Genomic DNA, 72,089 nt, shown 5'->3' on the forward strand with positions numbered 1-72,089 from the left:
GGGTATTTCTGTGATATATATATATATATATATATATATATATATATATATATATATATATATATATATATATATATATATATATATATATATATATTCACTGAAAAAACCATAGGTTTCACACACGTCATAGTTAGGAATTAGCATTTAAAAAACCTTGCAAATTCACTTAAAAAACCATAGGTTTCACACATGTTATAGTTAGCTGGACATTTCACTCGTGAAAAACCATTGAAATTCCCCCGTTATAGTTAGTGCAGGCAACTATAACTCACGCGACCGCAATCCTCTGCTGATGACGTCAGATATTACATCACTGTATTTAGACACTTATTTACCCATGTCTTCTTCCATTAATTTTTAGCTATACATATATTACAAATATTTTTTTTTCAGAAAGACACATATGTCATCAGTGATGTAATATCTGACGTCATCAGCAGAGGATTGCGGTCGCGTGAGTTATAGTTGCCGGCACTAACTATAACGGGGGAATTTCAATGGTTTTTCACGAGTGAAATGTCCAGCTAACTATAACATGTGTGAAACCTATGGTTTTTTAAGTGAATTTGCAAGGTTTTTTAGATGCTGATTCCTAACTATAACGTGTGTGAAACCTATGGTTTCACACACGAGACTTTCAGGGAAGGAGAGGAGCAGAGCGCCCCACCTATTTTGAAAATTTTGCGAGGATTCGTCAATCGGCGCCAAAGTTATTCCAAATAGAATGTTGCGGATTTCCTATGGAAACACGGTCCTAACTATAACTATCTACTGGCGACCGCCAGTAGATAATATATATAAATATATGTATATATCCAAAAAGCGCTTCTCCCCTTCCGGACAGCTTGGGACCCACGTAGAGTGGTGCACGCACCGGCAGGGAAATCCGGTTCGTAATATCATCAAAACAACGTTCCAAATATGTGCACTCTCAGAAACACAAACTCCGTCCACCAAGGTGAAATCGCCGTTTATTCACAACGCGTTTCGCTCGACCTCGAGCTTGATCACATGAATGTAGGCTGTCGAATAGCAGCACAACTTAATAGAAAAACAACAACAATCATAGAAAGATGGACTAATGCGCTGGGTTGCAGCGGACATCTTGTAACGGTGTATAGACACATAAAAGACTCGTGGATGCCCCCAACACCGTCTCAGTGACCCAATGACAATAAATGAAATATCTAAACAATTGTCGCAGCATATTGTCACAAAGACCAACCAGGTTGAAAAATTGGAACCAAAATTGCTATAAATATTGTGTGCTCTGTGTTTGCAAATAAAACCACAGATATGTCGAAGAACCCACAATAATCATCTAAAATGAGATGAGAAAAAACCCGTGAACCGCATGGTTGGCAGTTCAAACGGGAAAATTACATAGTGAAGATATGTAGGGGTCTAGTGCCTCATGTTATAAAAGCGACCATCTCTGGCATCAGTGGATTGCATCAGATGGAGTTTCAAAATATTATGCGGCTCCAAAGTTCAAACAGAAATGTCCATCATAAACATGTTATCGAAGAGGGTATACATGATGAATAAAAAGTTCATAACATTGAAAGGTAAATACCGAAACGTCATCCTCATGTGCTCTCATGTTTCTATGTTGATGTTGTGATCAGTTCTGCCATCCGAAAAAAGAAGAAAAGAAGTGAGTGATATACATGTTCCTGTGTCGTGTAAAGGAGAGATAAATGGCTCGTGTTGGTGAGAATTGATAGATGGGCCAAGTCCTTAGCTCCTATGTATAAAAAGAAACACAGGAAACATGAATTAGGAAAGGAACAAAAAGAGGAAGAACACTCAGTCATGTAGCAAAAGATGGTAGTGTGTATCTTAAGTTAGTGACACCCTCATAAATGAAGGGAGGGGGATAAAATGCCCCTCGTTGATAGCAGCCACACATCCAGCAATGTTACTGTAACACATGCCACAACTGTTAACTAAAAGCATCACATGTTCTGGTGAACTAATGTATAAAGGGAGAAATTGAGTAAGAAAAGCGAGAAAGCAACAATGGCGAGAAGCTCCAGATTCGCACTAAGAATATATAAAAATATATGTATGTGCAAGTATGCCATGCCCGGGTATTGTCTAGGTGTCAAAAGGATCATTCTCTGAGGTGTATTGACAGCTCCTCATCCTGGTTTAATCCAGTTGGATTTTTAGTTTGAAAGTCTATGATGTATTTTGACTCTCTTTGCCTTAACATGAGTAACCTATTCCCCCCCCTAGGATGTTTATCAATCTGTTCTAGGATGAAGAAACTCATGTCGTTGGTGTTTGAGGAGTGTTTCTCTCTGAAGTGACGTGCTACTGGGTATTTGGGGTCCTGATTTTTAATGGCCCTGCCATGTTCCAGAATGCGCTTCTTGGCCATGCATGTGGTGCTGCCGATGTACCAGAGATTGCACGTGCACTCAATGGCATACACCACAAATGTAGAACTGCATGTAAGGAATTGGGTGAGTTCCTTACTGACCCCGTTGTATCTGACATGTTTGCGAAAATTACTTTTATTGCACGCTTTGCAATGGCCACAGGGGAAAAAACCCCTTAGGCCATGCAAGTCCTTTTGTGGGTAGATTGTAACATCACTGCGTACCAACATGTCTCTAAGGTTTCTCCCTCTCCTAAAAGTTATATTGGGTCTGTCTGGAATCACCCCCCCAATAACGTTGTCACTCTTGAGGGTACCCCAATGTTTCGAAATAATGTGCCTGATTTTATTGGCATCCGTGCTGAAAGTGGTAATTATTCTGGGGGAGGCCTCTGCCTCTGTTTCATCACATGGTTTGTCAGCAATGGTAGTTGATCTGTCTACCTGTTTTGCTCGATCAAGTGCTCTCTTGAGTACCCATTTCGGATATCCTCTCTCCGTGAACCGAGTAATGATGTTATTGCTCTCAAGTAAGTATGTCTCTTCTGTGTTGCAGTTCCTTTTTGCTCTCAACAGCTCACCATAAGGGATACTCCATTTGAGAGTATCCGGGTGGCTGCTGAGAGCATGTAAGATGCTGTTGCCTGCTGTGCATTTTCTGAACAGGGAGGTGTGTATCTTGTTCTCCCTTACCTCAAGCTTAACATCGAGGTATTCAGCATAGACGTTGCTGATGTTCCCACTGAGTTTGATGTTATACTCGTTGTCATTGAGTTTCTCAATGAACTCCTGGGCCTCTCGCTCAGTCCCCCTCCAGATGATGAACCAGTCGTCGATGTAGCGTAGCCACAACGACACATGCCCAAAATCCGATGCAAGACCCGGATGGGATCGAACAGTCTCCTCCCAGCTCCCCATGAAGAGATTGGCGAAGCTGGGAGCAAAGCACGAACCCATCGCGGTACCTGTGATTTGGCGAAACAGAGACCCATCAAACATGAATATATTATTCAACAGACAGAATTCTGTCATGTCCATGATCATTGAGGTATGATCACGGAACCTGATGGGTCTGTCCCTCAAATAATGTTTACACGCCTCCAAACCCTGCTGGTGATTGATAATGGTATAGAGGCTGTGTACATCGAGTGTGATCATGAGGAGCTCACTGTCCCATGTGAGGTTATCGATTTTTTTGAGGAAGTCCTTAGTATCACGAATGTAACTGGGAAGGGTCACAACATACTCCCTCAAAAAATGATCTATGTACTTGGAGATACATTCCGTCACACTGCCTCTGGAAGAGACAATGGGTCGCCCTGGGGGTGTTTTGGGGTCCTTATGTATCTTCGGAAGAAGATATAGGACAGGGAGGATAGGAAAATCCCTTTTCAGATATCCATATTCCTCCCACGTCAGAATGCCTTTGTTTTTCCAGCTTTCCAATAGATCCCAAATGGCCAGAATACTGTTGTTGTACCTCTCTGTGCTGACTTTTTCGTAAAAGTTGTCATCACCCAACTGTCTGCAAGCTTCGTTGATGTATTATTCACGGTCTAAAATGACAATATTACCCCCTTTGTCCGCTGGGCGGATAATGATTTTTTTATCTTCCATCAGCGATTTGAGGGCCTGTCTCTGCTTGAATGAAAGATTGGAATCTCTGTTGGATTTGTTACTTTGACTCTTGAATCTAAATTCATTAAGTGCTTTGCTTACACATTCGTGGAATGTGTCAATGTTATCGTGTGCTAACATGGGCAGAAAGTTGGACTTAGGTTTAAAGTGAGTGACTGTAGATGCGTCAGTGGTAATGTCAAGTTCAACCAATATTTGGGTGGGAGTAGAATCTTGCTCATTGTTAACATTCCCTTGTTCTAAGGAGATCATGGTACTGAGTGTCTCAATATCATCAATGTTAAGATCTTTATTACTGTCAACTGGGGTCACCCGTGTTGTACTAATGTTGGTGTTCCCTTTAAGTTTGTGCCATTTGTTGAGTTTGAGTTTACGTACATATTTGAATAGATCTATCCTGGTGTTGGTGTAATTGGATCAGATGTTTCTGCTAGCAGTTTGCCAGCAACTGTAAGAAGTAAGCGACAAGTTACTTTTTTAGACGAGTATCGAACTCTGAGACGGGGACGACAAACCACGAGAGAAACACCAGTGCCAAAAACGAGAGGACAGAGGGGGAGGGGACGAGGCAGAGGAAGAGGACACGGAGTAACCGGCGAGCAAGAATTCGGCAACGATGGCAGAGGAGGCAGGGGCCGTGGCGCAATGGGAAATGCCAAAACACGCGCCAGAAAGAATTACTAATGGATGATACAATGATCAATATGACTATTATCAACCTGTCTTCTAGAGTTGTAAGTGACACGGAAAAGAGAACTCTATGCCTAGGCCTCTCCTTTTGTCCGTCTTTTCCCTCCAATTACACCAACACCAGGATAGATCTATTCAAATATGTACGTAAACTCAAACTCAACAAATGGCACAAACTTAAAGGGAACACCAACATTAGTACAACACGGGTGACCCCAGTTGACAGTAATAAAGATCTTAACATTGATGATATTGAGACACTCAGTACCATGATTTCCTTAGAACAAGGGAATGTTAACAATGAGCAAGATTCTACTCCCACCCAAATGTTGGTTGAACTTGACATTACCACTGACGCATCTACAGTCACTCACTTTAAACCTAAGTCCAACTTTCTGCCCATGTCAGCACACGATAACATTGACACATTCCACGAATGTGTAAGCAAAGCACTTAATGAATTTAGATTCAAGAGTCAAAGTAACAAATCCAACAGAGATTCCAATCTTTCATTCAAGCAGAGACAGGCCCTCAAATCGCTGATGGAAGATAAAAAAATCATTATCCGCCCAGCGGACAAAGGGGGTAATATTGTCATTTTAGACCGTGAATAATACATCAACGAAGCTTGCAGACTGTTGGGTGATGACAACTTTTACGAAAAAGTCAGCACAGAGAGGTACAACAACAGTATTCTGGCCATTTGGGATCTATTGGAAAGCTGGAAAAACAAAGGCATTCTGACGTGGGAGGAATATGGATATCTGAAAAGGGATTTTCCTATCCTCCCTGTCCTATATCTTCTTCCAAAGATACATAAGGACCCCAAAACACCCCCAGGGCGACCCATTGTCTCTTCCAGAGGCAGTGTGACGGAATGTATCTCCAAGTACATAGATCATTTTTTGAGGGAGTATGTTGTGACCCTTCCCAGTTACATTCGTGATACAAAGGACTTCCTCAAAAAATCGATAACCTCACATGGGACAGTGAGCTCCTCATGATCACACTCGATGTACACAGCCTCTATACCATTATCAATCACCAGCAGGGTTTGGAGGCGTGTAAACATTATTTGAGGGACAGACCCATCAGGTTCCGTGATCATACCTCAATGATCATGGACATGACAGAATTCTGTCTGTTGAATAATATATTCATGTTTGATGGGTCTCTGTTTCGCCAAATCACAGGTACCGCAATGGGTTCGTGCTTTGCTCCCAGCTTCGCCAATCTCTTCATGGGGAGCTGGGAGGAGACTGTTCGATCCCATCCGGGTCTTGCATCGGATTTTGGGCATGTGTCGTTGTGGCTACGCTACATCGACGACTTGTTCATCATCTGGAGGGGGACTGAGCGAGAGGCCCAGGAGTTCATTGAGAAACTCAATGACAACGAGTATAACATCAAACACAGTGGGAACATCAGCAACGTCTATGCTGAATACCTCGATGTTAAGCTTGAGGTAAGGGAGAACAAGATACACACCTCCCTGTTCAGAAAATGCACAGCAGGCAACAGCATCTTACATGCTCTCAGCAGCCACCCGGATACTCTCAAATGGAGTATCCCTTATGGTGAGCTGTTGAGAGCAAAAAGGAACTGCAACACAGAAGAGACATACTTACTTGAGAGCAATAACATCATTACTCGGTTCACGGAGAGAGGATATCCGAAATGGGTACTCAAGAGAGCACTAGATTGAGCAAAACAGGTAGACAGATCAACTACCATTGCTGACAAACCATGTGATGAAACAGAGGCAGAGGCCTCCCCCAGAATAATTACCACTTTCAGCACGGATGCCAATAAAATCAGGCACATTATTTCGAAACATTGGGGTACCCTCAAGAGTGACAACGTTATTGGGGGGGTGATTCCAGACAGACCCAATATAACTTTTAGGAGGGGGAGAAACCTTAGAGACATGTTGGTACGCAGTGATGTTACAATCTACCCACAAAAGGACTTGCATGGCCTAAGGGGTTTTTTCCCCTGTGGCCATTGCAAAGCGTGCAATAAAAGTAATTTTCGCAAACATGTCAGATACAACGGGGTCAGTAAGGAACTCACCCAATTCCTTACATGCAGTTCTACATTTGTGGTGTATGCCATTGAGTGCACGTGCAATCTCTGGTACATCGGCAGCACCACATGCATGGCCAAGAAGCGCATTCTGGAACATGGCAGGGCCATTAAAAATCAGGACCCCAAATACCCAGTAGCACGTCACTTCAGAGAGAAACACTCCTCAAACACCAACGACATGAGTTTCTTCATCCTAGAACAGATTGATAAACATCCTAGGGGGGGGAATAGGTTACTCATGTTAAGGCAAAGAGAGTCAAAATACATCATAGACTTTCAAACTAAAAATCCAACTGGATTAAACCAGGATGAGGAGCTGTCAATACACCTCAGAGAATGATCCTTTTGACACCTAGACAATACCCGGGCATGGCATACTTGCACATACATATATTTTTATATATTCTTAGTACGAATCTGGAGCTTCTCGCCATTGTTGCTTTCTCGCTTTTCTTACTCAATTTCTCCCTTTATACATTAGTTCACCAGAACATGTGATGCTTTTAGTTAACAGTTGTGGCATGTGTTACAGTAACATTGCTGGATGTGTGGCTGCTATCAACGAGGGGCATTTTATCCCCCTCCCTTCATTTATGAGGGTGTCACTAACTTAAGATACACACTACCATCTTTTGCTACATGACTGAGTGTTCTTCCCCTTTTTGTTCCTTTCCTAATTCATGTTTCCTGTGTTTCTTTTTATACATAGGAGCTAAGGACTTGGCCCATCTATCAATTCTCACCAACACGAGCCATTTATCTCTCCTTTACACGACACAGGAACATGTATATCACTCACTTCTTTTCTTCTTCTTTTTTCGGATGGCAGAACTGATCACAACATCAACATAGAAACATGAGGATGACGTTTCGGTATTTACCTTTCAATGTTATGAACTTTTTATTCATCATGTATACCCTCTTCGATAACATGTTTATGATGGACATTTCTGTTTGAACTTTGGAGCCGCATAATATTTTGAAACTCCATGTGATGCAATCCACTGATGCCAGAGATGGTCGCTTTTATAACATGAGGCACTAGACCCCTACATATCTTCACTATGTAATTTTCCCGTTTGAACTGCCAACCATGCGGTTCACGGGTTTTTTCTCATCTCATTTTAGATGATTATTGTGGGTTCTTCGACATATCTGTGGTTTTATTTGCAAACACAGAGCACAGAATATTTATAGCAATTTTGGTTCCAATTTTTCAACCTGGTTGGTCTTTGTGACAATATGCTGCGACAATTGTTTAGATATTTCATTTATTGTCATTGGGTCACTGAGACGGTGTTGGGGGCATCCACGAGTCTTTTATGTGATTATACACCGTTACAAGATGTCCGCTGCAACCCAGCGCATTAGTCCATCTTTCTATAATTGTTGTTGTTTTTCTATTAAGTTGTGCTGCTATTCGACAGCCTACATTCACGTGATCAAGCTCGAGGTCGAGCGAAACGCGTTGTGAATAAACGGCGATTTCACCTTGGTGGACGGAGTTTGTGTTTCTGAGAGTGCACATATTTGGAACGTTGTTTTGATGATATATGTATATATATATATATATATATATATATATATTCACGGAAAAACCCATAGGTTTCAGGGGTGTTATAGTTAGCTGGACATTTCCCTCGTACAAAACCCCAGAAATTCCCAGTTATAGTTAGTTCAGCTAACTATAACTCGCGCCCCCGCAATGCACTGCTGATGACGTCACATATTACATCACTCATGGCATGGTCAGTGACATCACTCATGACATCACTGATGACATCTCAAATGACATCACTGATGACATCACTGATGACATCATCCATGTGATAAATTACTGCATCTTCTAACACCCTAATTTAACCTTTGATACACCAACTCGAAATTTCAGACGTCCATTCTCAAAACCATAGATACTCCAATACCAATAGCTACATACCCACTCATTAACTCTTAGGTCTACATACACCTACACTCACTCACCTGTACAGTCACTCATACTTACAGTCACTCCGTACAAGACTATTATATGCATTTATACACCTATATAGACACTCACAGACTGCCAATCATCCATTGAGGTACTGACACACCTAGTCAGTCGTGCAAGTAATTAAACACAGTCCAATTTACTCACCTATACAGTTAAACACACTCAAGTTCACTTACTCATAAAAATAGTACCAAATTCTTACGCTCTTATACAATCATTGATACAAGCACACACTAATCCATACAGCCACTCTCACAATCACACACTCTCACATATACCCACTTGTATACTCTTACACGCATATATACTGCCTTTCACATATGTAGTTAGTCACACATGTACCACTGAGATATACATTCAATCCCTAACACACCCATACATACACTCACCCAACCATACAGTTGATCACAGATGCACTCTTAAAACCATGCACCCATAGAATCACCCACTCACACATCTATGCATAGAGTCACACACACCATACCCACACAAACACTCAGGCACCCATACAGATACTCAGACAACCAATTAATAACCCATAGAGACACTCATATAGCTATTCACAAAACCATGCAGCCACTTATACACCTACACACAGACACATACAGACTTTCACACAGTTTAGTCACTAGTCCGCAGTAAGATACATTTAATGACTCACTTATAGAGTCAGTTACGCACCTAGGAAATCATCCATTCACACACTTGTACACCCACTCATTCTTCCACAGGCCTTTCACTATAAATATATAAAATATATTTAAACTTTACAGAAACACACAGTCACTGGATGACATCATCAGTGATGTCATCAGTGATGTAATTTGAGATGTCATCAGTGATGTCATCAGTGATGTCACTGACCAGGTCATGAGCGATGTAATATGTGACGTCATCAGCAGTGCATTGCGGGGGCGCGAGTTATAGTTGGCTGAACTAATTATAACAGGAATTTCTAGGGTTTTGTATGAGAGAAATGTCCAGCTAACTATAACACCCTGAAACCGATGTTTTTTTCAGTGAATATATATATATATACATATATATTATCTACTGGCGGTCGCCAGTAGATAGTTATAGTTAGGACCGAGTTCCCATAGGAAATATAAAAATTCTATTTTGAATAACTTTGGCGCCGGTTGACTTATCTTCGTGAAATTTTTAAAACTAATGGGGCGCTCCGCTCAACTCCTACCCTGAAAGTCTCGGGGTGATTCGTCAAGCGGGGGCTGAGAAAAAAGGGGGTCCCAAAACGCGTTTTCCCCATGCATTTTCCCATAGGACCTTTAGTCGAAGGTACAGCCCGAACTGCTGAACAGAATTACATGAAATTTGGCAAAGAGGTAGTCCTCAGGTCAGGCATGTGCCTTTTGCATATATGGTGTCAATCTGTTCAGTAGTTCCTGAGAAAATTGCAGTTAAAAGTACATAAATATCTATATGCGCGCACCGTGCGCACACGGTGCGGGCACCAAATGTCCGCGAGCGTAATTCTGATTGGTGGTTAGATGTCAGTCAACATTCCAATCGGTCGAAATCAGGAAGTGTCGGACGCCATTTTGTGTGTGACAGTGAACATGTGTGACGTCATCAGCAGTGGATTGTGGTCGCGCGAGTTATAGTTAGCTGAACTAACTATAACGGGGGAATTTCAATGGTTTTGTACGAGTGAAATGTCCAGCTAACTATAACATGTGTGAAACCTATGGTTTTTTCAGTGAATATATATAATATACTTTGAATAAGTATCTTTGATATTCTGGTAAATGTGTTTTTTGTGGGTTCTGCGGCAAATCGTCTGTGTTTCCCAATTTTTGGGGGGATATTTCCTTGTTATGTGTTTATTCAAAGATGCAGCACTCTCACTTTGTATTGTAGGCAGGTGACATTTATTCCCTTCCTGCGTAGGGCTTGATATATGGTCTGATTTTCCAAAGCCACCTCCCTGTATTAATTGCAGGATCCCCCCTTTGTATTCTGGAGTATTCCCTTTCCGGTCCTGACCACTCATATGCCGTCTGCAGAAACCGATGCCAGTTGCCTCCTTGGACGGCACTGCTTACCTTAGTGATGACTGGGTCTACTTCCGCCACCGCTGCGATGTCTGCCAGGGTCAGTGCTTTGGGGCATGTGATTGTCAAGATCATGTTAATATGGGCTTCGAGTGCCTCAACTTCCTGTGCCTCCTCTTGGTGTTCTCTTGGGGTGGGATGTTGAGAGAGAAAATTGGCTGGATTCTTTGCACCTGGCCGGTGCACTACCTCCATTCTGTATTGTTTATGTCTGATGTCCCATCGGTCGATTCTCGGAGGTCGGTGAGGCACCGATACTTTGAAGAGGGACACTAGTGGCTGGTGGCCCGTGACAACCTTGAATGTTTGGCCAGGGATGTACAGGTGAAAATGCCGGCATGCCCACTGGATGGCCAGGGCCTCCTGCTTCAATCTGCATGTAGCGTGTTTCGGTGGCATCTTCCGGGTTTTTGCTGCTGGGTGAGCACCACTCCTAGGCTTACCGGGATGGCATCAATAAGAAGTTCCATGCATTTGACGGGTTGAAGTATAGCAAAGTGGTGTGGTCGAGAAGAGCACTCTTGACCTTCTGGAACGCTGCCTCTATTTGCTGTCCCCACCTCCACATGGCGTCCGCTTGAGTGAGGTTTCGGAGGGTTTCCGCGATGGTAGCCGGATCTGGGATGAATCGGCCACAGTATGTAGCCATCCCAAGGAAGCTTTGCACTTCCAACACCATTGAGGTGGGTGGCGGATCCTTGATGGCCTGGCACTTCCGTGGGTCTACCTGGATTCCCTCCTTTTGAAGAGGTAGCTGAAGAATTCTATTTCTCTCTGAAAGAAGAGACACTTTTCCCTGTGTAGGGTGACGCCATACTCCTGGGGTCATTTTAGCATGGCCCTTAAGTGCCGATAGTGCTCATCCGTGGTGGTGGAGTGGATGATGATGTCATCACTCACGTTCAGCACTCCTGGCATGCCCATCAGGATCTCCTGCACCGTGTCCTGGAATACTTCCACAGCGGAGGATATCCCAAAATTGAGGCGCTTGTAGTATCACAGTCCCAGGTGAGTGCTGAACGAGGTGATGTACCTGCTTTCCTTGGCCAGGACCAGCTGGTGGTATCCAACGTTCAGATCCTGTTTCGAGAACCAAAGGGATCTGTTGACATCAGCCACTATGTCGTCCATCGTTGGTGTAATGTGGCTTTCCCTCAGGATTGCTTTATTGGCGAGGCGCATATCAATGCACAGCCTGATCTTCCCTGGTTGCCGTGGCTTTTCCGATATGACCATAGGGGACAACCATGGGGTTGGCCCGGACACCTTCTTGATGTCTACCTGGTCTCCCAGTTTTTGCAACTTTTTTTTACTAGCGGCCTGAGGTGGAAAGGGATTTGTCGGGGTCATAAGGCTGTCAGGACCACTGCTGGTCGATGTGGAGTTTTACCAGGGCCCTCATGATGCATCCTAGTCCCTTGAAGAGGTCCGCAAATCAGCTCAGCAGCTCCGCTGTCTGGTTCACCCCCACGCATCTTGCAAGTGTCACTAGGCCCAGGGCCTCGGCGGCATGGCTGCTGAGTAGTGTGTCAGCCTCTTGGACAAGGACTTGGATAGTTGTCATGATTTTGTTGTCTTCTCACCGGATCGGCACCGACATTTTCCCACGTAAGGGCAGGGGTGAGTTACTTCCGTACGCAAAGACTTTTGTTTTGGATGGTGTGATCTCGGGCCTGGGTTTTAGTCGGTTCCATTGCTGGATCCCCATGACATTCACTGAGGCTCTGGAATCGATGACAGCCTTCACCTCCAACCCAGCTATTCTCAAGGTGCAGGTGGGGTGTGGCCTCTTTCACTTCTTCAGTTCTTCTGTGAAAGAGATGATACGTCTCAACTTCATCGTCCTCTGTGGATGAGTTTTCCACTCGGTAGGTGGCCTGCTCTTTCCCTCTGGAACTTCTTGACGCTGCCAGGGAGGTGCTCGACACTTGGGGCACTATTCTCTACATAGGTTTTACCCCTCTACTGTCCTTATGTTGGTTTCTTTTCCGGCACACTGACGCAAAATGGTTCAGGATCCCACAGTAGGAGCACATCCGACATTGGGCAGGGCTCGCTTGGACGGGGTGTTCTTCATGTCCACAATGCCCACATTGGCCTTTCTGGATTTGGGGTGCATGGCCTCGCTGTCTGCTCCCTCTGTCTCATGTTTTCACTGTGCCGGCTCGCTCGGTCTTGACGACCACGTTCTTCTATGTTGCTCGCGTCAGGGCCAAATCCATATCATCAGCTCTGACTGCCGAGAGGTCATGTGTCCAGGCTAGGACCAGCATGTTGTTGAGGGGTATATTTGGCTGCCTCAGGATCAGCCCATGTAGTATCTTGCTGCAGACGCCATGGATGATTTTGACACAAATTTCTCCGGTGGCTCGATCATCTGTTTTATAGGTGCTTGCTAGTTTTTTGAGTCTTCGAGTCTTGCGTAGAATTCATCAATTGATTCTCCTTCCCTTTGCTGGGCCTAGCTTAGTTTGAACCTCTCAAAATCCGGGTTCAACTGCGGATTGAAGTGTGCGTTAAGCGCCATCGCAGCGGCCTCATAGTCTGTGGGTGCTCCTTTATTCGGAAGTTGCTTGAATAGGAGGAATACTTCTTCCCCAGCATAGTGGAGTGGTAGTGAGTGTTTCACTGCTCCATCAGTCTCCCTCATTGCTACAAAGTAGTTTTCTAGTTGTCCCAGCCACGTCTTCTATCTTGGGGACTCAGTAGTGAAGTCAGCCACCTCACTGAATGGAGGAAGCACTCCTGTGGGGGTATGTTGTGTGACTATGTGAGTGGGTGGCAGATCTGCATCAGGGTTATCGCTCATCTTGTCACTCTGGGCACTCCTCTTCTGTTGCGAAGTGTGATTTAGTAGCGCTTTTTGTTTTTGTTTTTCCTTATCCTTTTTATTTTTGCCTTTCCTTCTGCACTGCGTGTGTGGCAGGTGGGGTATGCTCTTTCTTTTCTTTTATTTGTGTTTGCTGTTCCTCTCTTGCAACACCTCCGTCCTGCTCTTTGTTTGCCTTTATTTGTGTTTGCTGTTCCTCCTTTGCAACACCACCTTTATGCTGCATGAAACAGGGACATGGAAGACCCTCTTTCTCTTTCCTGCCCAACCAGGTAAGTATCTTGGGGGTTGTGAGGTGCAGGGATCACTCTATGTTTCTTTGCTCATCTGCTGCAGCTCAGATTGGAGCCGTCTTCTCCTTTATGCACTCTCCCTGGCTAGCCGTCTCTGTTACTGGCTCCACCGCCATGTGTGTGGGCCTAGGCCACGTGCCTGCTGCCTTGGGCGGTGTAGCGTGGGCGGGCCGGGGCAGGTTTCTGGTGGATGCAGGGGAAACTGCACTCTTACCGGCTTTTCGGGCATCTGCCGTGTTTCACTGCCTGTGCGGGCACCTCCCCCGTGGTTACTGCAGCAGCGGAAATGTGGGGGTAATGCAGACAGCATTCTGCTCCTTCCTGGTGCCCCGGTGGTGGACACACTGCCTGAGGCACTTTGCTGGCGCCTCGGCGGTCCATGGGAGCATGGGCTCAGCTCCGCACTTGTTGCCAGTGTGATGGGGCTATATGACTGTACCCTGGGGCCTGACTATAGATAGGCCACTAAGAGAAATGAGACGAACACTTAAGTGTACTGGTTGGGCAAGGAAGGCCGCGTGTGACCACTCCCCTTTTTATTTACTCGCCTCGGACCATGCCTGGCCCGAGAGCGTGGGTGCAACACATCCGGCACATGCCAGGTGGATGAGCTGCACCGCTAACTCATTACACCCAGTAACTATTTTAAAAATGTCTTTGCATAGGCAGACATTTGCTGGATGGAGTGTAGATGGCTCCTTTGACTCGTCCCATGCTTTTCTTTGCCCTACCTACCACCAATCCGATCAGGATGCTGATGTGACCATACCGCTGATTGCTGCTGCTGAAACCACATGGGACTGCTCCCTGCCTGGATTGTATGGCCGCATTTAGAAGCCTTGGAGAAAAGGTTCCGTTATAGTGCCATGAAGGAGTGAGCGGTGGGAGCTGCAGGAGGTTAGAAGATTGGATTACGTGCTCATCATGTCAAAAGTAATCGGAAAGTAGTCAGAAGCAATTGAATGCTGGGCAGCCGGTCTCCTAATAATCTTCCTCACCGATATGGCAGTAGATTTGGCTTTCTTCAGGCTCTCTGCAGTCCCCTATCTTTGTTTACCATTTGGTGGTGCAAGCGAGCAGTCTTCCACGTGGCAGCTTCTGACTTGAGTCTTCCCGGAATCTCTGTCAGGGGGGGACTTCTACATTTTTCAGATTTTTTCTGATCCTGGTTTAAGCTGCAATCAGAGTATGCTGTTAAAGTCCATGAAGGGGGAAATAGATCATGTAAAGCAACCCGTTTGGAGAAATGGCCTCGAGCAGGGGGCCCAAAATGTTTGGACTTGAATTGGTTTAGTGGCCTCAAAGTTGGCATGGGGGGATTACCCAGGAATTGGATTGGAAAACAGGATGTGATTGGAGATGACAGAATCTGAGCTCAAACAGATGAACCCCACTGCACAAGCGCAACCCCCCCCTGGCTTCTTAGATATGTAGCCCTGACAGTGGCTAGGCTCACAGCCCGACTCATGGTCAACTTTTTGACATACAATCAGGAGGTGGGCCTCCTTGGGTAGGAGCTCCCTGGGAAGGAGATACTTTGCCTGAAAGGGAGTTGCCTTGCTCACTGGGGGGCAGAGCTTGCTGAGCTCGAAGATGGTCGTCTAGTCAGAGCACTCCTCCAACCAATAATATATCCTAAATGATCCTGGCATCATAAACTGCAATACTCATGCTGCAACTTTTTCACACTCCTGGTCTCATGGATAACTGTGTTGTTTGGCCCTGTGAAACGTCATTGTTGCTGGCGCAGAGCAACCGGGCGATGCTGAGGCCTACGCCATAGATTTTGGTGCTTCCCTGGCATCCAGAGGTGTCCCCCCTATGCAGTGGGGGTTGCTGTGTGACATTGACGGAGGATGCTGCAGTCAGCAGAGCCCTGACATCAGGCTTGCAGGCTTGCTGGTCTCCCGGATCCACTGGGGACTTCAAGGGAAGTTGGGGCTGCAGAGGCAGGTGAACAGCCTGCAAACATGGGGTGGGCCTCGCCCTGAAGTAAATACAGTGGGTACACTGGTGTAGGGAGGCCCAATGGAGTGAGGAGGCTCCCTGTACATTGCTGTGAAGTGGCCTGGTCCTTCCCAATTAGCTGCAATCCCATTGGGAGCTGTGCTGGGTGTTTTCTTCCGGCCTGCAAGAAGAATGTGTTGCTCATTGTTGACTGCTTCGCTTGCAACAGCACAGGATACGCCACTGAGGGCCATGATGCATTGATAAAATTGTTTGGGCCACTGCAACAAATACACATGGACATGGGGAAGATGGACAAGAATCAGCCCAACCTGCAGTATGGCTGCAGAAAACCCCTAAAGGCAGGGAAGATGGTGCAACGATGCCTGATCCTGTGGACGATGAAACCGGTGCTGAGTCTGAGTTAGACTTGAAACAGATTCTCATGACTATGAAGCACAGCATTGCAAAGATTGATGGGAAGATAGATCCCCAGACCTTTTGAAGGGACCGTATGTCAGAACAGCTTGATAAGCATGCACAGCGTCTTAACATGGAACACTGTGTCTCTGAGGCAGTAGACGAGCAAGCCACACTGCCATCTCAAAAGGAGATAGATAAGTTGATCCTTGCACTACAAACCAAGACAGAAGATTTTGAAGCTTGCTCACAAAGGAACAACCTCTGCAGTGTAGATGTAGCAGAAACCACCCCCATTGACAGCATGGAACGCTATGTGGAACAATTGTTGGCGGATATACTGGGGAGAGAGACTTTCCCTTCAATGTTTGTGGTGGAGTGGGCACACAGATCACGTGCTCCACGTCCAATCCCTGGGGCCGATCCACGCCCTAGTGTTGGAAGACTTTTAAATTACAGGGATCGTGATGCAGAGCTGCAGAGGGCTCATGAATTGAAGATCCTCTGCCATGAGGGCTTGGAACAGTCACTTTATCCAGATTTTACTTAGCAAATGCAAGAGGTGAGTAAATTGTTTCTGCCAGCCAAAAATAAGCTTTACCCAGTGAGACTGCAAGTGATGATTGATGGTAAAGGGATGATACTCATCAACCCCAAGCAACTTGTACAATTTCGCAAGAAACAAGAGGCCAATGGATGACAGAGCACTCACTCTGGACAGGGAGCAATGGAGGCAGATGATGAACAGGTTGAGAAGGAGTATTGCAGGTCCTCACTGTGTAGGGGATATTTCCCCCTTTTGGAGTGCTGCTGTGCTGATCGGATCTACAGGGTGTCATCTGTTTCATGGGTTTCCTCTGGATTTTTATTGTGCATTTTTTCTGCCTCACTGTTTAGCTCGAACACTCGTGAGGATTGCCTCTGTTTTTGTTTTGGACCACTCGAATATCAGCCAGCGTCATGTATGGTTACGGGGGTTCAGGCCTTCATAGTGGATGGTGCATCTGATGTGGACTCTTAGTTGACTCTGTGAGGTATTATGCAACAGTTAAGTGTGATATAAGTTGCAGCTGGCTCATCATTCCAGATGTGATATTTGATATTTTGTAATAGGTGCATGCCATGCTGGTCAATCAGCTTCAGGTGGCTGCTGGAATTCAGGCTGTGGGCTGGGCAACATCTGTCCACGTGTGTGCAACACTCAGTTCTAACCTAAGTATTGGGGATCTGGATGTGTGGGAATTGTGAGGGTGCTGATTCACTGTTTTTGTTGCTGAGTTGCAGTGTGGGAGGGGTGTGGGATTTATTGTTTACAGATGGACATATGTGAGTTGGCAGTGGCTAGGTTTGCTGAGCAAGATATGTCTGCAGTGATTGTGAGATGTGATGCTCAAGGCTAGTCGTGGTTGACATGCAGGCTGCTTTGACAAACCCCTTGGGGACTTCCCTGCTGTGTCTGGCTACATGGAATGTCTGAGGGCTCAATGATTGTAGGAAGCTTCACAAGGTGGTGGTGGTTTATTTCCATAGGCATAAGGTGGACGTTGCAATTTTACAGGAGACACAGCATAGGATGCAGGCTATTTTCTGGGTTCACAACTCATGCTAGGGTAGTGCTCATTTGGGTTTACACAGGCTTGAGCATTAGGCTTCAGGATTTTTGTGTGGATCAGGGTGGCAGATTTGTGGTGGCTTGATGTCACAAAGATGGGCTGGCGGTCCTGTTGGTTGGTGTCTACGGTCCCAATCACGATGACCCTCAATTCTATCACACACTCAGTGCTAGGCTGTTAAAGTGGGGCGATTTACTTCAATTATGGGGTGGTCATTTTTATTGTGTGCTGGATCCTGACAAGGTCTGCTCACAGGACCCACCCAGGTGGCCTTTGGGGGCAGTACAAGCAATTACTGAGATTGCAGCCAGTGAGGGCTTAGTGGATGTCTGGAGACATAGCTTCCCCACGGGCTTGGGGTATACGCATTTGTCAGTGGATGATATACACACTAGTATTGACTAATGCCTGATCTCCCGTCTACTCTTTCAGTGTGTACATGGCTGCATACGCCTTCTGTGCACATATTCCGATCACTCTCCAGTCCTGCTGGACCTTGAGCTACATGCTCTGTGCCCACCTGTATTCTCATGGTGTTTCCTCTGAATTAGTTGCTGGACGCTGCATTTCAGTAGGAGCTAGGTCAAGCCATAGACGAATATTTTGCCACAAATATTGGTTCAGTGGATTCATTCTGTATGGTATGGGAGGCTTTTAAGTTCAACATATGGGGTACCACTCTATCTAAGCATGCTGGAGTTCTTTGATCCATACAAGGGCGTCTACAATGCTTAGAGTCAGATGTTGCAGAACTAGAGCGACAGCATAGAGTGGGGGCAGACTGTACTCTCCTAGGCACCATTAAAACCAAAATTGAGGAATTCCAGGAAGTGGTACAGAGTGAGGTGAAACATATGGTAAAATATGCAGTGAATTATGTATAAGGCTAAGTAAAGTGCCCTGTGGTGACGTTGGTGGCATTGTTCCATTCTCGACGTGGGGGTGATATAATTTTAGAGGTACAGGATGAACATGGGCGGTTGCTCTCCACGCCTGAACAGGCCACGGACCGTTTCCGTAGATACTATACTGACGTATACAAGTTACAGTTGATGTTTGATGAAGACACTTTCACAGACTATCCTGCACATACAGTGATGACATGGGCCATTGCACCCAGGGGAAATACATACTGCGCTTAAAAACATGCCATTGGGGGAAAACACCAGGCACAGATGGGTTCACGGTGGCCTTCTATAAAACTTACCAGGATAGGCTCATACCACACTTGGTCACATTGTATCAGGACATGGCTAAATATGTCTGAATGCCCCCCACCATGTGAGAAGCTTTACTAGTGGTCCTTCTGAAACCGGACACACTGGTGGGCCAACGTTCTTTATACCGTATACTGTCACTAATAAAATTGGACACTAAAATCGACGCGAATATCCTGTCTTATCAGTTGGTGCTGCTACTACTGCAAGTGGTGGCTCCTGAACAGGCCGGCTTAGTTGAAGAGCAGATCTTGATGTTCAATCTTTGGACGCTCTTTGTTACGATACAATCTTTGGGCCCTGATACAAGGGCTGCAGCAGTATTTCTCGATGCAGAAAAAGCATTTGATTAGGTGGAGTGGGGATTCACGCATACGGTCCTGCCTTGTGTTGGCGATGTGTTCCTCTAATTGGTCAGGGTACTGTATACACAACCAACAGCTCGAATTAGAGTTAATGGGGTAGTCACCTCTCTCATTGATATTACCAGGGGCACCAGAGAGGGGGGTCCCCTCTCTTCCATACTGTACGCTTTAGTTGTTGAGCCTCTGGCTTGTGCGCTTCAAGAATATCACTCACATAGGTGGCTGAGGTTTCCAGGTCATAACTTGACTATATGAGCCTATGCTGATGATACCTGGCTTTATATACATGACCCTGAGAGTAATCTAACACCGGTGATAGGTGAGGTGATACTGTACAGGGGCTACGTTGGGTTCCATGTGAACTGGGACAAATCTATTATATTTCAACTCACCTCATCCACAAAACCAATCTCACAGGATCACCCTTTGCAGTGGTCCTCGGACTCGGTGCGTTACCTAAGAATACAGGTCCACATGAACCTAGAGGTGGTTATGGTGGACAATTATGGCAAGACAGTTCAGTGCCTTTCAGAAGAGGTAGATCATTGGATATGGTTGCCCTTGTCGATTGCAGAGCGCATGGCTATCATGAAAATGGTTGTCCTACCTCAGTTTCTAATTCTTTTTTCCAATATTCTGCTTCTCTGGCTCGATCTGTGTTTGATAAACTCTGGGCCTTGATGGTCCATCTAGCATCAGTGTGTAAACAGCCATGAGCAGGGTGGACAACTTTGACCTTGCCTTGTTATATGGGGGATAACTTCCTAGACTTGGAACTGAATTACTGGGCTACACAGTCTCAATTCGGGTACTATTGAATAAACGGGCTGTGTAACTTACCTCATGGTCGGTTAGAACAGAGAACAGTGACCCAATACACACTATCCCAGAACCATTTTATACGACTGGTGCAACGGTATTGTGGCTTGGACTCATTGAACATGACACCCTGTCCTTGGCCTCAACTCCAGGAGAGGCAACGGGGTAATTGTTATATTCCTTCTTGGTGCCACTTGACTAGTGCCTTTGGTTCCTGCGTGTTGAGGTAATCACCTTTACTAAGCTTTCACTATCACAGAGCATGACATTCAACGTGGGGTCTATTGGGTGAAAATGTCCTGGAGCCGCCGGGGATTCCAGCTTTGTCTTTACTATTGTGCACGACTTCCTCACTTCATATAGTGCTTATATTATCAGCTTGGGTGCAGGAAGCATGTGGACCATGGTTGTCAAGCATCTGGCTGAAATGGTAGAGGGACCTAGCAATCATAATCATAGAGGATCAATGGAAATACTGCTTCTCAGTTGCGAAGATCATTTCCTTAAACAGTAGGCATATGCTTTTGCATTTCAAATACGTTAACAGGGTCTACTACACGCTCGCCAAACTGCATAGGTGCGAGCTACATGACAGTGCCGGTTGCCTGTGATGCACTGGGGCAGAAGCTGGATTTGTGCCCTTGCCGTGGTACTGCCCTGGCATATAAAGCTTTTGGCAAGCAGCTGGAGCCAGAGCTGCTTCTAGCATTACTAGGATATGATAAAATATTGAACAGCACTGTTCGATGACTGGTTGCTATAGGCTTACTGCTCACAAAGCATAGAGTGGCAATGCATTGGATCCGAGGCCCCCCTCCAACTGTACAGGAATAGCACAAGGAAATGACATAATGTAATATACAGTCAGATACTTAACAGGAGCTAATCCTGATCTGTAGTTGCCCGCAGGACATTTGCAAAGTGCCATGTGGAAGGCACTCATGCCCTTAGGGCATGTATGTGCGCCATATGTGCTCACTTACCTCATTTTGGGGTGAATCAGGGGTGCCCATAGGCCCCCTAGAACCCTTGGATGTGCATTTGCAAATTGTGATTACCAATTTGGTAATCACAACTTTTGAATTCACTTCTATTCTATGGGCCTATATCCCATTCATTCCTATGGGCCTATAGGCTCATAGGAATGAATGGGAATGCATTCCCTAATAGCGAATTGCAATTTGCGATTAGGGAATGTTAAGGAATCACAAAAAAATGTGTGATTCCTACATACATTGCATTTTGCAATTCCAAAATAGCGACCCGGTAAAATTTGCTATTTCAGAATCGCAAAAGCATTTCTTGATACATCTGGCCCAAAGATATTTTACATGAATTTGTCAATTTTTATACAAATCTCTACTCCCCGAAATACAACATTCTCAATCAGACAGTAAATTACTTTCAATTCATTACATTTCCCACTCTCAAAATATTGATTTTGAACCACAGAGATACCACTCAAGCAGTCTATGTGTTACAAAGGAGGAAAGTTTCAGGACCTGCAGGTTTTTTGATTGAATTTTAAAGTCATTTTCCAAAACTCCCCCAACCCAACCTTATACTTTTGTTTATTTTTTCAATAATAAAGGAACCTCTCAAGTCTCTTTCCAATATGCCATGATTTGTTTAATCCCACAAGAAAATAAAGATCTCATACAAAGTAAATATTATTGCCCAATCTCCTTAGTCAATATTGATTACAACATTTCTGCTAAACTTTTAGCACTGCACATTGATCCTATTTCACAGGTTTCATAAGCCCACAACAGTCCTGATTTCTCAAGGGCCGATTGGCATCTGATAATGCTTGTGTCTTTTTCCAATATCTTAGGTACGGCATCCACATTGGATTATAATCTGGCTGCTATTTTGGATGCAGAAAAAGCTTTTGACAGGATTAGTTGGGAATTTATGTTTGATGCAATAAAATGGGTTGTATGATGGAATAATTAATGCCATTACCACTCATGCCTAAACAATGCAGTCTGAACCGCGAATACATCTCAACCACGCATGTCTTTAGCATGCTCACCACTACCAAGCATACTCATTGACATACATGAAAACTACCATTGCCATGTATACCTTTAACACGCATACCTTTACCATGCAAACCGCTAGAATGCAGCTTTATTGCTCATAAATAATGTGTTTCTACACTGAAAACTTATGAAAATTGTTATTTAAATCTTTAAAAAACATTTTCTTTCTAGAAATGACATTAAAAAAATACACCAGTGCTGTAATATTACCTCAACAAACTATTTTATTGCGAAATATTGTTGAAGAAAGCAACATACAATATATGTATAAATTAAAGAAATGTATGTCAAATGATCCCGTTTCTACAGTAGTCATTCCTTTGTTTTAATGCTAATAATGCAGCCTGTCCAAAACTAAAATGTCTGTTGTACTAAGTGCGGAAGTGAAATAAACATTTTTTTCTACCATTAAAAATAAATACACGTTCTGTCAGAATATAAGACATGCTAAAATGCGGATTCCAAAACATATTTTTGTTTCAAATGTGGGATTCCCTTGAAAAAACATATAAATTGAGCCGACCATTTTGTGACCAGTGGTACACTGACACTGCTCATGACCACATGTCTCTCGGACTCTTTGAGGAAGAGACCGTTTCCTGAGGAGACACTGCTGCCAACCAGGCAAAGTAAGTACAACGTTGATACAAAGCACATCCACAGTATGACCAAATTATTCAAAAAGTTAAATATAAAAAAAAAATATTTCTCAGATTTTGACATCTCATCCAAACAAATAATTCATATTGTACTCTATTCAATTACAGTGATGTGAGTATTTGTCAACTAAATTTTTCCTGTAACTGGAAAAAAGATTTACCAACTTTTTTGTCTTACTCCAGTGAGATTGTCCCACAGGAGAGGTGCTGTACAGTGACAGGGGGTAAACTTACTATTCTATCTCTGCTAGAGGCATCCGTCTGGGCAGGTGCTAGACAGTGACTGGGGGAAAATGTGCAATTTTAACTCTGCTGGGGGCCTCCATCAGGGCAGATGCTGGACAGTGACTCGGGGCATATTGACTATTCTAACTCTGCTGGGGGCATCCCTCACGTCAGTTGTTGGACAGTGACTGGGAGCAAATTTGCTATTCTAACTCTGCTGGGTGCGTCCCTCTGGGCAGGTGCTGGACAGTGACAGGGGACAAATTCAAAATTCTAACTCTGCTGGGGGCATTCCACAGGGCAGGTGCTGGACAGGGGAGGGGGCAAATTTACTATTCTAACTCCACTGGGGGCGTTCCTCAGGGCAGGTGCTGTACAGTGACTGGGGGCACATTTACTATTCTAACTACGCTGGGGGCATACCTCAGGGATAGTACTGGACAGGGACAGCGTGGGTGAAAATACGGGAAAAAAGAAGAAAAACAATTAGTATTTTTGTTTTCTCACAGAGCTAACCAGAAAGTCAAATCACAGCAAAAAGCCAGAAAATTCACACCTTAACAAACAAAAATCATCAGAAGGCAACACCGAAGTTGAAGTAAGTGAAAGTCCAAAATCACCTGCATCCTATAACAAATCCAAAATCACAGACTCCTCCTAAAGTACAAAACAGACCATTCTACAGGCAAATAAATCTCAACTTTCCATTTTTCCCTCTGTAACACAATTATGTTTTTTCTAGGACAAAAATGCTAACAAATGATGCAAGTTCACATTTTCTACAGGGTATCTAACTGGTCATTACCTACACAGGAAGCCAAAATGAACAAAACCTTTTGCATTTTTTTCCAAACAGGCAATGTAACAGAATGCAAAAATGAAAACAATGCAAAAAATACAGTAACTTATACTTATTCTGCTTCCTTTTTGTCAACAGAGTCAACAATAATGTCTGCAGCCAGACATGCTGTTTATGTCAAATCAAGAAGGGGAAACCAACTGCTGAAATATGGTGGCTACCTTTATTGTAAGGATAGATTGACTGAGCCCAGGAGTCATTACACAGGCAGAACAGTTACTCTGCGTTACTGTGTTGAAAGCACCTCCAAACACAACCACTCTGCTTCTGCAATGGAGATAGAAATAAGAGAAAATATACAACAAATCTAATATTTTGCATCCACATCCAAAGAACCCTGTGGTGCGGTTTTGAGGGAGGTATCACAAAACATTCCCATGCATGTAGCTAGTAGTATGCCTGCAATGCCCAACCTTAGAAGGATGAGCCAGAGGCAAAAACATTCAAGCAATCCCTAACATGTGACCCCACAGATCTTTTCTGATATTAATATTCCCCCAGAACTAACTATTACTTTCACTAAGGAAACTTTCCTATTGCATGACAACAAAAACCCTCAAAAAAGAATATTAATTTTTGACACATCCCATAACCTGTTAACAATTCAGAATAATGATGTTTGGATGATGTATCGTAATTTTAAATTCAAACCCCATCCATTTGCCCAAATATATTGACTATTCATGCTAAAGTAAATAATAAATCTGTATCATTAGTATACAAGTCACTCCCTGACAAACAATCCTCATCATAAACTGAATCTGTAACAGTGACAAAAACCAAACCGTAAATAAAAGTAATAAAAAAAGTGATAATTGGCTTTGAATTAACAATGATTAACACCATATGTTAAATTCACCCCTCCACCCAAATCTAAGGATATTTTTTCTACTTTTTGCAAGCATATTGGTGTACAATTAAACAAACTTCCTTAGTTGAGGATTACATGTCAGACAGTACATTGCAATTTGAATTATGAACACATACTGCCTTATGGTTCAATACTCCTGAGCATATAGACGAGTTCTACACATCATTTACTGAATCTGACAATTTTACACAAAATGAAGAGAAATTGTCACCCTTATTAAATTATTTTGAGCACACATGGATTGCCATCTGTTAGACCTAGCATCCTTTGCGTGGTTCTTCCCGACTTTTTGCCTCTACCTCCTGTGTTTTTGATGCTGTACTGGATTTCATTTTTTCTGGCTTAGATGCTTTGGGGACTTTGCCACTGCTGATCAGTGTCAAAATGCAAGTGCTTCCTGTGTAAATTGATATTGTAATTGATTCTCCCTGATTGCATATTTGTTTTACCAGTAAGTCCCTGGTAAATTGCACCGAGTGTGCCAGGGTTGGTAACTCAAATGTTACTGAAGTGATGAATGCATCAGACTGTCTAGAAAATATTAATCATATCTCAAATTACTAACATTGTCTAATACCCTGTACCATTATTTGCCTGTTTTAACAATGCTCTTGACATTTTTTTAAATAATTTTTTTCCTAAATGTTATCAAACATTTTCTTCCTACTTGCAGATGTCTTCTTTTTTCAACTTCTGGTAACGTTTTAACTCCACCTGTCATCAAGTGTCTTTGGCATTTCAACTATCCAAATGTGTATCCAACATCCAAAACCTGAAAAATATGTTCAGAAGAAAAACACATTCTTTTTTCTAAATAAAAAACTATTACTTTTTAAGAAAAAGGATCATCCAAAATGTAATTCCAAAAGACTGTTCTGTAAATGAAGTGTGTTTCATTCCCGTGCAGAAATCAGATGTAAATGTCCAAAACCGAAAAAAAACATGATCCTCAAAAGTTAAAATAAATGTTCCAACCTTTACAAAAACCTAAACTGTTCATTTTTTAGGAAACATTATCCAAATATGCGGGAAAATTCCAAATGACCTCTGACCACGTGCTCCGGCCTCTTTCCACCACGTGCGTAATCTCTGTTTAAACTACAAAATCGTGGCATAAAAATTATTTCTTTTTCAAAAACATTTAAAAAGTACTTACTAATGTACTTAAGCACTTTTTTGCGACTATCCTGTGGTAGGCATACTATAGCAACCAGCATGGCAATAAAAATGTGTGAAAAACAACATAGAAATAAAACAACATCCTACTTCCCTACTATTATATACCCACCTCTCTCCTTGCAATTAAGTTAGCTACCGTTATACATGTAAAAATGTGAATAAAACTGTTCTTATCTGATCGCAGCTCTTCCTTGCTTCCAATCTCCACTGCGACGTTCCATCGACTGTAGAAACAGACGCACAACACTGTACTTCATGGATGAAAATAAAAACAAAAAATGACGATGCCTCCAATTCAAATGAACGGGAAACCATGGGCAACTGTCTTACATTTTTTCTTTAATTATTGCAAATTAAATTTTATGTTTTATAAATTACTAAATATCTACATATTTATTACATTTGTTTGCAGAATAAAAAGAGATATATATATATTTTAATAAAAAACATAGCCCTTATTATGATGTCAGACGGACTGTCATTGACAGGCTGTTGGTGGTGGTCCGCCCGACATACAGGGCATCGGTCCAACCACTGCATTATGATGCAGGCGGTCGGAGCGATATTGTTGAGGTGAAAGACCGCCACTTCCAACAGGATCTACTGATCCTGTCGGAGCGGCAATCAGAATAATGTCCCTGAATGGAGGTGCTGCCTGCTCAGGCACTGCCATCAGGATTATGATGTCCCTTTCCATCTGCCTTTTAATGACGGTACAACCGCCAATCAAAGGAAACCAGAAAGGTACTTTGAGGGCCCAAGCAAGGCCCCCATTCCCCAGGCGCCACTGTAATGCGGGCCCCGGGGGCCACATGTAATGCCTCCACACGCATTCATGCACCGTATGCCATACACCAGATGGTGCCTGGCACATGATGCATGAATGTGCACAAAGTGCTCAATAACACTGTGGACTTTTTCCAGGGCCACAGCACAAGCAGCAGTGTTACGAAACACTTTTCCACCCGCCAGCCCGGCGGTTGGACAGCCGCCTGCCTGTCGGGCAGTCCCTGGACTGCCATTGTGTTGGGCGGCGGTCTGACCACCCAACATCAAAACTAGGGCCACAGTGTTGCCTCTTTTTTATGTAATAAATTAATTATAAAAGCCATTTTTTTAAACATTATTTATTTGTCATTGTTTTAAACTTAATTAATATACAAATTAAGACTCAGGAATTTAAATAAATACCTTAGTAGTAATACACTTCCCCACTCTATACCCCTATATCCCTTTGATCCTGTGCCTACATTTTAGCATCACAGATGTCTTGGCTCATGTTAATAAATATTATTTGTAATTAAATTATTTAAAAAAATCATGCTCTGGTATTGAAATAAAGACCAAAGTATTACTCCACTGCTCCACCCTATACCCATATATCCCTTGCCTCCCATGCCTAAATGTTTGTGTTACAAATACTTTGCACATGTTCATAAATAGTATTAGTAATTAAATTATTCCTAAAATGAATACTCGTCTTCAAATAAGTACCTGAGTAATGTTACACTTCCCCACCCTATCCCCTCATATCCCTTTCACCACATGCCTACGTTTTATCATTACAAACTTCTTAGCACATTGGTAAAAAATATTATTCTTATTTATGTTATTGTACAAATTAACACTCTGGTATTTAAAATAAATATCTGTGTAATAGTACACTTCCCCACCCTATACCCCTATATCCCTTGCATCCTCTGGCTAAATTTTGTGTTCCAAATTAATTAACACGTTAATAAATATTATTATTAATTAAATCTTTCTAAAAATTAATACTCAGGAATTTTAATGAATATCTGAGAATTAATACACTTCCCCACCCTACACCCCTATTTCCTGTGCATCCTGTGCCTAATATTTAGTGTAGTAAAAGCATTCACAGTTCAACAAATAATATTAGCATTTATATATTATAAATAAGTTAATACTCAGATATTTAAAAGCATACCTTAGTTTTAATACAATTCACCACCCTATACCCCATATTTATTCATTTTATTTATCAAACATTACCCCAACTGTCTATAAAAATGAAATAAACTATCCCAGATTTCATACCATTATACTTACCTATATACTTACACACAAATACGTGGTTATTACAAGTGTGTAGATAACATTTATTGTAAAGTCCTATTTGTTATGATGGTATGCGTAGTAATGTTGCATGTGTGGCAATGACTTTGTGGTAAATGTATGTTGTGGTTAAGACTTTGTGGAAAAGGCTGTTTGCCATTACGATTGGGTTTCCACCTAAATTTATTGCTTTAATATCTTTATTGTATACAGGTCTTAAAGCTGCAAATTTTGTTGAGGGGACTCTCCTCAATTATTTTCCGTGGTTTAAGGGTGCATGCCAACGACGTCCATTGTCTCCCCTTTTATTTATTATCACACTTGAACCCTTTTAAAGCAAAATTCGACAAGACCCACACATTTCAGGGTTTTGAATTGGAGAACAGCAAATCAAAATGTCACTTTATGCTGGCAACATCCTTATTTATTGTTCCAAATCTTCCACATCCCTTCCTCGGTTCCTCGAACAAATTTCTATTTTCCCCCAATTGTCAGAATACTGGCTTAATTTGGACAAATTTGAAATATTAGCCTTACATGTTTTAAGTGAGAAACAGCACTTTGCTCACTTGGCTGTCCATAAAAATAAAATATCTTGGATTATGGTTCACACAGACAATTAAAGACACACTTAAACTGAACTTTGATCATATTACTTTAAAAGATACTCATACGGTGGCACTCACTGTTTCATTCTTGGTGGGGCAGGATGGACTCCATTAGAATGTTGCGCACGTCTATGATATCATACATCATTTCCCCGATTCCAATTCATATTCCTGATTCCTATTTTGAAAGAATAGACTCTCTTTTATCAAAATGTAACTGAAAGGTAAATCATCCATATAATTTTGAGCACTGCGTTGGATGATAGGGCCCGTGTGGTATTGGCGCTCACTAGTAACGGTACTGTTTTTGTTGATTACTTATCGCTATGGTGCTCAAGGGAGGTGGAACCATCCAATGGTCCAAATTCTGGAGATCTACCTAGAAATTATAAACTTGCCTGAGCACACATATTAATGCTGTCAATTTTCTTAACTAGAGATTATAAACATCGCACAGTAATGGTTGAACAGACATTCTTTTGATTTTATTTTTTCTGTGGTTGATCCAGCCAACACGTTTTTCATCGGCCGGGAGTAAAACCCACAATTCCTCAGGGCTGGAAAGACAATTATAAAAATATATACAATAGTGTCTTGAATGAGATGACTACATTGTACAATGGTGAATTTTGGTGGCACCCAAAACCTCAATTGATATCAATAACCACTGACGATGTGGCTCAGAAACGTGAAACAGTGTGTGCTAAAAACCTATATGGTATTGTAGAGACTTAACTCTAAGTTTGCTACATTTAAAGTATAAGGGAAAATTGTGAGACGTGGTGCGCTTATCAATATCCTTGGTTCAGAATCATCATAGTTGGACATGGAAATATTTAGTGTGGGATTGCAGGAATAGGGAGTGCTCATATCCAGTATCTTCCTGGTGTGAGTAGCGTGAGTAGCAATTATTTGGAGAAAAATGGGCAAGCATACCTGTACTTCTGAGAAAGAATCAATAAGCCTATAATATTAATCTAAGTTTTTTAGGAACATGTATAGAGGTATCTAAAATTACATTGTTATGAACCCAAATGTTGCACGATGGTCCTACCTTTCTGCCGGTTCTAATTCCGTCCTGGCCGTTATTAGGCAGGGATAATAATATTTGCTTCACGTTTCTAGTCCTCAGTAGGATCTGCAAACTAAATAATATGTCCCCTCATTATTGTTGTATGTAATCTAAGTATGCACAGACAATTTACACAGCAGCGGCACATTAGTGCATTGTCACCGTAACGTGCAAATCTATCTCGTGAATTCTGGTGAGTGGCCCGCATTCGCCCCCTTACAATGTATTGTCTCATAATTTGAAACATGCTTAAAGTGGATGGGAGGATGTGGCAGAATCATGCACGTGTGCTATCCAGAACTTGGATTGCAAAAAAGGGCATATATCCTTGAACATAGTTGTTATGGCAGTCATTAAGTTGCTCACGCCAGAGACTTTTAAGTTAACAGCATCTGTGAATTAACGCTCTCATGCCGTATCGAAGAGACCCATACAACTTATATCCCTATATTATGTTTGTGATATAAAGCCTATCCCAGGATGTGTGCTAAACTAAAGGAACAGGAGAAAGACTTACTTGACACCCAATTAAAATCGCGTGGTGTCAGTAACCGAGTGTAAGACGAGCATTCGGTATTAGCTCGTTTGTGGTACTGAAAGTTAAAGCCATATATCACTATCCATAGCGCCAGACATTTGTGCAAAATCCTTAAGTTAAGCTTGTCCCCGTCCTACCTTTTTCGTGCATGAACATGATAGCATCCAACACCGGCTCCTGGTATGGCTGCTGCAAGTGAGGGGAACCGGAAGTTGCCTGTATATATTATGGGCGGGATCCGTGTTAAGATGCGCAATCCCATAGAAATGGCTATGTTGATCCGCCATATTGGGTGTACCATCCTAATTATAATGAAACGCAATCGTAATTGAAAGTTAATTCTATATGCCTGCCCTAAGCTGCGCTGTATTTTAGAATATGAATATTGAGGAACGAAGATCATCATAACTCAAGCAAGTGAATATTGTGACCTAGTATTGTAACGTGTGAGCAATGGAAAGCGAGTGCTCAGTATTCCGGCTATGTGTATTTGCCATATTTTGTTTCAGAATTTTAACATCCACCCTAAGTAGTACGGTGTTCAGAACTATGAGACAGGGAGAACGAGGGTGTTGTTGTCTTGTAAGGCATGTAGGCAGTTTTATAAATAGAGTAAAGTGGCAATTAATAAAGGGAATTAAAATAAAATAAATTGGCATAAGCAAGACATGGGATAGGAGAACTGAAATAAGTTCTGTGTGATTGGTAATAAATTATAATGTACACACAGAACTATAATGACATGGAATAAGGGTTTTCTTTAAAATGAAAGTTGTGGACCTGGGAGGACAATTTTTTCAGAAAAGGAGTCAATATTTAACGAAAATAATCAGACGGGTGCACTGATCTAGCAGGATATGATAGTGCATCACGTCACACAAAATTAGGTGAAACACATTTGTCTCACTGTGAAATTCGACTTGGAAGTGTATTTTATACATCATTGATGACGGCTATGTATGATATGGATACCTGTATTGTTAGGTGCATCATTATTATAGGTCATTGTTCATATGGTACATACATCGTTATTTTGATACTAGATAAGATAGAATACAGGTACAGTCATTGTGTGAATCATTATTAGCACTGTAAGGATAACTTATTGACAGATGTATCACTCTTAACTGCAAAGAAAAGTACTAATCCCCCAAAAGTAGTGCAGTTCATGGTCCATGTTTAATCCATATACTACCGCCTGTAATCTCATTATCCATATGGCCGCTCTACGTTTGAGGTTTAGTTCCTTATTACCTCCTCTTGGATCCATCTCTACCTGATCTATGCCACAGAAGGTCAGTGTTTTGCGTGCACCCTGGGACATGCATTCATTTATGTGTATTGCTTTGGGGTATCTCATGTCTTGATGTTTGATGGCTCTCACACGTTCACTGATCCGTTCCCTTAATAGTCTGATGGTGTCTGATGGTGCTGCCAATATAGAATTTGTCACATTTACATTTCAGCATGTATACAACATATTTTCTGTTACGATTAATCATTTGTCTGATTTCATACCCTCTACCACTGGTATTCCCAAATTGTTTTGTGTTATCCATTGCTAGATCCCATGTCCTGCAATTACCACATTTATGGAATCCTATGCATCTTTGGGACAGCCAATTATCTTTGTGTTTGTGTTTTGGGTACCTAGGGCTTAGTATTGATTTGATGGTCTTGCTTTTCCTGCATGTTATGCATGGTATGTCAGTAATGTATCCGCTCCAAGACTTGTACGAACATACTATCTGTCAATGTTTCTTCATGCTGTTTCTAAGAACTATTGACATTTCATTGTAGTCTGTGATCAGTCTCAGTCTGGAAGGAGCCTTATCTTGATGCTGTCTGTCTTTCAGAGGGTCTACTCTGTTGACTTTCAGTATTTTGCTTTCTGCAGTGTTGATAGTGTGTGTATTATAACCCCATGCTAGAAAGCGTTGTTTCATACCGCCCATACAGGATTTTAATTCCATATCATCACTACAATTTCTCCTGGCCCTGACAAGTTCTCCATATGGGATTGCTTCTATTTGGTGCCTTGGATGCGCACTGCTACCATACAGTACCGCATTGCAGGGCATGGGCTTTTGATTTAGTTTACTGTGTATCTGATTGTTTTCAATGTATAATGTCACATCTAGGAATTCAATTTATTTCTGATTATAGTTATATGTGAATTGAATGCCCATATCGTTAGAATGAATGAATTCACAGAATAATCACAAATTGTCCATTGTACCTGACCATATCATAATATAGTTGTCTATGTATCTACCCCAGTAGATGAAGGATTCACTCCATTTGGTTCCTCTTGGGCCCCAGATCCAGTCCTCCTCAAACCATCCCATGAAGAGATTGGCGTAAGAAGGAGACAATCTGGAGCCCATGGCAACACCTTGTATCTGTTTGCATCATTGTTTTTCAAATAGAAACACATTGTTCTTCAGAACTATTTCAATCATGTTAGTCAACATTTCCACATGTTCCCATGGTTTAGCAGGTCTATTGCTCAGATTTTTTCTGGTTGCCCGAATTCCCAAGTCGGTTCTGATACTCATATATAGTGCAGTAACATCTAAAGTAGCTAAGATCATCCCATCTACCCATACAACATCTGTAAGAATACTAACATTAAGCTTTGTGTCCCTGATATAGGAAGGAAGATTTTTTACCATCGGTTGTAGGAATAGATCTACATATTGAGACAGTTTTTTCAGTAGGCCCTCCAATGCTGGAGATAATTGTTCTGCCTGGTGGAAATTGCTGGTTTTTATGAATTTCAGGCAATGTGTATATGCATGGGTATCTGGGCCTCTCAACCTTAAGATAAAAGTATTCATCTTGTTCAATCAGGCCCTTGTTGAGACACTCTAAGATGTGTGTTGATCAAATCAGTGAGGGAACCAATGGGAATGTATTTAAGTCTCGCATAGCATGTTTGGTCTCCCAATTGTGACAAAAACTCCCTGTTGTAATATTGCGTGTTCATAACAACAATGTTGCCTCCCTTGTCAGCCTCTTTGGTGGTGATATCTTTTATCTTTTTTAGGTCTTCAAGAGCCTTTCATTCATTCTGCATCAGGTTGTCTCTATGTCTTGGTTTTTGATTGTGATTGGTGTCAAACTGCCTGTTCAGGTCCCCCACTACTAGTTTGTAAAATATATCTATATTGTTACCACTTGGTAATGTTGGAGTCCATCTCGATTTGCTTTTAAGCCCACTTGAAACAGTCAGGTCAGTGTTTATGTCATATTCCAATAAGAGCTTGTCAATGCTCATATGATCCAGATCATCATCAGTGAGTGATAAGAGTAATTCAGCGTCCCTGATATCCTGTATTGTTGACAACTCAGGAAAGACATCCGCGGGATATGTTTTAACTGCTTTATTGGGTTTTGGATTATTTGTGAAAAATGTATTTTGTTTAAGATTCCTTACAAATTTAAATAGATCAACCATAGAGTTGCAAATATCCCCATAATCTTTGGGACAGAAACCCATGCCTTTTTCTAATAAAGTAATCATGTCTTTTGTAAGTTCTTTGTCACTAAGGTTTATTACCTACACACCTTTGATCTGGCTATTGTCTAATTCCCTTTGTCCCAGGATCTCAGTTTCATGCCTTTCTTGTCTTCTTCTTTCCCCTCCTCTCTTGCCCCTCCTAGTCTTCTTGTTATATTTTCCTGATGTTTTGGTTGGTCCCTGTTCCCCTTTTTTATTCTTTTTACCTCTTGTAAAAAACTGTTGTCTATGCCATTAGTTGCGGATAACGATTCCGCTTCACTCTCGCTAGTGGGTATGGTACTCAGTGAGGTGGAACTGGAGCTCATGGGGATGATATCTCGGGTATTTTTTCCCTGTTCTCTGTTATCGTTATCTTCTAAATAGTCATATTTTTTGGCACAGGTAAAAATTCTCCCTTGTTTGTAATCTATTTCATCCCTTTTTATCTTACGTGCCTTTATTTGCTTTATGTCCACTTGGTGTTTGTTGATCACCTCATTGAGGATCCCATAGTTTTTTTCTGTTGCTTCTTTTAAAACCAGATCCCTAATTTCTAATTCTAATTGTGTGATCTTTGCCTGTATACTTCTAACTCTATGATCAGCATTTCCAATTAGAATCTCCATAAACTTGTTGGAATTTGATGTTAGTTCTTTTTTCCAGATAAGGAGCAGGTCCTCATCCAGGTCGTCATATGTGGGGAGGATCTGGGATCTCAATCCCCTAGGATTCCTGTTAAGTTTGAGAAATTGTCTCAATGTAGTTCCATCCCACCAATTTGAGTTTTATTTCTTTCTTAATTTCTGAAGTCTAATGAATTTGTCTTTGAGCCTTTCTTTTTTCTGGTGCGGGTTGCCACTTTGTAGAGAGTTGACCACTGTGTCACCTCTCGCAAGGCGTTCTAATAAGTCCTCAGCTTCTTTATTTCTATCCATAATAAAAGTATTTCAAGTATAACCGCAGGATCCTCCCCACCAGGTTTGGTACCTAAGCAAAGCACTGCGTTGGATGATAGGGCCACATGTGGTATTGGCTCTCACTAGTAAACATACTGTTTTTGTTGATTACTTATCGCTATGATGCTCAAGGGAGGGGAAACCATCCAATCCTCCAAATTTGAGAACCCTGGAGATCTACCTAGAAATTATAAACATGGCCGAGCACACATAATACAGTTGTCAATTTTCTTAATTAGAGATTATAAACATCGCACAGTAATGGTTAGACAGAAATTCTTGTGATTTGTTTTCTTTCTGTGGAACCAAATGGAGTGAATCCATCATCTACTGGGGTAGATACATGGACGACTGTATTATAATATGGTCAGGTACAATGGACAATATGCGATTATTCTGTGAATTCCTTAATTCTAACGATATGGGCATTCAATTCACATATAACTATAATCAGAATTGAATTCCTAGATGTGACATTATACATTGAAAACAATCAGATACACAGTAAACTATATCGAAAGCCCACGTCCTGCAATGCGGTACTGCATGCTAGCAGTGCGCATCCAAGGCACCAAATAGAAGCATATAACATATAACCCATATAGTATTGCTAACCCTATAAAAAGGTAAATCTGACGGGGGTCTTCAATTTTTAAATTTCAAGCAGTATCATTATGTATTTTCTAAAAAACAATCTGCTCTCTGGCTCACTCAGGCTTCCCCTCCCCACACTCCTTCATGGAAATTGTTGGAAAAATCACGGATCTTCGCTTTTGATTTTAAAGAAATATGGGCTTTTACTGCAAATATTTATCAAATGCTCACTTCAGTCTTTACCCATTCTTCTAACATTCTCACTCCTCTCCTTCCTTCTACTTATCCTCTGGTTGCTACTTTCCAACAGCAACCTATTTGCTATAATAGACATTTTCAGATTAAAAATGCTCTTTACATTGGACAACTTGGAGATATATTGAGTTGGTTATCACTGCTTTTCAATAGTAATCAGATTCTGGGCCTTATTGTGAGTTTGCTGGTATGTGACTGCCGTACCAGTGGTGGCAGTCTGACTGCAGAGAGCTCGACGGTCTGACCACCATATTACGAGCTGGGCGGAATGCCTTTGCAAAGACTACGGCTGAACGGCTGAGACTGCCAGCAGACCACCGACCACTGGGTTTGTGTTCGGGCAAAGGCAGTATAGGGGGGCTGCACCACTGCCGGATTATGAGTTGTCTTTTCCACGAGCTGACCACGGCTTCTGACCACCTGCTTCAAGGTGGGGGAAATGAAGGATTTGGAGTGCATACTCATCCCTTTCTTATTATTCCAGCTAGAGTACAATATGAATCCCTTTCTTCCGGTCCTCCCTCCACAGCAGAATCTTCACCCTGAGGATTACGACCCTGTCTGTGATGATATATAGGTGAGTCCTTTTTGTAGAATATACCCATTGCCAGGACTGGCCTCATATGGGCTGAACTCCGGCAATTGGTAGATGGTATATTTCCACATGTACCGGGCATATGGAAATGCACACACAGGCATACATATATTTGGAAAAAATACTTACCACCACCGCAAGATATCCGCATCGACACCGCGGGCACCATGGTCAACTTGAAATACGCACTGTGCGCTATTGGTGGGCATGGATGCGGTTGTCCGGCAGTGGGACCGACAAACTTGTAATCAGGCCTGTTATCTTTTCCTGATCTCCAAACTAAATGTTCTCTATGATCTACTTTTAGAACACATTATGAACCCCTCCACACCTACCTCACTGATTATACCAAACGTCTTGTTTTTCCCCTAAATCATCTACTATATTTCTCCCATTATTGGCTACCAATCCCATCGCCTCTACTATTTATAAGTTACTAGATACTACCACTGACAGAATCAAAAGACTGAGTTAATATGGGAAAAAGATTGGCTGGACTGTTGGCCTGATGCTCTATGGGATAAGATTTGGCTTAAACTTTAAAAATCTACACAGGCTGCAAACACTTTACAGACTCTTTATATGCTGGATGAAATGCTGGACAAATAAAACATTCACCACCAGTCACAGATCTGGATAAAATCCATCGTATTTGTGCATATCATTCCAGTTTAGACCCAGCCATATGCAAATCAGTCTTGACTCTGCTTTCCAATGGGAAATGTCCAGCCCGAGCAGCCAGGCCAGGTCCTCCCTGGACCAGAAACAAGCATCCTTGGACTGGTTTCGGGGTATCACCCCTCATCAGATAGGCTATCTTGAATCTGGTCGAGTTGCACTTCTGGGCATACCCTTCCCACGTAGGGTGACATTTTGAAAAAGAACAGATAATGGATGGAATGCTGAACAAATCAAACATTCACCCTCAGTCAAAGGTCTGGGTTAAATTCATTGCTTTGTTTAGATGCAGCCATATGCAAATTAGTTTTCACCCTGCTTCCCATGAAAACAGTCCAGCCCTAATTGCCAGCCCAGGTCCCCCCTGGACCAGAAACAAGCGTCCTTGGACCGGTTTCGGGGTATCACCCCTCATCACCCAGGCTAGCTTGAATCTAGTGGTGAAGCGAGCATGAGACCCACATCACAGATGATGGACATAATGCTGAACAAATCAAACACAGATCTGGGTTATATTCATCATGCACGCCATGCCATACCAATTTGTTGCCACAGCACCTACTATTTATTGCACATTAATCATGTTTCTGATTGCCGGGCACCGAACATTTTTGTTTTTCAGAAGCAAATTCACAAAGCAGGAATTTGTTGCTGAAAACAAAGTAATATTGGTCCTCACACCCTGGGAATTTTCTCCCTGGTTGTGATTAATTTTTTTTCTGGTTGTGACTGCCAGGTTTTTACCTGGCGGTGAAAGTAAGAAAAAAAAAGATTACAATAAACCGCCCACTCTAAGTAGGGTGGGTACTGTAATGCCCTTACTCCGACAGCACCTACTCCATTAAGGCTTTGAAAAATTTCTACGATGGTGGGGTCAGCTGGGGAACCCTGGTGGAAAACTGTCTCCTTGCCTGACTTATAATTGAGCAAGTCAATGAAGGGTTTAGTGGACCGTCCACCAAACTCTAAATCAGACTTAAACTTCCATATATTCTGAGGAAGTGGATATGAGGCATCAGCCTTATCCTCCAAAAAAAACAGTGAGTGGAATTTTCTGCACTCAATCTTGTCTTCTTTCTCACCCTATGCAAACCTCCTTCTGCAGTACTTCCTCTTAACTTTACTGTAAAAATTCCCATAAGTGCTCAATCCAAAATGGTTAACTCCTTCTTCCATTTGGATGGGATCGGGGAGCGCCTTAGTAAGTTCCATATTTAGATGAGTGATCCCCTTCTGAATCAGGGTCATAAAGCAGTTCTCCGTCCTATTGGGATTGTAGTCAGAAGGTATAGCAGGACCATGAAATGTACAGGAGTACACACTACCTGCCCCATTTAGCACCTTGAGTCCAGGGAGGGAGTGTTTTTCCATTGGTTCCTACCACCCTCCCTCCCTGTACAGGTGTAGACCCTACCAACCCCATTTATTTATTTGAATAGTTTTATATAGTGCTGGCTAGACCCCGAGGTATCAGAGCGCTTTACATGAGGTCAGCATTGTTACATAGTTACATCAGATTACAAGGAAGAATCATGGTATAGAGAAAAAACGTGTTACATAGTTACATCCATTACTAGATCATTAAATAGCATAAGAAAACAAGTCCTATTTTAAATAGGGAGAAGTGGCGGAATAGTAAGGGGATCGGAATTGGAACAGGACTAGTCGAATGGCCAAGGAGGAAAGTACATCGGGGGTACACTATAAGTCAGAGTAAGCGAGTCGACAAAGCCGGAAGGGTCAGAAAGATCAATAACATCCAGAGCCGGCAGGGCTCGATTAGAGGCAATGGTCAGCCTGGAGAGTACAAGGGTGCTGACCGGCGGCAGGATTCGATCAGAGAGTCTGTGGAGACCACAAGATGGAGGATCCAGGTCATATACCCCAAACACTTTGTAATGAAATTGCGGGAAAGTGGGTAAACAGAAAGAATCCGGTCGAAGAGCCAATATGGAAGCCTACCCCCAGAGTAGATCTGGTGGTGGAAGGCTGTAGGTAACCTATCGTTCTCGGGTCCTTGTGGTCAGGGGAAGTCAGCGCAAGCGTCCAGGCAGCGTCCCAGGAAGAGGAAAGGCAGCTGTGGGGTCAGGAGGGCACGTACCTTGGAAGGAGAAAGGGAAAACCAGCTCGGTGGAACAGGTAGCAGCGACAGCAGCATTCTTGTTGCTGCTTTGTTGAGGAACCAGAATCGTGCATCCCGGGTCCCAATCCCGGAGAGGCCCGGAAGGCAGGCGACGGCTGGAGGGGTGCTTCCCTGTCCTCTCACCAAAAGCCACCAGAGCAGTTCAACCAGGCATCTCATTTAGTACCTCCAAGTCCACAGAGGGAATGTTCTGCCTTCAGTTCCTACCACCCTCCCAGATGGCTACTCTCTGTTGAGTGCTAAGTTGATAACAACAACTCTGTCTTACTGGGCCTATAGTCCTAGGCATTTTCTTCTGGGAGTAGAGTTTCCTGCTCTCAGCCAAAAATTTGCATTAAGCCTCTGGAGTGAGGGTGAATATTAAACATTTCAAAACCAGTTTTGACTAATTCAACGGTAAGGTTACTTTTATAAAGTTCCATTTAAACTAAAAATAGCAGAAATCTACATTCACCATTATATTCGATTTTTAAACTAATTGGAAATAACTCTGAGTCATTTTTATTGAATTTTCCTACGTGAAGATGTGAAATAAAGATTTTAATCACATCCAGACCTCTTCATGGAAAACCTAGCCTAACTCACAGAGTGAAACCTGTGCACAGGTATTTATCACTGTGAGAATACAATATTCTCATCATGCAGGGTGTCACTTTCTTATATATTGAGGACAATCCCTGTGAAGTTACAAAGCACACTTTGAGGGGCAGGGGGACATATTAATATACAATAAAGGTTTTCCTACATGGTCCTTTTCGTTTCCATCTGTCATTGAAGTGGTTTTGAGGGCAGCCCAGAAAGAATGCAATTTTGCTTGTGACAGTCACATATGTGAGTGGTTTAAATACACTATGCAATCCACATATAACAGTTAACTTCCAAATTGCTGATACTTTTTTCTACAACAACTTACAATGCCATACTGGAAACAATTAGGTTAAAGTAATTTTACTGTACCATTTTAGATGCAGAGCACATGTACTGATCAGTAACACATCAATTCAGTTTCGGAATCAGCTACAGAACGGAAACAACAACAGTCTAGATAAAGAAGGATGCATCTCACTTATTGTACATTGGAGAGCTAGACTTTTTTATACCCTTTGACTCCATTGACAATCAGAGTATCATCAGCAAATATGCCATAACTAATAAAAGCTGTACCTCGAAATCGAAATATAAACCATTAAAAACATCAATTAATATTTGTTGCATATATACAATATATCCTTAATTAATTCAAATAATTATGATAAAGTGAGAAGCAATTGAAAAATAGCCGCTTGGAGAACAGGAAGTCTGCACCAGCTAAGCTAACATTTTGTCTGACCGAGCAATTCCTCTCGTCCGACTATGGACTTTTAGGGCCTTATTTATGAAGGCTTGCAACACTTTTATGCCAATGTTGCATCACTTTTTGGGACACAGCGGCAGCGTAAATAATGCGGCAAGTTGGGCCATATTTGCAAAGTGACGTATCTAAGCAGATGTGTGACTTTGTAAAAGCCTGCGCTACATTATACCTGTGCCAGGTACAATGTATGCAGGGTGGGCGGTCCCACATGAAAAAGCCGCCTTATAAAAGTGGCATGGGGAAATCAATCAGATTTCACTGCACCACTTCTAGGACACTACTACGTCCGCAGCAGGTGTAGGGGTAATGCAGTGCAATGGGAATAGGCCCCCCCATGCATTGATGCAGTGGCATCATGCTTATGACAAAACTCCAGCAATGAGTGAGTTTTGCACCAACAGATGCGTCAGGATTCCTGACATATCTGTCATTCCTTGTGACATGGTGCGCCATACAATAAATACGGCCATATATAAATCGTGTCGCGAGGAGGGCACACTGAAAAGTGTTGCGTGGCTGCTTTCATGCAACGATGCTAACCCTGGGCGTAGTTCACGTAGTAGCGCTACGTGTAGCTACGCTAAGTGCACTTCACACTACACGAGATACGCGTAGCGCTACACGAACTGTGTAGTACACTGTTCGCGATGATTGCACAGTGCCGGATGCTTGTCCGCACTGTGCAATCATTGAAACGGCATCTTGCACAGTGCAAGCGGTCATTTTCTGCCGCTCGAGTAGATTTTTACTCGAGCGGCAGCTTTCTCATGCGGACTGGTAGTTTCTCATCGCGAGCGGTCGCGAGCATACGCGACCACTCACAATGAGAAACCTGACCTCCCCGCGTTGAGAATCTCGCCGGGAGGTTTATTTTCCACGCTCGCGAACGAGGAGAAAGTCTCGCCGGGATGTCATTTTGCTCACTCGCGGTCGCCAACTTGATGTTGAGGACCGCGAGCGAGCAAAAAATGACAACTACGCTACGCTATGCGATTTTGCACTGTGCTACGTGCAATTCACGTAGCGTGAAGTAGCACAAACTACCCAAATTTTGCAAGCGTAGCGCAGTTGTCCGCCCAGGGTTAAACGATGCAACACTTTTTATAAATGAGGCCCTTTTGTCCAAAAACATGTGAACTGAGCTCCAGCTTACATTGATTGTTTATTGTGTACAGTCCGGGTAACAATCCATTTGGTACAATCTAATGATTGAAAATGTTGAAATAAATCTATGCATTTTAGCAATGCGCCTTAGATGTGACATATAGAAAGGTGGATATTTGCACAACTCTTTATTGGGTGCTGATCATACTATGATTCAGCCAGCATTTTTTTTATAGTGCTTTTATTGCAAACTGGCTTTCATTTGGAAGCCAAAAATGGAGAGTAAATAAATGTGATCACAACAAATGTTTAACTATTGTGTATTCTAACACTTCTGATAAAAACGGTAAATGGATTGTATGGGTGAGCCCATTGCATACAAAAGAAAAGGCCCAAAAAACACAACAAAGTTCTGCCATTTTACTGCTGTGAGTAGCAGTAGTTTCTGAGCCTGGGCTCAGCCCATACCCAGGAAAAACTTCTGAACCCAAACCTTTTGGAAAATTAGACACACAGGGGAGTCCAGACAGTTTGATTTTCATGCATATCACTAAATGTGTTTTACCAAGCATACCCTACAAACTCCAAACCTTTCTCTAAAATCATGAATGTTCCTCACATTTCAGTGAGGGAAAGTTCCTGAATCTGCAGCGATATTTAAAATTCCTACCACCCAGTATTTCAATGTTTCTCCTGCTAAAGTGGCACCTCATCTGTGTAGGGGGCTCTATTGATCCTAAAAGGAAAGGCCACAAAATGCAATGAGGAGACATCACATTTTCCCCTTAAAAATGATACATTTTGGCAGAATTGGTAGCTGGGAAATTCTGCTCGGGCAGAATTCAGCAGCGTGGTGCCTCAATACACTGTGCACACACACAGACAGGGGACAGCGTCTTGCAAGCCCTAGGCTCAGAAATAACAATATGGGGTCGATTCGGATCCGGGTAGGACAGCTCTCCGAGAGCTGTCCGTAGCCTTACCGTGCGACCGACATGTACCCGTAGCCGGTCCGCCCTGTAGATGAAGTACGATGTGCATAACTGCTAAAAACACGATTGACACGTAGGCTGTGATTCAAACTCCATTCTCCGTCTGAGCCGTAACTCCTAACGCCAAACCGAGTCGCCTGGAAGCAGTATCCACAGCAGTTTCCGCCCTGACAAGTACGATGCGCCGGACGGGTCGCCATGTACGGCACATCACAGCATCCGGAAAACAAGCATATCAGCAACGATTCGCACCACAACTCAATCCACGGCTATGAGACGGACCAGCTTGCAGCGGGTACGAGACGGAGCAACAAGCAGCGTGCACGACACAAACACATCATGAATCCCATCGCGCAGGTCATACCAGTACTCTACATCTATGACCGGATCAGGAACTGACACCGACGGTGCAGACGGTAAGTCAGACACCTACCACACAAACAAACGACACGTACCCGCAACATGGTACACACACACAGGGGATCCATATCTTGGCCACTAACAACAGGCCACCATAGGGGTTGCATGGCCAGCACCACTACCACCCCCACCCATAGGGCTTATGTTGCCCATCACCCCTGCCACCCCCACCCATAGGGGACCTGTTGCCCATCGCCCCTGCCACCCCCACTCGTAGGGCATATGTTGCCCATCACCCCTGCTACCTCCAGCCATAGGGGGCCTGTTGCCCATCACCACTGCCACCCCCACCCATAGGGCTTATGTTGCCCATCACCCCTGCCACCCCCAGCCAGAGGGGACCTGTTTTCCATCCCCCCTGCCACCCCCAGCCATAGGGGACCTGTTGCCCATCACCCCTGCCACCCCCACTCGTAGGGCATATGTTGCCCATCACCCCTGCTACCTCCAGCCATAGGGGGCCTGTTGCCCATCACCCCTGCCACCCCCAGCCATAGGGCACAAGTTGCCTATCACCCCTGCCACCCCCATCCATAGGGCTTATGTTGTCCATCCCCCCTGCCACCCCCAGCCATAGGGAACCTTTTGCCCATCACCCCTGCCACCACCACTCATAGGGCATATGTTGCCCATCCCCCCTGCCACCCCCAGCCATAGGGGACCTGTTGCCCACCCCCCTGCCACCCCCAGCCATAGGGGACCTGTTGGCCATCACCCCTGCCACCCCCACTCATAGGGCATATGTTGCCCATCACCCCTGCCACCCCCAGCCATTGGGGACCTGTTACCTATCACCCCTGCCACCCCCACCCATAGGGCTTATTTTGCCCATCACCCCTGCTACCCCCAGCTATAGGGGACCTGATGCCTATCACCCCTGCCACCCCCACCCATAGTGGACCTGTTCCCTATCACCCCTGCCACCCCCACCCATAGGGCTTATGTTGCCCATCCCCCCTGCCAACCCCAGCCATAGGGGACCTGTTGCCCATCACCCCTGCCACCCCAAGCCATAGGGGATCTGTTGCCTATCACCCATGCCACCCCCACCCATAGAGCTTTTGTTGCCCATCACCCCTGCCATCCCCACTCATAGGACGGGTGATGCACCACACATCCATCATACGCCAACATTAGGTATGTCAGCAAAATACATCCTCACTAACATCATGGCAACAGTGTGTAGTCTGTGAGAAATGCCCACAACAGTGATTATGACTTCGAGCATACAATGTAACTAACAGCACATGTGTGACCAACAAATGAGTGTGCCCTACACAAGGCAAACATCACTATAGCACTGTGTCAATGTAAAAAGAACACCCCCTCACTGTGTAGAACAAAAGTTAAGTGTGGGGTTCCAAACTGCAGCAGATGTTGAGCATTGTGCTGATGGGGTCTAAACCCCCCCTCAGCACGCGCCGGAGGTGCGTTGCAGGCCCGGTCTCCTGCCACAGCTGGACGGACAAAAAACGCGTACCCGCAGGATTTCCTGTATCTCCCTCCGGCCAAGCGGGGGTGACTGAGGCTGCGATCAACACCCAGACGAGGCGGTGAGAAGTGCGAAGTATCCCGACCAGAGCCTAGCTGAGAGAGCAAGATCCGAGGTATACAGAGGCCCACCAGGTTCCGAAGTTCCGAGTCGAGTCGAGTCCAGTCCGGTCCAGTCCAGTTCATTTCCGAGGCCTTCCGTTCCGTGCTACCCGGTGAGTACCGTTGCTGGGGAGGCATTTAGACGTGCACATTAATTTGTGCCGGTCATGACGGGTTTGGGTACACAGATCCGGTCTGCACTGTTTCAGCAGTGTATCTGTACTGTTTAGCAGTATATCCAGTATGTTCATGTATATAATTCAGTATTATCTAGTATTAGTATTTTGTCAGTGACTAGTTTTCTTCTAATTATCATTGTTCGTTAAATGTTAAATGTTAAATGTTAAATGTTTTACTGTGTTTAAAAAAATTGTGGTATGAATGAGTGTTCATTATTGTGTTTATCGTATTAATTGTGTTCAAGTCCAGTTTGAGTAAGAATCAAGTAGCAAGGTTTAAAGATGCCGTTCTTTTCAAAATTAAGACAGATCAAAACTAGAAAAGGAGTACTCGAAGAAGCTGTTCCCATTCCACCTAGGGACACTCCAGGGTACTTTATGTATCATAAACATGGCCTAGATGCCGTATTATATCTTGACTTATGGGTGGACTACACCAAGGATCTAGCAGAAAGTCAGAGGTGGCCCACAGCTGGGACATGGGATGCAGATTGCATCATGAGAGTAGAAGAAGAATTATGGAAAAAGAAAGCCAGACAGTCACAGAAAGATGCCATTGAACTATGGCGTAAAGAATCGCATAGGCGCACAGAGAAAGCGCTCAGACTGGAAGAGAAAAGTAGGGAGAACTCAAATAAAGCCCGAGAAAACATATTAGTTGAGGAAGGTATCCGAGTAAAAACAGAACAAGTAGACAGACAACGAAACACTCTTATAAATGGTATGTATCCTCTTTTGGCCGAAGGTTTACCTAAGGCCACCCCGGAAATACCGAAAGATTTGCCACCCCCATTACTCCCGATTAAAGCACATCCCAAGACCGCAAAAGATATTTTCCTTTCCTCCTATTTAGACGATGTAGCTCCCGAATATGTTAATGTTCCACCACACACGGCACCTGTCGATGGTGCTCAACCCCGAGATCATCCGCCCCCACCTCCGCAACAACAAACTCCTCCGCACAATCCAACAGGTCCATCTGTTTCCACCGCTTTTCCTGCATCCACAGTCTCTACCTTACATCCCACAAATCCTTTCGTGCCTAGCACCTCAGAAGGTGCGACAGGAGGTGCGACAGCAATTTTTGCCACGCCACCGTCACGAAGTAAATCGTCTCTTAGAGATTTAGCAAACCAACGTACACCCCAAATAGCAACGTCCGACATGTTTAAGGAACATCTTGTGGATTGTAGATATGATCCAGTGCCCGGTAAAAATGACAGAATGCTGCTATCATCACTACGTATACGACGAGCTTCACTATATTTAACGACACTACCAGGAATGGTTAATCATCTAGACAATATATATCGCTTTGTCCAAACAGGGCAAGGCCCTGAAAGTATTGACGAAGCCATGGATTATCAGAAAGTGGATATACAGAGATTACTGTTACGCTTCTTCATAAACTGCTTGATCAGAGACAGAGATAGGCCTGGGGTAGATCAGGATGAAATGCAAGTACTTACCAGATGGGGTCAGAATATATCAGAGGGAAAACATGATAAACAGACGTGTATAGTAGCTATGTGCCGAAAGATCCGCAAAGAAATAGAACGAATACATAAAACCAGATTGGAGGCAGACAAAACTGAATCAGAGAATGGAGAGGAGGAGGAAGAATCATAAATGCCCACAGGACAATTAGAAACGATAGCTTATGTAGGTAGGGGAAGACCTGGTAACAATACCAGATACTTTAATGATCCAATACGTCCGATACGTCCAGAATGCAAAAGACATTTTCAAGCCTCTATGTTAAATGCAAGGTCCCCTGAACACCTATTCCAGACTGCTGATAAATTACTTCGAGACCGAAGGGGGTACCACATGCTCGATTCTATGGATGAACAAGAATTAGCCAGGTCAGCAGTACAATGGGCTGACAGTTCTGAAAAATACAGTGATGATGCGCTAGCACACACGTTTTTGAACCTTACCCCAGACGAACAGCGTTTAGCTGGTATATACATGATACAACACCTCCTTATATTATATAGAAGCCAACACTCCGATCCTGGTCCCCTACCTGATATACTGATAGAATTACTCACGAACAAATGGAGAGGTTCAGGTACTGATTTAATCAAAGAAATTCTAGAATATCGACACCAGTACATTGTCTTCGTATGCCCAGAACATGTTTCAGTTCCCCCCAAGGAAAGAAAAACGTATCACATAGACAGACAGAATCCCTTACGCGAAGTGCACCCAGTCAGAGGTGATGACAATACTTTTAAACGCGTGTTTGTGTACACGCCCATAACTAAAATTGAATTATTAGAAATGAAGAAAGTAGTACCTAGCCATGACAAAGACCCAGCAGGTTTCCACCGTGAGATAAAAGACATGTTACTCATGGGAGAGTATACATACCCTGACATTATGAAAATATTAAAAGTCTTATTACCTGCCGGTATTTACGAGAAACTCAAAGAAAAAGAATGGGAGGTGGGAGACCAAAAGATAGATTGGACAGCATTAGAAAACGAAGAAAAGGCCCGAGCTGCAGGTTCAGGGCTTGGGGAAAAGACTACAGCATTACCAGGATTATTAGTGCAGGTACTACCACGTTTATTGACTACGAAAAAGGAAGACTGGGGTGCAATTTCAGCCTGTAAACAAAAACAAGATGAAGACACTAGTGATTTCTATTCCCGATTTGAAAAATGTTTTGGTATTAATAGTGGCATAAAAGCAAGTAGTGAGTCGTATCCACATCTGTTTGTGACAAAATTAGTTGAAAATTCCCTGCCCCAAGTTAAGAATAGAGTACTGAAATTCGAGAGTACTTGGCAAGGTAACACACCGTCACAAATGTTACAAATGTTACAATATCATCACAATAGAATTAGAGAAGAACAAGAACATGAACAAAGACGGATGAAAGACACGAAAATGAAAATGCTTGTTGCGCAGTCAGTTCCAGCTGACGGTCATAAAAAGGGTACGACGCAGTCCAATGATTCAGCGGGTCCTGTTAGAGGGACATGCAACTATTGTAAACAGCCAGGTCATTATATACACGATTGCACAGTTCTGAAACATAATATCTCTACGGGTATAACGAAGGAGAGACCACGTCCGCCTAGACAGGATCAGATCCAACAACAAGTACCTCAGAATATACAGCCTATGCAGGCTGCACAACAGACCGCACCACAACCACAACAACAGCCACAGCCTATTGCTGCAACACAAAACACGACACAACAGATGTACCAGTATGCACAAAATGACTATCCAGAGTATCAGCGCTACACATGAAATAGCCTAGAGAGGGAAGTTGGCTTACCCCTTATTGAGGTTCCTGTAGACCAAGAGGGTCCTTATGTACAGAGTCAAGTATTAGGGAAAGACAGAAAGTTTCTACTCGATACAGGGGCAAGCAGAACAACTATCAGTCACAGCGAAGTCCCAGGAGCACCCCTCTCAGGCTCACAAAATATTTCCCTTGGTTTTTCAGGAAAGCCTACTATTAACGAAGTATCACAACCACTTGCATTCACAGTCGGTCCGTTAACACGGACTACAGATCTATTGCTTACGAAATCATGTCCAGAAAACTTGTTAGGTATAAAAACATTGAAGGCTCTAGGAGCTGTAATATGTTGTTCTCCGGAAGGAGTACGACTATTTTTGCGTGACTTTAAAGGTCACTACGTGTCTAGAGACATGGATCACCGGTTACAGAATCTACCTGCACATTTATGGGCACAAGGCCCCACTGATGTAGGTTGTATGCACATTACACCATATCGAGTTACACTCAAAACAGGAGTGGTACTACCACGAATGCGACAATACAAATTACCGCCAGATGCTGTAGTGGCTTTACTGCAAATCATTGACGAGCTCATTGCACAAGGAGTGGTTGTAGAAACGGACTCCAATGTATGTAATTCCCCGATAATTCCGATTCTTAAACGAACTGATCCAAAAGCACCACCAGTATATCGATTAGTTATTGATCTGCGAGAATTAAATAAATGCATTGTACCACAATACCCCGTGGTCCCAGATATCTCTTCATTGCTAACAGCCATAGATTCAGAAGCAACGTTCTTTACTGTAATTGACCTCAAGAACGCTTTCTTTAGCGTCCCAATCGATCCGGAAAGCCAATATTTGTTCGGATTCAGTTTAAATGGACGAAGTTTTAAATTCGCACGCGCACCTCAAGGATTCACAGAAAGCCCCAGCATCTATAGCCAAGCACTGAAGAGAGAACTTGACAGTATCCACATGCCAGCCAACACTGCCCTGCTTCAATATGTCGATGATCTGCTGATCACCGCCCGAAGTGAACCTGAATGTGAAAAAGCATCACTGACGGTTTTACATTTCTTAGCCGACAAGGGGCACAAAGTGTCCCCTTCGAAGCTGCAATTCTGTGTCCAGCAAGTTGTGTACCTTGGGCACTTGCTGTCCAAGGGGGGAAGACAGCTTACACCCGACCGCATCCAGTTAATTGTTAACATGCCGCCACCCAAGACACAAAAGGAGGTGCGGGCATTCATAGGCCTCACTTCGTACTGTAGGCAGTGGATCCCTCAATATGCATTTCTAGCAAAACCACTCATTCAGTTGACAACACAGGAGGCAGCGACATCGACTGTCCTCCCTTGGACTCAGGAACATACACAAGCTTTTGAAAGCTTAAAGAAAGCTTTATGTCAAGCACCTGTTTTAGCAACACCATGTTACAGCAAACGTTTTACACTTTTTGTTACAGAACGTGAAGGTACTGCTTTGTCAGTACTCACGCAGGAACAAGCAGGATCACACAAGCCATGTGCTTATTTTTCCAGTACATTAGATCCCGTAGCTCAGGCTCTTCCTGCGTGCCTGAAATCAGTCGCAGCAACAGCTTTAGCAATCAGACAAAGCGATGCCATAGTGTTAGGACATCAATTGACAGTACAAGTACCACACGCAGTAGAGGTTCTCTTGAACCGGACCCAAACACAACACTTGACTATAGCAAGACTGACGGGTTATGAATTGACATTGTTCCAGCCACACATAGAAATCAGACGTTGTAGTACATTAAATCCTGCCACACTTTTGCCATTAAGTGGAACAGACCCATTGGCACATGATTGTATTGAAGTCATTACTATTACGACGAAACCCAGACAAGACTTGACAGATATTCCATTATCAGATCCAGACCTGACATTGTATGTAGATGGTTCATGCATGAGAACAAATACAGGAGAGTTAGTGGCCGCTTATGCAGTCACAACAGACACTGAAGTTATTGAAACAAATTGTATCGATACCTTATCAGCTCAAGCAGCAGAGCTCATCGCTCTGACACAAGCCTGTATTCAAGCCAAAAATAAGAAAGTCAACATATACACAGATTCACGTTATGCATTCGGAGTCGTCCATGACTTCGGCGTGCTTTGGCGAGAGAGAGGTTATTTAACTTCTCACGGTGCCCACATCCAGCACGGTCCCCTTATTCAAGCTCTGTTAGATGCAATACATCTGCCTACTGCAATATCGATTATGAAATGCAAGGCCCATACGAAAGTGACTGACATTATTTCTCAGGGTAACGACCTAGCTGACAGAACAGCTAAACGGACTGCTCAGAATCAGACTCATACAACTGACACGACAAAGACAATAGTTCCGACACCAACACACTGCATGACAGTTAAGGATCCCGCCCTTGATGTAATTGACATACAGACACATGCTACACCAGAAGAAATAAAGAGATGGACTGAATTAGGAGGGATCCAAACGGATCAAGGATGGATGACGAAGGAAAAATCTATATGGTTTCTTCCTGACTCCATGGTTCAAGTCATCATTAACACAATACATAGTCCAGCGCACCTAGGAGAGAAAGCTATGCTAGACAGTATTCAACACATTTGGTTCAATAAACACTTGCGAGCAGCAGCTAAACAGAAAGTACGTACCTGCATGATTTGTTGTCAGTTCAATCCAGGAAAAGGCGTACCTGTAGAACAGGGTGGATTTCAACCTCCCGATCACACTTTTGAAGTCCTCCAGATGGATTATATCCAGATGGAACGATGTCGAGGATTCAAATATGTCCTCGTAGTTGTATGCGCTCTTTCCCGGTGGACAGAGGCGTATCCCGTCTCAGATTACACTGCCCCGACTACTGCCAAACAGTTAGTTCGAGAATTCTTCCCACGGTATGGTTTGCCCCGTGTCGTGTACTCAGATAATGGCCAGCCATTCTCATCCGAGCTAATGAAACATGTTTCACTTCTGTTAGGCTACCAATGGAAATTCCACTGTGTCCGACATCCCGAGGCAGCAGGTCTCGTGGAGCGACATAATCAAACTCTGAAAATTAGACTGTCCAAAGTATGTAGAGACAAAGGTGTCGACTGGATAGTAGCTTTACCAGTTGCGCTCTTTTACATGAGAATGGTAGCACACTCTCGAACAGGGCTATCCCCGTATGAGGTGATCTTCGGTAGACCACCAAATATGTGGGGGACGCCTATACCTCGTAAAATAACTGATGTTGATTGTAATATGCTGACAGATTACCTGGCTTCCTTGATGTCTGCACTACAATCTTGTCGTTCACAGGTAGCTGCAGCTTTTCCCGATAACACTGAGGTGAAGCCCCATGACGTGGTTCCGGGGGACCTTGTGCTTGTAAGGAACTTCGACAGAAGGAATCCGCTGGAGCCTCGCTGGCAGTCGCCCAAGCTCGTCTTATTGACCACAAGGACAGCTGTGAAGATTGAGGGACGCAAAGGGTGGTTGCACTCGAGCCATATCAAAAAATTTCATGGACTATCATCTGACTTGAATTTTCAGCCCTTCATTCCCTCACAGACTGATTCAAAACTCCCCCTGGTTGATAAGCCAGAAAAAGAAAACTATAAACTGAAACTAAGGTCTAGCAAGTCAGACAATTTGATTGTTTAAGTCCTCTCCAAGGTGAATCGGTTGAATTTGTCTCTGACATGTATCCTCTAGACCGAAATAGAGAGAGAAATAGACAGAAACAGCTCAAGAAACATGCGTACTGTAAATCACTTCGTAGTCACTGCATAGTGACATTGTTAATTATGTTTTTTCTAAGTCTTCTGATTATTATTTCCAGTATATTACTACACATGTATTACCCTATTTCCAAGCGTGCTTTCAATGCTACTGTCGAACATTCTTTTAGCGAATTACCCCCGCATGAGTTGTCCTATAGATTTGCGCTGCGCAACAATACATTCATTAGTATGTTACATCATTCTCATCAGACCAGCAATGCTACAAATTGTTGGATATGTGGCCGACTCCCTCCCTATCAGAAATACAAGGGAGTTCTGCCCCTTTTTCCGTATCCATTCACACACAATGGCTCCTGTGGAGCATGGTTTAGTTTGATTAATTCCCTAGATTCAAATTCAGTAGTTTATCAAGACAACTGGGTATGGGGAAACCTGAACCTAGTTTTACTTAAAGTCTGCTACCCTAACAAGGAGGGACTTCCCAAAAGAACAGGGACTGATCTAGAAAATGAAGTATATGGATTAGGTAACTTTACACTTAACCTCATGATCCTGAATGTTGAATCCGAAGCTACACCAATCTTGCCCGCTATGTCAGTATTTCCAGTTAGAGGCGAATTATGTGTAAGAAAGAATGGTTCAATACACATGGGCCATAGTAAATGTACCACTGTAATAGAATTCAGTGATAAAGGCAAGTCTACATTTAGAGCTTCCCGTCACTCTTACTTCATCTGTGGTCACACCGCATACATACGCCTACCCCTAGACTGGGATGGTACCTGTTACATTGCATTCCTTTTGCCACCTGTTTTCCTAGCCCCGCCTGATTACCATAGGAATACCCATTTAGTACACAATAGACAGCAGAGAGATCTCCCGATTGTCGACTACACTGAAACCGCATGGGAGCAATATACAGATTTCAATAAAGGTTTCTTTCCCTACATAGGTACAGTCACTAATAGTAAGCTGATACGTAGATTAACTAGAACCCTTGAAGCAGTAGTGAATGAAACTACTTCCGCCTTAGGCAACTTAACAGAGGAGCAGTCTGCGATGCGGATTGTTGTTCTTCAAAATCGTCTTGTCCTTGACGTCATTCTGGCCGATAGGGGCGGAGCTTGTAGGGTCATCGGATCAAGTTGCTGTGTTTTCATACCAGAAAACGCGCCGTCAGTATATAAAGCCATAACTCGACTTCATAAGATCATAAGCCAGATACACCAGAATCCAGGCACCTGGACTTGGTCCGGTTGGTTCTGGAGCGTGTTGTCAGCCTGGGGATGGAGGATCCTATCCTTCCTAGGTATTGGCTTTCTCATTCTATTCAGTTGCTGCTTGTGTCTACAATGTGGGCCAGCGATTTGTGGTCTGTGTGCCACATCGTGTATCCCGCCTTCAAATTTTCATTCAAGATCCCGGAAGAAGAAAGAAGAACAAATGATGCTATATGAACAGATTGATGGATTGATGAAGATGAATATTTCATGAGGGTCCGTAGGGGACAAGGAGGGAATGAGGAAATATGAATTTTTATGGTCAATTGTGTCCCCTATCTTAGACCCCAACGGCTCCATGTACATGCTACAAGTACATGTATGTTCCCTCCAGTTCCAGCTATGAAGACGCAAATACATGTGCGTCCAACGTCAACATGTCCTCTTTCAGATCCGCCATGAATGGGTCGAATATTCCATTCCTAAGTATGATTGGCCACCGACTTTATATGGTCCACTTTTCACGTTTTACAGTTCAGGCAAGTAGGCCCTGAATTCTGCCATCAAGCCTTTTCCTGCTTCTGCCTCTGAAATGCTCCAGCCTGGACTTGCATCCGTATCCATGAACTTTGTCCTACTCCCTGCGCGGCTAACGGTGCCTGACGCGGCCTGCTGCCTGCCAAAAACTGTATTCAGCCTTCAAGTTATCCGCTCCGCTCCTCATCAAATGCATTCCTGTCTAGTAGTTTAGGTAAACATCCTTCCAGCTACCGAGCAAAGGGCCCGGCCTCGCTGTCTTTATGCAAGTAATTCATAGCCCCTGTTACCATGGAAGATTCCTGCCCCCTCGCATCTCATGTAGACACATAGACGCTTGTACATGCACTAACAGTCAGTATAGAATAGATTCCGTCCGAGAGACCTTTCCTTTTGGATAAAACAGTTCCTTAAACAAAGATATTAGATACGATTTGGGATTAGGTTGACCTGACCCCCCAGACTTCTGTCTCCACATGTAGAGCTAAATGTCAATTCCCCTTCACCCTCTAGTTGCACGTCAATCACACGTCATGCGGCTGCACGCGCATCTCTGCCAAATATTTCTGCTGACACTGCAGGATTCTCTTATGGATCCACCCACTTGTGACATCATTTTAAATGACGTTTCTAGTATACGCCTATTATTACGCCTATTTTCATTACGTATGTGTATTCTTATCTGTATTATCAGCTGTTACGCCTCCTGCATCTGTCTTAATGTAATGCTTTTCATATATATATCGTTACTTGTCAATAATGTATTGCCGATCCCTTCCTGAACCTTCGTGGTGATGGAATATGATTGCCTGGTTCGAACCATAATTCCTTTGTAGGGAATAAAGTCCTTTTCAGAACCTCTAATACCACGGATTCTGCCTCTTATTTTGACTGAGTTATTCTTACTAGACTTTACCGCAAAAAAAATAGTACAGGTAATTTAAATATTTACCACACTCTCCCTCACCAGCAACCCAGAAGACACCAGACTCAATTTCCAGGAGGAATGAGAAACATGGCGACCTGGATGAAGGACAGATGCCTAAAGCTCAACTCCGAAAAAACCCAGGTCCTCATCTTCGGCCCCCGCCCCTCAGCATGGAACGACTCCTGGTGTCCTTCCACCATGGGAACCCCACCCACCCCGACTGACCACGCTCGCAACCTCGGCATAAACCTCGACTCCTCCCTCTCCATGAACCGCCAGATCAACGCCATCTCCTCCACCTTTTTCAACTTCCTCTGGATCCTATGTATGACCTTCAAGTGGATTCCCCCAGACTGCAGAAAGACCATCACCCACACACTTATCACCAGCAGGCTCAACTACGGCAACTCCCTCTATGCCGGAATCAACAAATCCCTACTACGAAAACTCCAGACCATCCAGAATATGGCCGCCAGTCTCATCCTAGGGATACCGTGCCATGAGCACATGACACCACACCTGCGAGAACTCCACTGGCTCCCCGTGGAAAAGAGGCTCACCTACAAGCTACTCATGCATGCCTATAAATCCCTTAACAACATCGGACCCAAATACCTCAACAACCGAATGAGCTTCCACGCACCCAAACGGAACCTCCGTTCGGCCGACCTCGCCTTGGCTGAGGTCCCCCGCATCCACCGAAGCAGGGCTGGTGGGAGAGCCTTCTCCTACACTGTGGCCACAGTATGGAACACTCTACCAGTAGATATAACACGATCACCAACCCTGCACACCTTCAGACGGGCTCTCAAGACCTGGCTTTTCAACTGACCGGAGTAGCCTACTCTTTTTCCCTCCCCCAGCGCCTTGAGACCCTCACGGGTGAGTAGCACGCTTTACCAACCCCTGATTGATTGATTGATTGATTGCTTGCCTGCACTGCTAAGGAGAGGGGACATTCCCTCGGAGGGGCATACATGGGGGCAGGCCAGCCCAGGCACCGCAGGGACAGGATCAGGGCGCAGCAGAAAGAGGCAGTGAACAGGTGGTGGATGCAGGCGAGACACTTGCAACTGCAGTGGAGCTGACTGAAGTGGTGGGTGCAGTCACAACTGTGGAGCACAAGTCAGATGGGGTGGGTGCCGGCACAACTCCAGTGGGCAGGTCAGATGGAGTGGATTGGGTCCCCACTACAGTGCCCAAGTCAGACGGGGTGGTCGTGGACTCCACTGCAGTGCCTAAATCCATGTGAGCGGAATGTGGTGCAGGTGAGGTTGGCAGGACAGAAGGGGGGACACGGTCCCCACATCAGTGGCACTAACCATCTGAACAGGTGTGGAGGAGCAAGTGGTAGTGGGGAGGGCCTCAGCATTTTGGGAATGGTGTATATTTGGGTGGGGTAACCCGGGGCAGGGAGTGGCGGGGGAACCTCTGGAGTGGTGGGCTGGGGGATGGAGGATGGAGACTTTGCCTTGGAGCTGCATGGTGGTGGTGGGGTCTTGCTCTTCCGGCTCCGGGAGGACGTGCGGGTGGGGTCTCGGTCTGACTGTGCCTGGGGGAGGGTTTCCGGGTGTGAGGGGCACTCCCCTCTATGTGTGGGGACTTCCTCTTCCCCTTGTAATCAGGATCTGCTGGGTAGGTGGAAAAGAGGCCAAGGTCACAGAGGAAGAGCTTCTGTGGAGATGGGGTTGCAGGTGAGGCAAGGGAAGGGGGCTGGGAGGGAAAGGTTTCGGAGGACTGCGGAGTGGTTGTGGATGACTGTGTGTGAGTCTACAAACCATCCCCTGTGAGTGTGGTATCAGTCCCCTGCGCTTGCTTGTGTGCACATCTAGACCTTGGTTTGGGTGTTTGTGTGCTGCCCGTGTCTGTGGCTGTGTGAGAATGTGCAGGTGTGTGTGTGCTTGGGACAGGTAGGGGTGTGGGACTGTTGGAGGAGGGACACTGCTGCCGTCAGGGAGGAGGACATGGACTGATTGGTCCTCTGTAGGGCAGACATGCCCGAGGAAATGCCCTCCATGAACGACACCAGTTACGTCAACAGACTTGTGCATGCATGCAGGACCTTCAGCATCGACATCTGCCCTACATGGATCTGTCTAAGTAAGTCCACAGACTCCTCACTCAGGGCAGCAGGGGACACAGGGGCAGGGGGTGCGGTGCCTGGCACAAAGGAGACATGCTCCCGAACACGGGAGCCTACAGGGACCTCTGGGATGAGAGCCGATGGGAGGGTGGTGATGGTGGTGGTGGAGGCGGTGGCGGGGACAGCCTCACTAGCTGGGGTTTGGTGGCTGCTGACACCCGCCTCCACAAGGGAGTCATCCTCAGAACTGCTGTGGCCCTCAGCTGGGGGGGATGGTGCTGACGACTCTGTGTGGCTCCACTCGCCCTCCGTGCCACTGGGTCCCCCGACTCCTTTCCTTCTGTCCCTGTCAGGCTCTGTAGCTCCTCCTGGTCCATGGAGCTGTCCCCTCCTGTGGCCGTGGATGTATCTGGATACTCACTGTGGTGTGACTGCACACACCACAGTGAGTACATCACATCACAGGGCAAGCCCAGGCATCATCAGCTGAACACAGCTCAAAGTGCCAACACTGTTTAGAATAAGCCAATTGTCATTCTCAACATCAACCTTAGCACACATATCCCTCCTTGACTTGCACACATATGTCTGTTGCATGTTGGATGCTAATACCCCAATGGCCCGACATGCACCAACCACACATTAGTTGTACATGCAAGTGAACATGTAGGAGTATGTCACTATACACAAAGCACATCACTTGCTACTGACTCAGTACAGGTGTCCGAATGAAGGGATGGGCAGAGACTAATTTCACATGCCTGTGATGCATGCCAGCAACACACACTATTATGTTCTCATGTTCTGATGGGCAATGCCACAATGGGGTGCATGATGCACACTTGAACACAATGCAGGATCACTCATAGCAAGTAAAATGCCATGGCACTGGCATGCCTGGAAAGTCAGTCAACACTGTCTCCTGTCACAGGGGCAGGGCATCCAGACAACAACAGTATGCACTGTCTCACAATCAAAGCTCAGGGGTAAAGCTAACTCTGCAGATGACCGGTGCACTTGCCCATCCCCTGCAAACAACATATCCAGGACCCAGAAGACCCCACATCATGCAAATTAGACATATGAGTCTCTGCGAACACAGCTCCCTGTACATTAACACATCACCGTCTGCTATACATGTAACCCAGCTGCCTGAAGGACACAGTTGCATACACCATTGTGCGCTGTCAGATGATCACACACCTATATGTCACACAGGTCTTGTCTCTCACAGTCACATCTCAGATGTCTTGCTGACCCTCTGAATCATGGACACCCCAGTTGTACGTAACAACAAGCCACATCATAATGACACAGAGGCAGACACCTGAAGGCACATGTCACTATGCACAACCTGTAATTTGATACACAGCAGTGGGATTACAGAGTGTTTCTAAATGCCCTTGAGGAGGCATAACTGCCCAGGTCTACATGAAACAGTGTTCTGCCCTGGACAGTAGTCAGGTGGCTAAGCAAGTGTGACATACTTGATATACATACTCCTGAGGGCCCAAAATTGGAGTCCCCTGCTGCATGGGTTTGTTTGGAATCCCCCAGCCACATGTGGCAAGTCAGACCAGCAATTGGAACACATCTCAAGGGCACACACAGATCACATGTCAGATCTCAGGCATTGGGCAAACAATTGAACCACCCATGAAACACACAACAAAGTCACGGGAACAGATGCTGTCCGGTAGCTGAAGCATAGCTGACTGCAGGGACACAGTGCCCTAGTGACACAAGCAACAGGCTGTAGGGGCCACACCTGTGGAACAGATGAGGAAGGTACATCACACAATTGAGGGACCTGAGTATTGGACTACAAGACCTATGTAATGTGGAAGTGTGACCAGGCCAAAAGACTGCAATTAGCATGTCAGACATAGTACACAGATTAGGCATGGACTTACCCCCTTCCTGCTGCTGTCTGGCCTTCAGCTGCCTATCCAGGTCCGGGAAGACCACCGCCAGGAGCCGGAGCATGTGGGGGGTCAGGGTCCAGTGTCCGCCCCTCTTGTGTGGAGGTGACAGCTTCAGCTGGACTCTAGCTATCCTCCGGGTCCAGCCCCGAAGGTCCTGCCACCTCTTCTGGCAGTTGCGGATCCAGCGCTTATAGACCCCCACCGAACGAACTGCCCGGGCGATGGTCAGCCATATCTCCTGCTTCTGGTGGCATCAACCTGTGAGGATGACAAAGTTAAAAGTACATTAACACACATGCCCCATTTTTGTGCTGCATACATTTGCAGATATATGTCATCATCACAAAGGGAAATGAGTTACACAGGTAGTGCAACCATGGGGAAGGACAAATCACCTGCAGGTCTGACATGTTAACAATGTCTGGGTAGTTTAAGCTTGCACTAATGCACTTTAGCAGCAGGACACCTGTTCATTACATGTACCTACACACTTTGGGTGATGAAAGTAGTCATTGAGAATGCTTGCCACTGGTGTACACACTGCTAGTACTGCTAGTCAGACAACATGCATAATTAGGAAGGCAGTGGACTGCACACTCACCTGCTCCCCTGGTTTCCCATAGAGCTTGCTGTACTGTGGAAGGAGCCCGTCCAGCAGGGCCTGGTTCTCCTCCTCAGTGAAGGCTGGGGCCCTCTCCAGAGTACGTGCCATCGCAGGAGCCAGAGGATGCAGAGACAGCAGCAGTGGTAGCAGTGATGTGGCCCAGGAGCATGTAGTGCAGGCAAGTGTGCTCCCTGGGGGCCAGCCAGCCTTATATCTGTGCTGCAGAGGCAGAATATGTGCCATGTGTCCCAAGTGATAGGTCCAACACGATTGCATTCTATGAATCTGGCCAACCCCTGGAAATGTACGACTCGTACACGCCTTCCGCATCGTTCAAATCTTCACCTTCATGAAACTCTTGAAATTGCAAAATTGTTGTAGGTATCCAACTGAATTTCCAGCGCACAACTCGTACAAGTATTGAATCCGCATCCGTCTCCATGACAGTCCAGAGCCAATGGGTGCTCCCGGCTCGGACAACTGACTGTACACCGCATATTTTAAAAATACACACACACCCATCTCCATACGATTCAATGGCCAAGGCGTACGCCTGTCTTGGACCATGCCTGCCCGACGCGTATGCATGATAGTCACCCGCGTCAGACCTCATTGCAGTCAATGGCAAAGCGTGCGCACGGCTCAGCCATGAACCGTGCAATGCGTACGCATTGTCACCCGCGTCGGACCTCATTGCAGTCAATGGCAAAGCGTACGCACGGCTCGGTCATGAACCGTGCAATGCGTACGCATTGTCACCCCCGTCGGACCTCATTGGTGTGACTATTCGACGGATTCAACACACAATAACTTGCCAGGGACACCTGTGCACACCTACCACACTACAGCATTGGGCACACAGTGTCCCATGGCATGTAAGGCTGCATTCCCTGGGTGTTTGGGGGGGCCAAATTTGGTTTGTTGGGTGGCACTTTTGTGTAGCCACTCCCAGGCTGTGCACGTGTACATGGGGGCAGAATCCTTTGTGTGTCTTGCACATTACCACTGTGATGGGCAAATGAACAGTAATGAGCATGAGTCACGGACACAGTTTCATGTTGGATATGTTTGGGCCATGTCACATACACCCTGAGTCCTGGGGGTGATGGCATGTACGTCACAGTGATACCTGTAGCCACAATACTGATATGCACCCACAGTCTGTGTGCATGTTGTGTCTCAGATGTGTCTGATCAAATGTGCCCAATGGGTGACAGTCTCCACATCAATGTGGTATATGCATCAACCTTGATGGTGTGTGTGTGTGTGTGTCAAAGAGACATACATGTAGGGCCTGCAGGGACAACAGTGGTCACTACCTGTGGGACTCACATTTGCCTTGTGGTGTGTACGTGATACGCTATGTGCATGCCAGTTTCGATGTGGCAATACAGGGACCCTGGGTTTCTGCATGGCAAAGATCTGTGATGCCTGGGAGACATCAGGCCTCACTTATCACTGTGGTGTGTGTTAGTGACATCACAGCAGTACATTGGTCGGGTGACACAGCCAGATGAGTGGCCATTGCACTACATGGGACTCATGTGGACATGTGGAATTGAGATGTGAGGTGATGGTCATGTAGGTGACATATGTGTCCATGCCCAACAGCACCCACCTCAATACATTGTGTAATGTCATGATCTATCATGTGATATTGAGCCTGGTCATGGCCACATGGGTGGATGTGTGGTAAATATTTAAATTACCTGTACTATTTTTTATGCGGTAAAGTCTAGTAAGAATAACTCAGTCAAAATAAGAGGCAGAATCCGTGGTATTAGAGGTTCTGAAAAGGACTTTATTCCTTACAAAGGAATTATGGTTCGAACCAGGCAATCATATTCCATCACCACGAAGGTTCAGGAAGGGATAGGCAATACATTATTGACAAGTAAGGATATATATATGAAAAGCATTACATTAAGACAGATGCAGGAGGCGTAACAGCTGATAATACAGATAAGAATACACATACGTAATGAAAATAGGCGTAATAATAGGCGTATACTAGAAACGTCATTTAAAATGATGTCACAAGTGGGTGGATCCATAAGAGAATCCTGTAGTGTCAGACCTCATTGCAGTCAATGGCAAAGCGTGCGCACGGCTCAGCCATGAACCGTGCAATGCGTACGCATTGTCACCCGCGTCGGACCTCATTGCAGTCAATGGCAAAGCGTACGCACGGCTCGGTCATGAACCGTGCAATGCGTACGCATTGTCACCCCCGTCGGACCTCATTGGTGTGACTATTCGACGGATTCAACACACAATAACTTGCCAGGGACACCTGTGCACACCTACCACACTACAGCATTGGGCACACAGTGTCCCATGGCATGTAAGGCTGCATTCCCTGGGTGTTTGGGGGGGCCATATTTGGTTTGTTGGGTGGCACTTTTGTGTAGCCACTCCCAGGCTGTGCACGTGTACATGGGGGCAGAATCCTTTGTGTGTCTTGCACATTACCACTGTGATGTGCAAATGAACAGTAATGAGCATGAGTCACGGACACAGTTTCATGTTGGATATGTTTGGGCCATGTCACATACACCCTGAGTCCTGGGGGTGATGGCATGTACATCACAGTGATACCTGTAGCCACAATACTGATATGCACCCACAGTCTGTGTGCATGTTGTGTCTCAGATGTGTCTGATCAAATGTGCCCAATGGGTGACAGTCTCCACATCAATGTGGTATATGCATCAACCTTGATGGTGTGTGTGTGTGTGTGTCAAAGAGACATACATGTAGGGCCTGCAGGGACAACAGTGGTCACTACCTGTGGGACTCACATTTGCCTTGTGGTGTGTACGTGATACGCTATGTGCATGCCAGTTTCGATGTGGCAATACAGGGACCCTGGGTTTCTGCATGGCAAAGATCTGTGATGCCTGGGAGACATCAGGCCTCACTTATCACTGTGGTGTGTGTTAGTGACATCACAGCAGTACATTGGTCGGGTGACACAGCCAGATGAGTGGCCATTGCACTACATGGGACTCATGTGGACATGTGGAATTGAGATGTGAGGTGATGGTCATGTAGGTGACATATGTGTCCATGCCCAACAGCACCCACCTCAATACATTGTGTAATGTCATGATCTATCATGTGATATTGAGCCTGGTCATGGCCACATGGGTGGATGTGTGGTAAATATTTAAATTACCTGTACTATTTTTTATGCGGTAAAGTCTAGTAAGAATAACTCAGTCAAAATAAGAGGCAGAATCCGTGGTATTAGAGGTTCTGAAAAGGACTTTATTCCTTACAAAGGAATTATGGTTCGAACCAGGCAATCATATTCCATCACCACGAAGGTTCAGGAAGGGATAGGCAATACATTATTGACAAGTAAGGATATATATATGAAAAGCATTACATTAAGACAGATGCAGGAGGCGTAACAGCTGATAATACAGATAAGAATACACATACGTAATGAAAATAGGCGTAATAATAGGCGTATACTAGAAACGTCATTTAAAATGATGTCACAAGTGGGTGGATCCATAAGAGAATCCTGTAGTGTCAGCAGAAATATTTGGCAGAGATGCGCGCGCAGCCGCATGACGTGTGATTGACGTGCAACTAGAGGGTGAAGGGGAATTGACATTTAGCTCTACATGTGGAGACAGAAGTCTGGGGGGTCAGGTCAACCTAATCCCGAATCGTATCTAATATCTTTGTTTAAGGAACTGTTTTATCCAAAAGGAAAGGTCTCTCGGACGGAATCTATTCTATACTGACTGTTAGTGCATGTACAAGCGTCTATGTGTCTACATGAGATGCGAGGGGGCCGGAATCTTCCATGGTAACAGGGGCTATGAATTACTTGCATAAAGACAGAGGCCGGGCCCTTTGCTCGGTAGCTGGAAGGATGTTTACCTAAACTACTAGACAGGAATGCATTGGATGAGGAGCGGAGCAGATAACTTGAAGGCTGAATACAGTTTTTGGCAGGCAACAGGCCGCGTCAGGCACCGTTAGCCGCGCAGGGAGTAGGACAAAGTTCATGGATACGGATGCAGGTCCAGGCTGGAGCATTTCAGAGGCAGAAGCAGGAAAAGGCTTGATGGCAGAATTCAGGGCCTACTCGCCTGAACTGTAAAACGTGAAAAGTGAACCATATAAAGTCGGTGGCCAATCATACTTAGGAATGGAATATTCGACCCATTCATGGCGGATCTGAAAGAGGACATGTTGACGTTGGACGCACATGTATTTGCGTCTTCATAGCTGGAACTGGAGGGAACATACATGTACTTGTAGCATGTACATGGAGCCGTTGGGGTCTAAGATAGGGGACACAATTGACCATAAAAATTCATATTTCCTCATTCCCTCCTTGTCCCCTACGGACCCTCATGAAATATCCATCTTCATCAATCCATCAATCTGTTCATATAGCATCATTTGTTCTTCTTTCTTCTTCCGGGATCTTGAATGGAAATTTGAAGGCGGGATACACGATGTGGCACACAGACCACAAATCGCTGGCCCACATTGTAGACACAAGCAGCAACTGAATAGTATGAGAAAGCCAATACCTAGGAAGGATAGGATCCTCCATCCCCAGGCTGACAACACGCTCCAGAACCAACCGGACCAAGTCCAGGTGCCTGGATTCTGGTGTATCTGGCTTATGATCTTATGAAGTCGAGTTATGGCTTTATATACTGACGGCGCGTTTTCTGGTATGAAAACACAGCAACTTGATCCGATGACCCGACAAGCTCCGCCCCTATCGGCCAGAATGACGTCAAGGACAAGACGATTTTGAAGAACAACAATCCGCATCGCAGACTGCTCCTCTGTTAAGTTGCCTAAGGCGGAAGTAGTTTCATTCACTACTGCTTCAAGGGTTCTAGTTAATCTACGTATCAGCTTACTATTAGTGACTGTACCTATGTAGGGAAAGAAACCTTTATTGAAATCTGTATATTGCTCCCATGCTGTTTCAGTGTAGTCGACAATCGGGAGATCTCTCTGCTGTCTATTGTGTACTAAATGGGTATTCCTATGATAATCGGGCGGGGCTAGGAAAACAGGTGGCAGAAGGAATGCAATGTAACAGGTACCATCCCAATCTAGGGGTAGGCGTATGTATGCGGTGTGACCACAGATGAAGTAGGAGTGACGGGAAGCTCTAAATGTGGACTTGCCTTTATCACTGAATTCTATTACAGTGGTACATTTACTATGGCCCATGTGTATTGAACCATTCTTTCTTACACATAATTCGCCTCTAACTGGAAATACTGACATGGCGGACAAGATTGGTGTAGCTTCGGATTCAACATTCAGGATCATGAGGTTAAGTGTAAAGTTACCTAATCCATATACTTCATTTTCTAGATCAGTCCCTGTTCTTTTGGGAAGTCCCTCCTTGTTAGGGTAGCAGACTTTAAGTAAAACTAGGTTCAGGTTTCCCCATACCCAGTTATCTTGATAAACTACTGAATTCGAATCTAGGGAATTAATCAAACTAAACCATGCTCCACAGGAGCCATTGTGTGTGAATGGATACGGAAAGAGGGGCAGAACTCCCCTGTATTTCTGATAGGGAGGGAGTCGGCCACATATCCAACAATTTGTAGCATTGCTGGTCTGATGAGAATGATGTAACATACTAATGAATGTATTGTTGCGCAGCGCAAATCTATAGGACAACTCATGCGGAGGTAATTCGCTAAAAGAATGTTCGGCAGTAGCATTGAAAGCACGCTTGGAAATAGGGTAATACATGTGTAATAATATACTGGCAATAATAATCAGAAGACTTAGAGAAAACATAATTAATAATGTCACTATGCAGTGACTACGAAGTGATTTACAGTACGCATGTTTCTTGAGCTGTTTCTGTCTATTTCTCTCTCTATTTCGGTCTAGAGGATACATGTCAGAGACAAATTCAACCGATTCACCTTGAAGAGGACTTGAACAATCAAATTGTCTGACTTGCTAGACCTTAGTTTCAGTTTATAATTCTTCTTTTCTGGCTTATCAACCAGGGGGAGTTTTGAGTCAGTCTGTGAGGAAATGCAGGGCTGAAAGTTCAAGTCAGATGGTAGTCCATGAAATTTTTTGATATGGCTCGAGTGCAACCACCCTTTGCGTCCCTCAATCTTCACAGCTGTCCTTGTGGTCAATAAGACGAGCTTGGGCGACTGCCAGCGAGGCTCCAGCGGGTTCCTTCTGTCGAAGTTCCTTACAAGCACAAGGTCCCCCGGAACCACGTCATGGGGCTTCACCTCAGTGTTATCGGGGAAGGCTGCAGCTACCTGTGAACGACAAGATTGTAGTGCAGACATCAAGGAAGCCAGGTAATCTGTCAGCATATTACAATCAACATCAGTGATTTTACGAGGTATAGGCGTCCCCCACATATTTGGTGGTCTACCGAAGATCACCTCATACGGGGATAGCCCTGTTCGAGAGTGTGCTACCATTCTCATGTAAAAGAGCGCAACTGGTAAAGCTACTATCCAGTCGACACCTTTTTCTCTACATACTTTGGACAGTCTAATTTTCAGAGTTTGATTATGTCGCTCCACGAGACCTGCTGCCTCGGGATGTCGGACACAGTGGAATTTCCATTGGTAGCCTAACAGAAGTGAAACATGTTTCATTAGCTCGGATGAGAATGGCTGGCCATTATCTGAGTACACGACACGGGGCAAACCATACCGTGGGAAGAATTCTCGAACTAACTGTTTGGCAGTAGTCGGGGCAGTGTAATCTGAGACGGGATACGCCTCTGTCCACCGGGAAAGAGCGCATACAACTACGAGGACATATTTGAATCCTCGACATCGTTCCATCTGGATATAATCCATCTGGAGGACTTCAAAAGGGTGATCGGGAGGTTGAAATCCACCCTGTTCTACAGGTACGCCTTTTCCTGGATTGAACTGACAACAAATCATGCAGGTACGTACTTTCTGTTTAGCTGCTGCTCGCAAGTGTTTATTGAACCAAATGTGTTGAATACTGTCTAGCATAGCTTTCTCTCCTAGGTGCGCTGGACTATGTATTGTGTTAATGATGACTTGAACCATGGAGTCAGGAAGAAACCATATAGATTTTCCCTTCGTCATCCATCCTTGATCCGTTTGGATCCCTCCTAATTCAGTCCATCTCTTTATTTCTTCTGGTGTAGCATGTGTCTGTATGTCAATTACATCAAGGGCGGGATCCTTAACTGTCATGCAGTGTGTTGGTGTCGGAACTATTGTCTTTGTCGTGTCAGTTGTATGGGTCTGATTCTGAGCAGTCTGTTTAGCTGTTCTGTCAGCTAGGTCGTTACCCTGAGAAATAATGTCAGTCACTTTTGTATGGGCCTTGCACTTCATAATCAATATTGCAGTAGGCAGATGTATTGCATCTAACAGAGCTTGAATAAGGGGACCGTGCTGGATGTGGGCACCGTGAGAAGTTAAATAACCTCTCTCTCGCCAAAGCACGCCAAAGTCATGGACGACTCCGAATGCATAACGTGAATCTGTGTATATGTTGACTTTCTTATTTTTGGCTTGAATACAGGCTTGTGTCAGAGCGATGAGCTCTGCTGCTTGAGCTGACAAGGTATCGATACAATTTGTTTCAATAACTTCAGTGTCTGTTGTGACTGCATAAGCGGCCACTAACTCTCCTGTATTTGTTCTCATGCATGAACCATCTACATACAATGTCAGGTCTGGATCTGATAGTGGAATATCTGTCAAGTCTTGTCTGGGTTTCGTCGTAATAGTAATAACTTCAATACAATCATGTGCCAGTGGGTCTGTTCCACTTAATGGTAAAAGTGTGGCAGGATTTAATGTACTACAACGTCTGATTTCTATGAGTGGCTGGAACAATGTCAATTCATAACCCGTCAGTCTTGCTATAGTCAAGTGTTGTGTTTGGGTCCGGTTCAAGAGAACCTCTACTGCGTGTGGTACTTGTACTGTCAATTGATGTCCTAACACTATGGCATCGCTTTGTCTGATTGCTAAAGCTGTTGCTGCGACTGATTTCAGGCACGCAGGAAGAGCCTGAGCCACGGGATCTAATGTACTAGAAAAATAAGCACATGGCTTGTGTGATCCTGCTTGTTCCTGCGTGAGTACTGACAAAGCAGTACCTTCACGTTCTGTGACAAAGAGTGTAAAACGTTTGCTGTAACATGGTGTTGCTAAAACAGGTGCTTGGCATAAAGCTTTCTTTAAGCTTTCAAAAGCTTGTGTATGTTCCTGAGTCCAAGGGAGGACAGTCGATGTCGCTGCCTCCTGTGTTGTCAACTGAATGAGTGGTTTTGCTAGAAATGCATATTGAGGGATCCACTGCTGCTGTAACATGGTGTTGCTAAAACAGGTGCTTGGCATAAAGCTTTCTTTAAGCTTTTAAAAGCTTGTGTATGTTCCTGAGTCCAAGGGAGGACTGTCGATGTCGCTGCCTCCTGTGTTGTCAACTGAATGAGTGGTTTTGCTAGAAATGCATATTGAGGGATCCACTGCCTACAGTACGAAGTGAGGCCTATGAATGCCCGCACCTCCTTTTGTGTCTTGGGTGGCGGCATGTTAACAATTAACTGGATACGGTCGGGTGTAAGCTGTCTTCCCCCCTTGGACAGCAAGTGCCCAAGGTACACAAATTGCTGGACACAGAATTGCAGCTTCGAAGGGGACACTTTGTGCCCCTTGTCGGCTAAGAAATGTAAAACCGTCAGTGATGCTTTTTCACATTCAGGTTCGCTTCGGGCGGTGATCAGCAGATCATCGACATATTGAAGCAGGGCAGTGTTAGCTGGCATGTGGATACTGTCAAGTTCTCTTTTCAGTGCTTGGCTATAGATGCTGGGGCTTTCCTTGAATCCTTGAGGTGCGCGTGTGAATTTAAAACTTCGTCCATTTAAACTGAATCCGAACAAATATTGGCTTTCCGGATCGATTGGGACGCTAAAGAAGGCGTTCTTGAGGTCAATTACAGTAAAGAACGTTGCTTCTGAATCTATGGCTGTTAGCAATGAAGAGATATCTGGGACCACGGGGTATTGTGGTACAATGCATTTATTTAATTCGCGCAGATCAATAACTAATCGATATACTGGCGGTGCTTTTGGATCAGTTCGTTTAAGAATCGGAATTATCGGGGAATTACATATATTGGAGTCAGTTTCTACAACCACTCCTTGTGCAATGAGCTCGTCAATGATTTGTAGTAAAGCCACTACAGCATCTGGCGGTAACTTGTATTGTCGCATTCGTGGTAGTACCACTCCTGTTTTGAGTGTGACTCGATATGGTGTAATGTGCATACAACCTACATCAGTAGGGCCTTGTGCCCATAAATTTGCAGGTAGATTCTGTAACCGGTGATCCATGTCTCTAGACACGTAGTGACCTTTAAAGTCACGCAAAAATAGTCGTACTCCGTCCGGAGAACAACATATTATAGCTCCTAGAGCCTTCAATGTTTTTATACCTAACAAGTTTTCTGGACATGATTTTGTAAGCAAGAGATCTGTAGTCCGTGTTAATGGACCGACTGTAAATGCAAGTGGTTGCGATACTTCGTTAATAGTGGGCTTTCCTGAAAAACCAAGGGAAATATTTTGTGAGCCTGAGAGGGGTGCCCCTGGGACTTCGCTGTGACTGATAGTTGTTCTGCTTGCCCCTGTATCGAGTAGAAACTTTCTGTCTTTCCCTAATACTTGACTCTGTACATAAGGACCCTCTTGATCTACAGGAACCTCAATAAGGGTTAAGCCAACTTCCCTCTCTAGGCTATTTCATGTGTAGCGCTGATACTCTGGGTAGTCATTTTGTGCATACTGGTACATCTGTTGTGTCGTGTTTTGTGTTGCAGCAATAGGCTGTGGCTGTTGTTGTGGTTGTTGTTGTGGTCGTGGTGCGGTCTGTTGTGGAACTGGCATAGGTTGCGCATGCTGAGGGACTTGTTGTTGGATCTGATCCTGTCTAGGCGGACGTGGTCTCTCCTTCGTTATACCCGTAGAGATATTATGTTTCAGAACTGCGCAATCGTGTATATAATGGCCTGGCTGTTTACAATAGTTGCATGTCCCTCTAACAGGACCCGCTGAATCATTGGACTGCGTCGTACCCTTTTTATGACCGTCAGCTGGAACTGACTGCGCAACAAGCATTTTCATTTTCGTGTCTTTCATACGTCTTTGTTCATGTTCTTGTTCTTCTCTAATTCTATTGTGATGATATTGTAACATTTGTAACATCTGTGACGGTGTGTTACCTTGCCAAGTACTCTCGAATTTCAGTACTCTATTCTTAACTTGGGGCAGGGAATTTTCAACTAATTTTGTCACAAACAGATGTGGATACGACTCACTACTTGCTTTTATGCCACTATTAATACCAAAACATTTTTCAAATCGGGAATAGAAATCACTAGTGTCTTCATCTTGTTTTTGTTTACAGGCTGAAATTGCACCCCAGTCTTCCTTTTTCGTAGTCAATAAACGTGGTAGTACCTGCACTAATAATCCTGGTAATGCTGTAGTCTTTTCCCCAAGCCCTGAACCTGCAGCTCGGGCCTTTTCTTCGTTTTCTAATGCTGTCCAATCTATCTTTTGGTCTCCCACCTCCCATTCCTTTTCTTTGAGTTTCTCGTAAATACCGGCAGGTAATAAGACTTTTAATATTTTCATAATGTCAGGGTAAGTATACTCTCCCATGAGTAACATGTCTTTTATCTCACGGTGGAAACCTGCTGGGTCTTTGTCATGGCTAGGTACTACTTTCTTCATTTCTAATAATTCAATTTTAGTTATGGGCGTGTACACAAACACGCGTTTAAAAGTATTGTCATCACCTCTGACTGGGTGCACTTCGCGTAAGGGATTCTGTCTGTCTATGTGATACATTTTTCTTTCCTTGGGGGGAACTGAAACATGTTCTGGGCATACGAAGACAATGTACTGGTGTCGATATTCTAGAATTTCTTTAATTAAATCAGTACCTGAACCTCTCCATTTATTCGTGAGTAATTCTATCAGTATATCAGGTAGGGGACCAGGATCAGAGTGTTGGCTTCTATATAATATAAGGAGGTGTTGTATCATGTATATACCAGCTAAATGCTGTTCGTCTGGGGTGAGATTCAAAAACGTGTGTGCTAGCGTATCATCACTGTATTTTTCAGAACTGTCAGCCCATTGTACTGCTGACCTGGCTAATTCTTGTTCATCCATAGAATCGAGCATGTGGTACCCCCTTCGGTCTCGAAGTAATTTATCAGCAGCCTGGAATAGGTGTTCAGGGGACCTTGGATTTAACATAGGGGCTTGAAAATGTCTGTTGCATTCTGGACGTATCGGACGTATTGGATCATTAAAGTATCTGGTATTGTTACAAGGTCTTCCCCTACCTACATAAGCTATCGTTTCTAATTGTCCTGTGGGCATTTCTGATTCTTCCTCCTCCTCTCCATCTGATTCAGTCTTGTCTGCCTCCAATCTGGCTTTATGTATTCGTTCTACTTCTTTGCGGATCTTTCGGCACATAGCTACTATACATGTTTGTTTATCATGTTTTCCCTCTGATATATTCTGACCCCATCTGGTAAGTACTTGTATTTCATCCTGATCTACCCCAGGCCTATCTCTGTCTCTGATCAAGCAGTTTATGAAGAAGCGTAACAGTAATCTCTGTATATCCACTTTCTGATAATCCATGGCTTCGTCAATACTTTCAGGGCCTTGCCCTGTTTGGACAAAGCGATATATATTGTCTAGATGATTAACCATTCCTGGTAGTGTCGTTAAATATAGTGAAGCTCGTCGTATACGTAGTGATGATAGCAGCATTCTGTCATTTTTACCGGGCACTGGATCATATCTACAATCCACAAGATGTTCCTTAAACATGTCGGACGTTGCTATTTGGGGTGTACGTTGGTTTGCTAAATCTCTAAGAGACGATTTACTTCGTGACGGTGGCGTGGCAAAAATTGCTGTCGCACCTCCTGTCGCACCTTCTGAGGTGCTAGGCACGAAAGGATTTGTGGGATGTAAGGTAGAAACTGTGGATGCAGAAAAAGCGGTGGAAACAGATGAACCTATTGGAATATGCGGAGGAGTTTGTTGTCGCGGAGTTGGGGGCGGATGATCTCGGTGTAGAACACCATCGACAGGTGGCGTGTGTGGGTGGAACATTAACATATTCGGGAGCTACATCGTCTAAATAGGAGGAAAGGAAAATATCTTTTGCGGTCTTGGGATGTGCTTTAATCGGGAGTAATGGGGGTGGCAAATCTTTCGGTATTTCCGGGGTGGCCTTAGGTAATCCTTCGGCCAAAAGAGGATACATACCATTCATAAGAGTATTTCGTTGTCTGTCTACTTGTTCTGTTTTTACTCGGATACCTTCCTCAATTAATATATTTTCTCGGGCTTTATTTGAGTTCTCCCTACTTTGTCTCTTCTTTTCTGAGCTCTTTTTCTGTGCGTCTATGCGATTCTTTACGCCATAGTTCAATGGCATCTTTCTGTGACTGTCTGGCTTTCTTTTTCCATAATTCTTCTTCTACTCTCATGATGCAATCTGCATCCCATGTCCCAGCTACGGGCCACCTCTGACTTTCTGCTAGATCCTTGGTGTAGTCCACCCATAAGTCAAGATATAATACGGCATCTAGGCCATGTTTATGATACATAAAATACCCTGGAGTGTCCCTAGGTGGAATGGGAACAGCTTCTTCGAGTACTCCTTTTCTAGTTTTGATCTGTCTTAATTTTGAAAAGAACGACATCTTTAAACCTTGCTACTTGATTCTTTACTCAAACTGGACTTGAACACAATTAATACGATAAACACAATAATGAAAACTCATTCATACCACAGTTTTTAAACATAGTAAAACATTTAACATTT

This window comes from Triturus cristatus, chromosome 8 (assembly GCF_964204655.1).
Source record: "Triturus cristatus chromosome 8, aTriCri1.1, whole genome shotgun sequence".
Lineage (NCBI taxonomy): Eukaryota > Metazoa > Chordata > Amphibia > Caudata > Salamandridae > Triturus > Triturus cristatus.